The sequence below is a fragment of the Zingiber officinale genome, chromosome 11A (assembly GCF_018446385.1).
Source record: "Zingiber officinale cultivar Zhangliang chromosome 11A, Zo_v1.1, whole genome shotgun sequence".
NCBI classification, from domain to species: domain Eukaryota; kingdom Viridiplantae; phylum Streptophyta; class Magnoliopsida; order Zingiberales; family Zingiberaceae; genus Zingiber; species Zingiber officinale.
The window spans coordinates 3,917,417-3,984,515 of record NC_056006.1 but is presented as its reverse complement, the minus strand read 5'-3'; the positions used below and the strand labels follow the sequence as shown (position 1 = coordinate 3,984,515).

The 67,099-nt window shown below is 41.7% G+C and overlaps 1 long non-coding RNA gene and 1 other non-coding gene across 2 annotated transcripts; one reads left to right on the top strand and one right to left on the bottom strand.

Annotated features, from left to right (window-relative positions):
* Positions 1 to 9,008: 9,008 nt before the first annotated feature.
* On the bottom strand, positions 9,009 to 9,391 carry LOC122032918. Its single transcript, XR_006126248.1, has 2 exons — positions 9,327 to 9,391; positions 9,009 to 9,237 (listed from the first exon to the last, which is right to left on the bottom strand). It is a non-coding gene; the product is annotated as an uncharacterized LOC122032918 (long non-coding RNA).
* A 30,058-nt stretch (positions 9,392 to 39,449) lies between these two features.
* Positions 39,450 to 39,555, top strand: LOC122033061. The gene has a single exon (XR_006126325.1). It is a non-coding gene; the product is annotated as a small nucleolar RNA R71 (small nucleolar RNA).
* Positions 39,556 to 67,099: the final 27,544 nt, after the last annotated feature.

Sequence of the window (67,099 nt, the reverse complement as noted above, 5' to 3'; positions counted from 1 at the left end):
CTTTGGTAGTTACCGAAAAGGAGTGTTTATTAGTGGAGGTGTGTGTGTGTGCGTGGATCCTTGGACTAGTCACCTCTTGTGAGGTGGATACCAAGTAAAATCCTATTGTTAGCATTGTTGTAATTTGTTTCTTTGTATTCCGCTGCGCATCACTTTGAAGAAACGAAGCATGACGAGCACACGCGAAGCTATTCACCCTCCCCCCCCCCCTCTAGCTACTTTTCGGTCCTAACAAGTGGTATCAGAGCAAGGTTGCTTTTCACCGGAATCACCGCCGGAAGGGGCAAACATAACAAGCAAAGCTAGAGGGTGAAGAAGTTGGAGCAAATTCATCAAAGTCAAAGAATTCAAGAAGCTCAACTTCAAGATGCAATTCCAAGATGGACTTGGATTTGATACAAGGGTGGCTCCACCATACACATCCACAAGCTTCGATTCTTGGAGATCAAGAATTTAAAATTTCTTGATGATGGAGATAGAGCAATGGTTTGCTCTAATGGATGGTTTTAAGGCTCCAAGGAATTCAAAGGGCAAAGTTCTCAAAAGGAGCAAATGGAGCCAAGAACAAATCCAAAGATGTGAGGCCAATGACAAAGTGACCAAGCTTTTGGTCAATCTATTGCCGAGCAACATCTTGGAGAAAATTGGAGAAGTTGAAGATGCCAAAGAGCTATGGAGCAAATTGGAAAAGGCTCATGAGATCCCCTCCACTGTACCTAACCAAGAAGAATCCAAAGAGGGTGACTCATTGGAGCAAGATCAAGAGGAGGACTCCGAAGTTGAGAGATGCTCAACTTTCGAAGAAGAGGAAATCCAAGAAGCTTCATTCTCAAGGGAGTGTAATCAAAAGAGCAAGGAAGGAGCATATTCCTTGTTTCATGTACAAGAGGATGAAGAAGAAGGTGAAGCCTCCACCTCTAGGATTGAGGGGGAGCAACTCTTGGTGACACCGGATCAAGAAGAAGGAGAATCCTCCACATCCGGGTCAAGAGAAGAAGAGGATGAAGAAGCTTCCACCTCCACAAGTCAAGATAAATCAATTGGAGGGAAATCGATTTCGGATCAAGAGGAAGCCTCTACATTCATATCAAATGGAGGAGCAAGTGCCACCCCTACACAAGAAGGTATACATAGTTCAATTAATAATAAGAATCATATTATATGTTTTGAATGTAGGGAACATGGGCACTACAAAAGCAAGTGCCCTAAATTGGCCAAGAAGAAGGGCCAAGTGGCACCTAAGGGCAAGGAGAAGCCAAAGGAGACCATCCCCAGAACAAAGAAGAGCAAGGAGCACATTGTGTGCTTCTCTTGCAATCAAAAGGGGCATTACCGGAGTCAATGCCCTAAGGGGAAGAAGATGGTCAAGGCTCAAGGAAGAAGCTCAAGTCAAGGGGGAGCCTCTAAGGTAAAAAGGAAGGTAACTTTTATTGAGCCTATCCCTTTACATTATGGTAAAAAGCATGCTAGTTCTAACTTATATCATTTTAATGTTATTTACCATAAGAATAGAGAGCATGGTAAAATTAAAGAAAATAATGTAGCTTACCATGCTAAAACTACCACACCTAGGATTAGGAAGGTAGATAAAAATCTAGGCAATCACACTAAGGACCTTAGCTACAAGCCTAGAAATAAAAATGCTCATAAATTTAATGGAAAACCAAAAAATAAGGACTTAGTGATAGAAAATCAAGTCTTGAGGTCAAGGCTTGATAAAATGGAAAAGACCCTAAAAAAGATGGAAAATATCCTAAAAGGGCAAAATGAGCATAGCCTAGGTCTAGGAGCACAAAGGTCATCTAATGTCCATAGGGGTTTGGGATACAAACCAAAGGCTAAGAAGGATGTAATCTCTTACCATAGGGTTCCATATAGTTATGGAACCAACCCTAGGTCTAGTGGTCAAGCCAAAAATACAAGGGAAGTTATCCCTAAGAGTATTTTTGCAACAAATGTGACTAAGACTTCTAAGAAGTCTAAGAAAGTCACAAAGAAGGTTACAAGGGAAGCAATCCCTAGAGTTGACCTAGAAAAAGTGACCAAGACTTCTAAGAAAGCAAACAAGGTCACTAGGAAGGTATCTAGGGAAGTTATCCCTAGTGAATACCTAGAGCATCCAAGGAGCACCAATAGGTTTTGGGTTCCTAGGAGCATTTTCTCTATCCCATAGATGGGTTAGAGAGTGTCAACTCTGAGAAGAAGGGTAGTTAACCCAACTTTGAAGAAATTTACACTCAAGGAGCATTTTCAAGGTTTTTGTTAACCTTTGAAAATGAAATGGATTTATTGTTACTCTTGGAAAGAGTAAAATGTGCTATAAAGGAAGAAATTTGAGATGACTTTAAATGGCACAAGAAATCAAGTGTTAAGAAATACCAAATTGGGACTTTGATATTGTCTTAGGAATTTAAGGCAAATCTAAGCCTTAATTTAAAGTGATTACTCTTATGGGAAAATGAAATATGCCAACATTTGAGGAATGTTTTAAATTTTTAATTGGCATAATTAATTCAAGAGATTAAAGAAATGTCAAGTTGGGTTTTGGCATTTTCCTAAGGAAATTGGGCAATCTAGGGTTTATGCTTTAGGATTAGCTAAGGGTTAAGGATATTTAGATAGATAATCTAGGTATATTTTAATTATGCAAAATCTTGCCATGTTTGGTTGCCCATTATATGCCATGACATCATGTTTTATTTGTGCATTCATGACTTATTATGAAAAACTCAAAAATACCATGTCATGACATACATACATCATGTAGTTATAGGAAATTTTCTTCTGAAAATTATTTCTTTTTGATGTATGCCATAACATTATCATGCATTATGTTATTTCCTTAAAATTAAGGACAAATGGCAGTTATCATCAAGTGGCATACCAAATGACATCCTAGGTGGATGGTCAATATCCACAAGATGCCTAGATAAATATGCATGAACCCTAGGTTAGAGCAAAACCAAAATTAACATCTCACAAAGACCTATAAGATGACTTGTATGTGTTTTATGCACAATAGATACAATTGAGATGTTAGGAAGACGAACAAAACTCAACATGCTGAGTTAGTGCATTTCCTTGAGTTTTAAGTTCATCAAAACACATAGTTATGTGTTTTCCCATCATTGGGAAAGCTAATGTACAAGTCATGTGCATTAAGCCCAAGGAACATGGTGGGATATTGGTTTTGAAAATGTTTTTAAAATGATTTTGGAAAACCTTGGTGAAGTCTATCTTCTGATAGTAATCACCATTGAATAGTTAGACACAAACTTGAACAAAACACTAAAGTTTTTGCAAGTTCTCAAGTTTGTGTCAATCTTTGAAAATACGATATATTTTCATAGAAAACTATTTTTCCATGATAAAATATACCCTAAATAATGTCTACACAAATTTTTACGATTTTTGGAATTTTGTAGAATTTTCTAGGGGTTTCTGAAATTGGCTGAAATTGAATCTCAGCAATTTCAGGCCTCCAATCGATCAGTGGATCGATTGGAGTGCCTCAATCGATCAGCCGATCGATTGAGAAGGCATTTCTCACGAGCAGAAGCTCGCTGGATCGATCAGCCGATCGATCCAAGAAGACTGAATCGATCAGTGGATCGATTCAGCAGGGTTCAATCGATTGGAACCCAACTCCAATCGATTGAAGATGCTGATTTTGGCTGGGAAAGCTTATTTTCATCATTTTGAACCTATTTTAGTCTAGGAAACCATTCCAAACCCCTGAAAATACATTTGTATGCATAAAAAGGGTGTTTTCGTGTGAAAAACAAGGATGGAATGGTTAAGGAAGGCTAAGTTGAAGTTTGGGTTGAGGTTTGTTTCAAATTTGAATATTTGAACCTCAAAACTTCTAAAATTGGGTTTCCTAAAGTTTTGGGGATTCCAAGTCATTGTTGGTGCAATGACAGAAGTTACCACCATGTCTTTAAGGGGAGGGACTCTTTAAAGATATAAAAATTATTTTTCATGAACCTTGGAAGGTGGTTAACCTTCCGTTAAGAACATGCTCAAGGTTGAGCGTTTGAACTTTAATGGGGAGTGGATATCCTCATTGTTCAAGTGGTTTCACGTGGATAATGCTCAAGGATGGGCATTTGCCTACATTGGGGGAGAATGTAGGGTTAAGGATAATGAAGGGTATGAGATCTTCATTATCGTGTTGATCATAACGAGTGAAGTTGTGAACAACGATGAGCAACTCTTCAGGGGGAGAGTTTTCAACAAGTGAATTTGTTGATGTGTGCCCAAAAATGGGGCATGGTAGGGGGAGAATGAAAGGGAGTAAGTTAGGATTTCATTACCTAGAGGGAGTTTGCCCTCTTAGGGGGAGAATGAAGAACTTAACTTATGGATTCATATATTGGCATGAAGGGAGTTGAGGCTATGGGAGTAGCCTAATTTCCTAACTTAACAAGAGGTATTGTCAAAAATCAAAAAGGGGGAGATTGTTGGTGCAATATCCCTCAGGTCAAGGCTGACCTGGTTGACCAAGCTTAAGTCTTAGTTTGAGTTTCGATGTTTGACAATGCAGTTGTGCATTTGGGGAGATTGTCTGGTGCAATTCCCCTCTGATCAGGGTCTGATCAGGTTGGATGAAAAAGAGGCAAGTAGGTCAAGGTTGACCGGATACTTGACTGGGAAGTCCTAACTGGGATGTTAGGCAGTAAGGAAGTCCTAATGAGTGAAGCTAGGCAGAAGGGAAAATCCTGGTGAGTGAAGCCAGGTGAAAGTCCTAGTAAGTGAAGCTAGGCAGAAGGGAAAATCCTGGTGAGTGAAGCTAGGTGAAAGACCTAGTGAGTGAAGCTAGGCAATTGGGAAGTCCTAGTGAGTGAAGCTAGGCAGGAGGAAAATCCTAGTGAGTGAAGCCAGGTGAAAGACCTAGTGAGTGAAGCTAGGCAATTGGGAAAGTCCTGGTGAGTGAAGCCAGGCAGGAGAAATCCAGAGGGGTCAAGGTTGACCAGACATCTAGTGAGAATCCAAGTAGGTCAAAGGGATTGACCGGATACTTGGCACGAGGAAGAAAAGTCCAAGTAGGTCTTAGGGAGTGACCGGATACTTGGCAAGAAGAGAAAAGTCCAAGTGGGTCAAAGGGATTGACCAGACACTTGGTGAGAGAGTCCTAGCTGGTTAAGGGTGACCGGATGCTAGGTCTTATGTACCAACAAGTCATGGTTGACTAGATGTTGGTTTAGGAGGCTTTGGACTTGGTTTTGGGCAAAAACCAAGATCTGGATTGATCCGTGGATTGATTCAGCAGATTTGGATTGATCCGTGGATTGATCCAGCAGATTTGGATCGATCCGTGGATCGATTCAGCAGATCTGGATCGATCAGTGGATCGATCCAGAAGATCTGGATCGATCAGCCGATCGATCCGGTGAGTCCCCGCGAACAGAACCGCTCTGGATCGATCGGTGGATCGATCCAGAGGTCCCAATCGATCAGTGGATCGATTGGGACGCTGCTGCTTCGCGCGATAAGCGCTGGATCGATCCGTGGATCTATCCAGGTGTTTTTCCATAGCACAAAGGCGCTCTGGATCGATCCGTGGATCGATCCAAAGCCTCCCCAATCGATTGGGAGCAATCCAATCTATTGGGATTCGACCGTTGGCGTCGTTTATAGCTGTTAGCGTGCGGTTCCTTCAGCAGAACTTCACCGATTCATTCCAGATTCATCACAGCTCCTCCCCAGCACTCTCTAAGCTTCTCACCGCCAGTTCTTGAAGGTTCTTGGAGGTTCATCCAAGTCAAGAGGCGAGTTGCAACGAGAAGAAGAAGAAGCTAGGGTTTTTACTGCATCTCTTGTAAGCTTTTACTTATTCTTTACTACCCTTTCTTCTACTTGTATTGAGAGTCTTGTAGGGCTTCTCCGCCTTCGGTAGTTACCGAAAAGGAGTGTTTATTAGTGGAGGTGTGTGTGTGTGCGTGGATCCTTGGACTAGTCACCTCTTGTGAGGTGGATACCAAGTAAAATCCTATTGTTAGCATTGTTGTAGTTTGTTTCTTTATATTCCGCTGCGCATCACTTTGAAGAAACGAGAAACGAAGCACGACGAGCACACGTGAAGCGATTCACCCCCCCCCCCTCTAGCTACTTTTCGGTCCTAACATAAATTTCACTTCCTAATTTACCTGCAATGACCGCCAGCACACTTGGTCTGTTGGGTTTTGACCGAGTTAAAGGTCGCTGGTTCAAACCTCGGCTTGGATATTTTTTTGTCAAAACTTCTTTCGTTTAGTAAAAATATCAAACGACCTCCAAAAATTACATAAAAATACTCTAAAAATTTTTAAAAATCTCTAGAATATTTTAAAAGCATTTCCAAATATTTTTAAGGACATTTAGAACTCAAAATAGGGAAAATTGAGTTGTTTAAAATTACACCAGTTTTGGTAGCGGTATACAACCGATGTAATATTAGTTAATGACACTGGTTTTGCAGCGGTGGAAAACCGATGTAATATCGATATTGTTTAATGATACAAATTCGATTTCTGAAATAGTGAAAAACCATTATTATCACCAAGAAAATCATAAAATTAAGTTAATATTATTAATTCACTAAGAAAATCACAAATAAAAATGCATCGATGTATCTAAACACACAAGTCAATATCCATATAACCAACACATAAATATTCTTCTTACAACATAAAAAGATAATAGATATTGTGTACATCAAGTCAGTATCCACAAATTACACATAACTATTCTTCTTACAACATCAAAAGGTAATAGATAGTACACAAATATTCTTCTTACTGGTACCAACGTTATCCTTCTTGCTCCGTGCAGTGATTTAACTAAATCTTCCCCAGTAGTTTTATTTGTTAATAGACAATTCTCTTTATCTATTACTGGATGGGCACCTCTGCTTGTTTGATGTCCTGAGGGTGACAACTGATTGGTGATTCTTTGTAAAGGAGGCCTCCATCTTAAAGGAGTCACTGGAGGCTTTAGGAACTTTACAACATTCTTCTTGTTTGTCCTCTCACCATTTAATTGATTCTCCAGTTCTCTTACCTGAATAGAATAAAATAGTCAATATGGATATAAAGCAGTTTGTTGCTTACATAAGGGAAATTAAAGATATTGTAAATTCTACTCAAATAGAGATTGAAAATGAGATAAATAACCTTTTGCTGGTAATTTTTACTTGTTTGCTCAGCTTCATTGATCTGCACATTTGAAATAATCTGTTATAAGGCGACTAATTTGAAAGAAGCTAAATATAGTGATGCATGGTGTATAGTAGATTATTATGATTTTTCTTGGAATACTTCCAGTAACACATTTAAAATTATGATTTTTCTTGTATAGTAGATTATTATGATTATTATGATTATTATGGTGTACAGTAACACTCTTTCCAGTTCTATCACCCATTTATTTCCAACTTCACAGAATATTTCCATTTACTGTGTTATGTGGGTTATTAGCCATTTCTTTCTAGTGTTCTCTTCCCCTTCAGCCACTCACATTTCCAGCTTTTGAAATAGCACTCGGTAAACGTCTGATTAGATGATATTTTTCTTTCAGTTTAAGTTAGTAACAAAGTTTGAGCCATTCTATTGTGTATGCAAATTTCCTTAGGACTTGCATTGACAGTAGCATTCCTTTGAGCCATTGTTTTCCAGCTGATTTTTCAAGCACTTATCTTTTGTAATCCATAAGACCGTCACACAATTTACATGCTACAAAAACTAACTAGAGTTACAATGATTGAGCAACTCTTGACAAAAGTAGATCATAGGAGTTTTTGTTTTTCTATCATGTGTTAAGTTATTCTGAAGTTATGCGAACCACATATTACATGAACAAATTTATGTACATCACTCATGCTAATCGAATGGTAAAACTCAAAATGTCCTACATGTTCTTGTCATGGCACAAAAGCAGTAATTCAAGCACCTAAGATTCCCCAATTATACAAAAGCACATTAAAGCAATAGCAAGCTTGTTTGTTCAGTTGTCGGTAATAAAATGTTCCAGGGCAATAAAACATCAGCTACTGTAGTACATTCAAATTAAGATCCAAATGCCAACAGGATTCCAAAAAAATGGTTCATATACTGGCTCCTACATTCAACCCAAATTACACTGCAACAAACAAAAGAAAGTCATTGATCTACCTACCGACATCTCAATGAATCCAATCAAAAAGACAATTTTTATTTACACTAATAAATAAAAATTTATTTTAAAAATGTAATTACAAATGAAAACTAATCAGAAGCAAGATATCTTAGTTGAAATGGAGAAATTACCCAAATTGAGTCTACAACTCCATTGATTGAACCAAATAGAAAGAGATGGTCAAATCGACTCTTTCTCTAAAAGCTTTCTTTTTAGATCTTTCAGAGCATGAACTATTTCTGGTTCTAAATTGTGCCGAAGCAATTTTCCTTGCATGGAAGTTGACCTGGCAGAATCAAATAAATGAATAACAGCAACTAATGGTCAATTATTTTTAGAACAGTTTGGCACCCGTGAATCTAATAATCAGTATCTATTCATAGAACACAGCAATTAAGGCTCTTTATTTACCATAACAGACTAGCAAATAATGTCTAAGCTTCTTAATGCAGTCACCTTATTTTTGAATTTCCAAATATGGTCCAGTGCAAACTTGTAATTTATGCTCTAAATCAAAATTATGATTCATCTATGCTAGCAGCATAGAGACGACAGAACAGAAACGCCAGCACCAAATAGAAGGTAGGCTCCAACAGCAATTGATGAACTTGTTAGGGAGCCTTGGAGATAAGTTTCGGCAGTCGACAACGGCTGACAAACTGAAGGAATCCAAGGCCTTAGGTAATATAACCCCCCCCCCCCCCCCCCCGTCTTCTCTTCTTCTTCCTCTTTTGTTCTCCTGCTCTTCTTGCTCTTCCTTTCCAAATAAAAATAGTTAGGGTTCCAATCATTCAGGCAATTTTAATCATCAGGCGCAAAATAATGATGAAACTGAGTTAACAAGTACTAAAACAAAGGCATAACTGAGACAATAACTTGGAGGAGGAATCATAAAGCACTTGTAATATGTTTATGTTCACAGCTGAAAAAGATAAAATGATGACCAACGACTCCCACATACTTCAAGTTCTATCTCATTTGAACGACTCTAGACGCCATAAGCTTTTGTATCTTCTGCATCACTTGGGGGTTCTTGAGATGATCCTGTGCAGCCTTAGGGTTCTCTTGGAGGTCAATCAACACCTTGATAAGAAAGTAGCCCCAAAAAAATGATTAAACGAGGAATTACATTAAGTACAAAGTGGATGAAGAAGAGAATAACTACACAATACCTGTCGCATGACAGGATCTGTTAGGATATTTTGTATTTCGGGGTCCTGCATGGCCTTTGCCTGCAAAACAAAATCAAGCTCAGGTAAACATAGGAATCTGAAGATAAAAATAGCAAATCCAGAATCGTAGATCCTTGGATCTCGACGGAAAACGCAAGAGAGGTACATTGCGGCGAAGAAATCGCTTAGATCCCAGGTCGAGGAAGGAAGTTTACCTCATCGACAGGAAGATCCGACAACGACTAGATCTCGGGAACTCTCAGATCTGTCTCCACAGAGAGCTTGGAGAGGAGAAGAGGAGGTGAGGTTGCGTGAAGAGTGAAATGTTGGAGGGAAGAGTGAAGTGTATACAGTGGATAACGCTCTAGGTTTAGGTTTGGAGGGAAGAGTGAAGTGTTGCAAATTTTGGCTAAGTATTGGTGGAAAAATTAAATTATTTTGGTTCATTAACACCGGATTTTAAAAATCACTGTTAAAATCGGTGTCTATTAACGAAAAAAAGGCGCTCATAGACGTCGCCTAAAAAACCGATGTCTATGAGCGAAAATCTGTGCTCATAGACACCGGTTTTTGGAAAAATCGATGTAAAATATTCAAAGACATCGGCTTTTACTTAAAACTGTTGTTGTTCCACCGATGTCTATGAAGATTTTTCTTGTAGTGGTACTATTTTTTCCATCATTGAGGTTTTTCCCACTAAGTTTTATTGACAATGTTTTGATGAGATAACATTGGATTTTTCATCAATCATGTAAGAGGGAGTGTTATAATAGATGATTGTTTTAATTTTATTATTGATTGATAAATAATCATTGCATTCTTTCATTTTTATCTCGCTATACCTATCTTATAAATAGGGGTGTTTGGTAGGAATGATTGAGAAGATAACTCTCTCCTCAATTTTCTCTTCCTCTACTATTAAAGTATAACACTTATTAATATTAAAAAAATAAATTGTTATTATAATATTATTTTAAATTGTAAATTATAATTTAATTAAAATTATTTACTTTTCTGTCACTCAATAATTGGAGACCCATTTGACTATGTTAAATAGCCAACATTTGACCGTCCATTGTTAAAAAATCACACTCTTCAACATTGAGTATTAAAATAAATAAATCAAATTGATATACTACTTTTTATTGCATGGTATAGTTCCTTAGTAGTCTTTCTAAAAGGAACGAAGCTATCAAGGCATGAATAATGTGATTCTCAACCCAAGTCTCCAATTATTAATTAATAGAAATAACAAGAAATAAGTTTTATAAAAGTATAATTTATAATTTAAAAAATATTAATAACAATTTTAAAAAAATATTAATAAGAATTTTAATGGTTTTATGTGAATATATTTCACTTAATTTCTGATTTCCACTTGATCCTGTCTGAAATCTCCGAAGATGAGCACTGGTTCCGATGAGAGAAGATGAGCTCCAATGAAGATGAGCTCCGATGATCTAAAGAAACTCCTCCACACTCCATCGCACAGTAAGACAAGCCAACACAGCGTTAGCGACCTAAAACTAGGGTGGGGATCCTTGGCTAGGTCCTCCGACGCTCAAGTCAATCTCTCTCACATATGGAAGAAGAAGAACAGTAACTGAAGTGAAATAGAGTTTAGATGCTAGAACTTGTATACCTTATCAACGGAGAGTATCCCCCTTTTTATACTACCTCATGTGACCGCTGTAATCATGAAGTAGTCCCCAGTTTGTTAGAGTTTGTTAGGAGATGAAGTCATCTTCTATACTTCATGTAATAATTCCTTAAGGAATCTTTTTTATACCCCAGATGTACCTCTTTTGTCATTTATGACTTATATTTATGTTGGAGACATGTCATTGTAACTGAAAAAGCTTCTAGAAGATATTTCCTGCCAAATCTTCTGTTGGACATGTTTCAACTGGTCATTTAAGCCGGCTTCATATATTAAGGATGTTTTCTATTAAACATGTCTTGGCCAGTCATTCAAGCAGGCTACATATATTAAGAATACCACTTGTTGAGTATGTCTTTGCGCTCGGGCGGGCTCTGCTCAGCCGAGCGTATATGAGCACATGGGTGCTCACTCGGCCTTCGATCGGCTGGTCATATGTTAAGAACTATATACAAGACTAAGTGTCTTTATACTCGGGCGAGCTTTACCCGGCCGAGCATATATGAGCACGTGGGTGCTCGCTCGGCCTTCGATCGGCTGGTAATATGTTGAAACTATAGATAAGGCTAAGTGCCTTTACACTCGGGCGAGCTTTGCCTGGTCAAACATATATTAGAACGTTGGTGCTTGCTCGGCCGGTAATCGCTCGGCCTATGGTCGGTTGGTTATATGTTGAGAATATTATATAAGGCTAAATGCCTTTATGCTCAGGTTGGTTTTGCCTGACCGAACAAATACGAATGCGGGGGCGCTCACTTGTCCTACGATCGGTCGACTATATGCTGAGTCTATTATATAAGGCTAATGTCTTTATACTCAGGCAAGCTTTGCCCGATCGAACATACACAAGCGCAGGAGCGCTCACTCGGCCTGCGGTCGGCCAGTTATATATCTCTTCTGACTTAATTCCCTCCTTCACTCGCTCAGCCCATCTATCATAACCCGTATCACTAGCCTCCCATTCAATTCTAGTCGAAGGAGGTATAGCCGACTGACTAGACCTAAGTCTATTTTTACCCTTTTAACTTTTACTATCGTGATCTTGTGACCCCCATTACAGTGATCCCGTGACACCCTTTACAGTGATCTTGTGACACCCCTGATCCCTATCTTGTAACCAGGTTAAATAGGGGTGCGATCCTAACTTCTATTCAACCCTCACTCTTTCTTGCTTCATCTTCTAAAGATATTATTAAGAGTTATGGCTTCAGATCTTCCCCTCTGGGATCAACCATTGTCCAAGAAGGAGAAATCCTTAGCTGAAGCTATGCAAGCTTTAGATCTATGTCATTCACAACACAGAGAGCTAGAGGTGAGTTTATTAGCAGCTCAGTCTCTAGTTCGGTCGGAAGTAGCTTTAAGGGGCAAAGCTTATTTAGATTTAAAGCAAAAAACTGAGGAGTTGGAGGATCTAAAAGACTAGCACGCTTCAGAGATAACCGTTCTAACCATGAAGGTTTATGTAGACAGTTTGCTGATATCACAACAACAACAACACTTAGACTAGCAGAAGGCTAAGGTGGATATTCTACAAGCCTAGTTGGATCAGATCAGATCAGAGATAGCTTCTTCATCACAAGTCCTGGAGGGTGAACCACACAAACGTAAGAAGATAGGATGAACTTCTCCTCCTTGTCCAGGCTGTCATTCTACTACAAACCCACACTTGGGGTGGGAAGAACAATATGGTAGTTTCAAGGAGTGAGACAAGAAGTTGATGTGTGTAGATATTATGATCGTTTATGCATGTCTTAACGCACATTCACTTGCTTTATTTGTATATATTCTTTGCACGATCATCTCTCTTATCATTTATTCAGTATTTATTACTCTTTTGTCGGAGATCTGCTCTTTGTTTGATTTTGTGTTGACAGGGACAACTTTTAGAGCAAAAACGACGATTGTCGATGCACCCGAGCGAAGCAGAGCACGATCGTGCAACCCAGCATGGTCGTGTGATGATTCCAGACAGGGAGAAGAGCACGGTCGTGCAACCATGCACGACCGTGTGGCCATTCACCGAGAGAGAGCATAGCACGGTCGTGCATCCTTGCACGGCAGTGCCTCACAACCCGTAGCCAAGATCCACACGGCCATGTGAACCTCACACGGCCGTGCAGTGCAACCCGAGCCAAAGCAAGGCATGGTCGTGCGGATTTCGCACGGCCGTGCCACTTTACCCGAAGACGGGAAGAGTTTGTTCGTGCGGATTTCGCACGGCCGTGCACGCCGTGCGGCGCCCATGCCCTAGCCTATATAAAGGCTTTTAACTCTTCTTCTCAGGGGGAGGAGGAGACGTCAGAGAGGATCTATCTTGGTGTCGTCCCACACTATCCCGAACTTCCAAGATCACCATCATAGTTGCATCAACTTCAGAAGCAAAGGATTGGACCCGAAGATCACTCGTCGTTAACGGATAAGCAACTTTTCTCTTTCTCTCTTCTCGTTTGAGGATTGTATGCTTACTTATATTATGTCTTTGGGTTTTTCTCTAGCATCTATGGAGTAGATTCCTTGTTCTAGGATCAAGGAGTAGTTGTGGATAGGGGTTGATGTAAGACTCATGTTTATGCCTTTACTTATTGGATGATTTCGCTTGCTTTGTTTCTACTTGATATGTATGAGACTCGCTGAGATTATCTCATCATATTAGTCTATTGTGTAGGAATTACTAATTTCCTAAAGAGAGAATCTTAGATCGTATAACCGAGGGGCTCTAGTGACAGGGGTAACCCGTTCACGGACATCTAGGACATGTAGGTGCAGCGGAGGCCGGCAAGAGGGGGGGAGGTGAATTGCTGAAAACAAAAATAAAACTACCCTCCTCGGATTTCAACTCAATTAATGCAATAGTAAATAAAATAAAGGTTGAAATAAAAGCAGAAATAGAATTTAACCTGGTTACAACCAAGAGGGTTGTTAATCCAGGGCAGTAAGAAAGTACACTAAGAAAATTCTCCTTTGCTGAAGGCGGAGAAGCCTTTTACGCTCTAATGGCTTAGAACTACTGCTAGGAAATGCTTATAGAGTTGAATGTAGAAGTTGTTGTAAATTCCTAGCTCCAGGGGCCTTTAAATAGCCTCTGGAAATCTGATCTCGAAGGTCCAAGGCGCCTCCAATAGGGGTCCAAGGCGCCTCCAAGGGTTCAGCGGATAAAACTTTATCCGCTACGCAAACGGTCTGTTTGACCAGGCTTAAGGCGCCTTCATCAGCCTTGAAGGTGCCTTCAAGCTGAAGCCGCCTTCAAGGCATCTTGAAGGCGCCTTGAGCTGTTTTGTCCAGCTCAGCTTCTGACGCTCCATTCTTTTGGGTGATTTCGACCAACCGAAATAGGGCTCACCCGAACCCAATTTCCGGCCTTCTCCTCGAGCAGCCTTCTGTCCCATCTTAACGTCCCTCGAACGTCGTGCACGCTCTTCACGCCCACCGGAGTACTCTTCCGCAGCTCTCTCGTCCTTCGGACGCACCGAGCCCGTCGGCTCCCTTCCCGTGCCGTCCTTCTCGCTAGCTGCGTCTTCCGCTCGACTTCCTGCGTTCCTAAGCTCCTGCACACTCAGACACAGGGATCAAACACAAAGCAGGACCTAACCAACTTGGTTGATCACATCAAAACTACCATGGGGTCTAACAATCTCCCCCTTTTTGATGTGCATCAACCCAAGATCAAGTTAGGGTTAAAATAGACATAAATAGTAATTTTAAAGGAAATTACTAAACTAACATATTTAAGCATAAATTTGCAATAAATAAAATTACAACACAGTTTTGAAAAAATATTAAAATTTTAATTTTTTTAATTTTCCGTACTCCCCCTAAACTTGTACCTTTCTCTCCCCCTTTAATCACAGCAAAAATGGGGTTCCAACAAGAGAATATTAAGGTAGAAAAATTCTGAGCAAAAATAAATTTTTAGAAAAAATTTCTAAGTTAAATTGAATTTAAAAAAAAAATCTTAGCAAAAATGAATTTTTAGAATTTTACAAAAAAATTTCTAAGTTAAATTGAATTTTTTAAAAAAAATTCTAAGTCAATAAAAAAAAATCCTAAGTAAACTTTTTGAATGTGCCCAAAAAAAATTTCTAAGTCAGAATTTTCAAAAAAAGTTTCTAAGTAAAAAAAATGGTTGATAAACTTTCAAAGCATTATTTAATTCTTGTTTTTAATGCTTTTTCAGAAAGTTAATTAAACATTTTCTTTCAATATTTTAGCTTCCAGGTCGTGGCGAGGCACTAGGCCTTCTTGATTATTGGAGCAACAACCACTTCCTTAGACAAAGCTTTCATAAAGAATTTCAATGTTTAATTTTCTCACTGTAAGCTTTTAATTAAAAGAGAAATTTAAACTAGCAGTGATTTTGGAACCCAATAAAGGTTCCTTCCTACAGGGTTAGTCAAAAACTTAGGGGGTACATAATTTTTGGCCACATTTCTAAGTTGACCCTAGTGTTTTCTAATGTACCAATTTAATTTTTCATAAGTTCTTAATTTTGATTTAGGAAATTTATTTAAGCATGCATTAGATTTCAATTTTTCAATTTCTAATTTTAATTTATCATTTTCTAATTTTATACTATCGTACATCTCAAGTGGACATGCTTTTGCTAATTTCATTTTCAATTCTTTATTTTCTTTTTCTAATTCGAATAAGTCTTTAGAAAGCGATTTAATAAATCGAAAAGACTGAGACGGGGTTAGATTGCGTACCTTACTTACCTGATCTGGTGATGCTCCCCCTTCACTGCTACTTTCTTCTTCTAATGTTCCTCCCCCTTCATTGATGCTCATCTCTGAGCTAGAAGTTTCTTCTAGCTGATGGTTAGCTAGTAGAGCTAATCCTCGGAATTCTTTGACTTCTGACTCGGAGGATGAAGAGTCGTCCCATGTCGCCTTCAGGTTTTTGTGCTTGGGTCGAGCTGGCTTCTTGCTTCTTTCCTTATCTTTCTGTTTGCTCTTCAATTTTGGGCAATCATCCTTGATGTGCCCTTCTTCGTTGCAATTGTAGCACCGGACTGTCCTTCCTTTTTGATGACGTTTACTTGACTGCGATCTAAACTTGTTAGATTTAAAAAACTTATTAAAACGTCTTACCATTAACGCAGCTTCATTTTCGTCGATTGATGCTTTGGAGTCAGGATCGTCCTTTTCAGCTCGTAGGGCAACATTGAGGTTCGACTTCTCTACTGGTTTTTCTGCAAGTCGAGACTCGTGAAGTTCGAAAGTTGAAAACAAGTTTTCTAAACTACTTACCTCAAAGTCTTTAGAGATGTAGTAAGCATCTACTAAGGACGCCCATTCTGAAGTCCTCGGGAAGGCATTGAGCGCGTATCGGATGGAATCCCGGTTGGTTACTTCTTCCCCAAGGTTCGTTAGTTGTGTTATCAGCTCCTTGATTCTCGCTTGGAGTTGCGCTACCTTCTCGCCGTTGTTCATCCGGAGGTTTGTTAGTTGTGTCCGGAGGATGTCACATCGCGCCAGCTTCGCTTCAGAGGTACCTTCGTGAAGCTCTAGGAATTTCTCCCAGAGATCTTTCGCTGAGTCATAGCTTCCGATCCGACTTACCTCCTGAGGTGGCAGAACGCTGAGGAGGTGGAATTCAGCTTTTCCGTTGGCGACGAAATCGGCTTGCTCCTTCTTGCTCCACGTGTTTTCTTCTTTGTCTTTAGGAGCTGCAAAACCATATTTCATAGTAATTAAAATATCAAAGTCTGTTTTAAAGAATACCTCCATTTTTTGCTTCCATGTAGCGAAATCTCCGTCGAACTTCAGGGGATGGATGTTCGCTCCGGCCATCGTCTTGATCGTAGTGCTTCAGTTGGTGGTTAGTCCTTCTGAGGCGATCAGGCTTTGATACCAATTGTAGGTGCAGCAGAGGCCGACAAGAGGGGGGTGAATTGCTGAAAACAAAAATAAAATTACCCTCCTCGGATTTCAACTCAATTAATGCAATAGTAAATAAAATAAAGGCTGAAATAAAAGCAGAAACAGTATTTAACCTGGTTACAACCATGAGGGTTGTTAATCCAAGGTAATAAGAAAGCACACTAAGAAAATTCTCTTTTGCTGAAGGCGGAGAAGCCTTTTACACTCTAATGGCTCAGAATTACTGCTAGGAAATGCTTATAGAGTTGAATGTAGAAGTTGTTGTAAATTCCTAGCTCCAGGGGCCTTTAAATAGCCTCTGGAAATCTGATCTCGAATGTCCAAGGCACCTCCAATAGGGGTCCAAGGCGCCTCCAAGGGTTCAGCGGATAAAACTTTATCCGCTGCGCAAACGGTCTGTTTGACTAGGCTTAAGGCGCCTTCATCAGCCTTGAAGGCGCCTTCAAGCTGAAGGCGCCTTCAAGGCAGCTTGAATGCACCTTCAAGCTGAAGGTGCCTTCAAGGCAGCTTGAAGGCGCCTTGAGCTGTTTTGTCCAGCTCAGCTTCTTTTGCGTTGGCTTTCTTCAGCTTCTGACTCTCCATTCTTTTGGGTGATTTCGGCCAATCGAAATACGGCTCACCCGAACCCAATTTCCGGCCTTCTCCTCGAGCAGCCTTTCGTCCTGGCTTAACATCCCTCGAACGTCACGCACGCTCTTCACACCCACCGGAGTACTCTTTCGCAGCTCTCTCGTCCTTCAGACGCACTGAGCCCGTCGACTCCATTCCCGTGTCGTCCTTCTCACTAGCTGCGTCTTCCGCTCGACTTCCTGCATTCCTAAGCTCCTGCACACTCAGACACAGGGATCAAACACAAAGCATGACCTAACCAACTTGGTTGATCACATCAAAACTACCACGGGGTCTAACAGGATACTCCCTTGAAAGGAGAGGCAACTTCTCAACAAGGAAGTAAGAGACCAAATCAAACCCTTATCTCTATCCTTAATGATACCGATTAGATTTGTATTCTTGTGATCTACCGAGGCACCCTAGTGATAGGGATTAACCGTAACAAAATTTCACAGGGATCTTCTCTATTTAGTGCATAAAGATAGCAGCTTTAACTTCCGGCAATGTATGTTGATTGACAATGAGGAAAAGATAGAATATGATACATCAGATTCCACCACAATGAAACCGAACTCCTAGAACTCTTCCCAAGCCAAGTTAACCTTTCTCTCTTTTTCTAGTTCTCACATCTACTTTCCCATTCCCTTTCCTCTTAGGAAATAGTTAACTTATAATCATCGGTAGTTTAGCTAATTCTACGTGAGCAATCGCTAGTGCTTATAACCAGTCCTTGTGGGATCGATAATATTTTATTACTGACGATGTATCCTTGCACTTGCAGAAGCGTAATAGAAAGCAATAAAAACACCTTCCTTATTCCAACACAACTACCCAAATAAAAGCTAGATCCTATTGGATGACAGATTTTTCGATCAACAACAATATCGGGTAGAATTTATTTTCATCCCACAGAACGTACTAATGAGTTGGCTTGCCCGTCCCCTACATTTGTTCAAGTTGTCACTGTACCACATGTCTACACTTAGTTTGGCAACCCTATGAAGCGAAATCAGTGGAAGTTTTTCTATTTACTGTATTTATTTATGGAAAATGTTCAAGAGTCTAATAGTTATGACTGTATTCCTTATGTAAAGTTCTGTACTTATGTTTAATGGTGTTATTTACCTTGCTAAATGTTTCTTGTGTTTGGCCATGTGAGGAATAGTCAAATTAGGGATCTTGTATGTACGTCCGATTGAATATGAATTCGACCAAACTTCAGGGTTCTCTTCTACACACTCGTTCGGTCGGGATTACAATAAATCAGGACCTTTCTCTTATTTACAAGTTTTGTTTATTCATCTATATTTTAAGATTCGCGTGATTTTTTAAAGTGGTTGCATTGGTAATTGGTCCTTCAACGGAAAGAGAATGTTCGAAGATATGGAGGTTCAGTATATGATTTGATTTGTTCTATCTATCATAAATGCACCTTCCTAGGCGAGCACCACGTTTCCTTCTTTCTCCCTTTTTCCAAGCAACTCCCGGTACATTTTTTGTTCGTGTCTTATCACACATTCTCCTTGGCAAATCAACGACTCTCCTCTATCATCCCACTTTATTTGTACGATGATCCTAAGATCATTTAAAAATCTTAAATCTTTTTTAACCCTTCGTTGTTCATCTTCTTCCCATTGCTCTTTGGCGATTCCCTTTTTTTGACTTCTTTCAGTGACCCGCGCTTCTTCGTCTTCCCTGTTTTCCTTTCGTGACCTTTTCTCTCTTAGAATTCAGTAAGTTTTTTACTCTTTAAGTGGTTTAGTTACTCGACATGGCTGAAGAATCTCTACTCCCTTGATATGCTCAAATTCGTTCTTCCTTCACTACCGCTGACCAAACTTCTATCTACTCTCGGTATGAAATTCCTACAGAATACCATATTAGGGTTCCACCACCTGACGCTCATCCTTGTCTCCCTCCTGACGATTATGTTACTTTTTTTAAAGATCAACTAATCACAGGCTTACACTTTCATATCCCTACCTTCTTGATAAACGTAAGTCAATATTTTGGTATTCCTCTTTAACAATTTGCCCCAAACACCTTTAGATATCTATGTGGATTGTATATGGTGTTCCATCTTTTCAGTATACCTCCTACTTCTCAAAATCTTTTTATGTGTTCTTACCCAAGAAATTATGTGTTCTTACCCAAGAAATCGGAACCAGGGGTTTTCCTCTTCTAATTTCGCCCGAAAATGGTATTCTTTGAAGAAATGTCTTCTTCTATCAAGGGTTGAAAATCCCATTTTTTTCTTTGTCAAATTCCCCGACCCTGTTGGGTGGTCCACTAAATGGTAATCTTCTCTTCCTCCCCTTCCTGATGTAAGGGGATTTCATCAACAACCTCTCTTTTATGAATACTCTAAGAAATTACTAGGTCATCGCTTTTATATTCATTAGCGGATATGAGATGACCTCTTATATCTTTTTGGTTTAAGCCATGTTCAAAAGAGCCTACAATACTCTTTTGGTAAGTTTTGAAATTCTTAGCTATCCCTCGTTTACTAACTAAAATACTTTTTTGTTTGTTGCAGTGGACACTCTGTATAGAGCTTTGGTTGACAAGCCTATCTATCTAGAAGATGAGGAGGTGTTAGCTAAGGAGCAAGAGCTTAGAGTGGAACTTAATACCGCAGCTCCTGCGTCTGATGCTCCTCTACCTGAGTCATCCAATCAACCAGCTCTCATTCCTAGCTCTTCATCTACTCTTGAGGAAGCATCCACCAGCATACCTCCAGAAGATACCCCTCAAGAGACACAAGAACAGGAACCTGAGGTGGCTCCTACAAGAAAATGCCCCGGGCGTCGTTTGACCCTAACACCCCGACCCAAAAAATGAGTTGTTTCTACTTGTGGGGAGATACCCACTGGGAATGTTCCTTCCTCTTCCTCGGAGCCTACCCTCTCATCTCTATATCCTGCTCTTGCTTCTTCCTCTTCTCAATTACCGAAAGGTTCTCCACCTCTGAGCGTTAACCTCAATCCTGCATTTATGATGAATCTTTCTGAGCCCCTCTTCCTACCACCTTCTGTAACTGAGGGTTCTCCTATCCTTATTCCCCCCCCCCCCCTTTCTCTCCATAGTTCCTTGTCATCCTCCTCCACATCTACCCCTACCTTACCAATATTATTGGGGGGGTTCTCTAACAACATCCTGGGTAGAGGCTTGTAAAGAAATTGAGAAATTTATTCCTGTTGAATGGGCTGACCACTCTTCTCTTGAGGAAAATAAGGTAATATGATCCATCATCTCTCTATTTTTATTGATACATTCTAATAATAACTTTTGGATAGTGGTGGATCTCTAATAAGAATATGCACCGACATATGTATGAGCTAACCCAGGAAGTGGCTAAGATGAAACTACAAGTTTTTGGAACCTCCTCCTCTTTAGCCTCTGAGGAATTATCTCGCCAACTACAAGAAACTCACTAGCTTCTTGAGGTAGAACTTATAAATTCACTCAAATGGAAAACCTCTTCAGAAGATTTTGAATCCAAGGTTAAGTCAGAAGCCTTTCTTCATGCTAAATTAATATCCAAAGTGGATACATATGCTACCAATAATTCTCAGTTATTATACCAACTACGAGCATTGAAGTTAGAATTAGCTACTAGGGATGCTACTCTAGAATCTAAGAATTCTGAGTTAACTTCCCTAGGTTCCTCCTTAGCTTCGATTAAAGTAGAGCTGGCCTCCAACGAGCTTGAATCAAAAGCTTCCCAAGATGCTTTAGTAGCCTATCAGGCAGGGGAAGTTGAACGATTTGAAAAGAAGACAAGAGCCCTCTTGGAATCTTCTGAGTTTCATGCTCCTATTGCTACCTGCATTGCCAAAGCTTTCACTCATGGGGCTGAGGGAGGTATAAGGCAACTAAAAAGGAAAGGGCTTCTAGTTTCTGATCCTCCCGCTAACTTTCTTGACCTTTGGGAACTACTAGCTACCATACCTCCCAACCTGTTTTCTAATTTGCTCTCAATTTGTGTTTTCCATATAGAACAATCCTGAATGTTAATTTTTTCCATATGATGTTATAACCATGGATTTTTCTTTGTCGTTGTCTATGTTTAGTGAATACTCAACAATTTATATGGTTTTTAATGTTGACTTTGATTGGTGGGGTTTTATTGTTGAAGAGTTAAGTTATTTGTTCAGAAATGTTTCGTCCTCTTTACAATTATCGTTTATTCATTTAACCACTTTTGCCTGACCTTTTGTAACCAAACAAAATTATTCCTATGTTGAATTTCATCTAAACTTAATATTCAACTAACTATTAACGATCAATCAAATTTATGTCCAATATTCTCAAACCTTAATTCTAGGTCACCCATTAATAATCAATCAAATTCACCTATCACTTAATATTATCCTACCTTTGTATTTGGTCGGTCATGGATGGTCGATCAAGTTCACTTATATGCTTAAATTAGATTTTAATACTCAGACAATCTTTAGCAATCGGTCAAGTTTATGTCCTAATTTCTTCTACACTCAACACTCGGTCGGGCCCTTGATGCCCAATCAAGTTTACATATATATATTTTTAGACTAACCTAGTATTTTGACTAATGTTGTCCACCCGAACAAGGATTCCCTTTGGACTTCCTTGAATACTTAACTTTAGTAATGATTTAATATCTCGGGAATACAACCTCCTGTATCGACTCCCCATACTCTCTTCTTATTAGTGGCACGCCTGTCTATGACGTGTGGTGTGTACCTGTTTTACTGTATACACTGCCTCACTATTCCATCCAACGATTTCTCTTCAATCCCGCTTTTCTTATCATCTCAATCCAACGTTCCTACTAGAAACACCTTTTTCGATGCCCTACCCCAGCTTCTAAATGGAAAATAGACAAAAAAATCCCTGATCACTTCCTCTTCTTCCTCTCGTCTATGTATCTTTTGTTCTTTGCTCTCTGTTAACTATTCTCATTCCTCTTATCTCGTTTGGTTAACAATGTCTACCTTATATGAATGGTACACCCAATGTTGTTACAAGTTCTCTGCATCAAAAGCTTGTGAGCTTCAATGGAATTACAACTTCCCTTCATATATGGTCACTCCCAAGCCTAGGGATCGTCCTCATCTTCCCCCTCCAGAAAGTGTAGCAATTTTCTGGGAACGGGTTCTGTGTGATTTTAGGTTTTCTCTTCATTCTTTCTTCATTAAAGTTAGTATATATTTTGACCTTCCCCTAAATCAACTCATTCTCCAATTTTTTTCTATTATAGTTGGTTTTGTTATTGTTTCCTGTTTACTGGAATTTCCCTTATCTACTCGACTTTTCCACCATTTTTTCCTTCCTCACCAAGTGGAAGATGGTATTTTTAAATTTCAATCTTTCCATAAAACTCCCCTATGTTGGGACCGAAAAGTAGCTAGAGGGGGGGGGGGGGGGGGGAATAGCTCGTCGCGATCTTCGTGCTTGACGTTGCTTGTTTCTTCAAAGATGTGCAGCGGAAAATACAAAGAAACAAAACTACAACGCTAACAAATGGATTTTACTTGGTATCCACCTCACAAGAGGTGACTAATCCAAGGATCCACACACTCACGCACCCTCCACTATGAAAACCCTCCTTTATGGTAACTACCAAAGGCGGAGAAGCCCTACAAGTTCACACTACAAGAAGAAAGGGAAAGGATACACAAATACAAGCAAAAGCTTACAGTGAGTATAAAAACCCTAACCCTAGCTTTCTTCTTCAGCTGTAGATCCGCCTCTTGACTTGGAAAACCTCCAAGAACCTTCAAGAACTGGCGATCTGATCTTTGTGGAGAAGCTGTGGAAGCGCTGAAGTGATCTGAGATGAATCGGTGAAGTTCTACCGAAGAAGACGCACGCCAACGGCCTTTATCTGCGCCAACGGTCGGATCCCGATCGATTGGATTGCTCCCGATCGATTGGATTGCTCCCAATCGATCGGGGAGGCTTTGGATCGATCCACGGATCGATCCAGAGCGCCTCTGTGCTCTGAAAATTTGCCTGGATTGATCGACTGATCGATCCAGGGCTTATCGCGACATACAGCACCTTCCCAATCGATCCACTGATCGATTGGGACCTCTGGATCGATCGGATGATCGATCCAGAGGCATTCTGTGCGCTCGCGACTTCCTCCCAATCGATCCACTGATCAATTGGGACGAAAGCTTCTCGCAGGGACACCCCAATCGATCGACCAATCGATTGGGCTCCAGCCAATCGATCAGCTGATCGATTCAGCTTCTGGTTTTTGCCCAAAACCAAGTCCCAAGCCTCCCAAACAAACATCCGGTCAACCTTGACATGTTGGTCCATCATGCCTAGCATCCGGTCACCCTTGACCTGCTAGGACTCCCTCACCAAGTGTCCGGTCACTCCCTTTGAGCCACTTGGACTTTTCTTCATCTTGCCAAGTATCCGGTCACTACCTTGACCTACTTGGACTTTCACCAGATGTTTGGTCAACCTTGACGCATCTAGATTTCCCCGTGCCTGGCTTCACTCACCAGGACATCCAATCTGCCTAGCTTCACTCACTAGGACTTCTCTTCTGCCTGGCTTCACTCACCAGGTCTTTCACCTAACTTCACTCACTAGGATTTTCACCTGGCTTCACTCACCAGGATTTTCTTCTGCCTGGCTTCACTCACCAGGACTTTCCTTCTGCCTAACATCCCAGTTAGGACTTCCTAGTCAAGTATCTGGTCATCCTTGACCTACTTGACTTCTTCTTCAATCAACCTTGTATTGTCAAACATCGAAACCCAAACCAAGACTCAAGCTTGGTCAACCAGGTCAACCTTGACCTGAGGGATGTTGCACCAACAATCTCCCCCTTTTGATGTTTGACAATACCAACACTATCACTTACAATACCACATGTAAGTTAGGCTAATCCCATAGCCTAAACCTTCTTCATGCCACTAGGTAATGAATACATAAGTTAAGCCCTTCATTCTCCCCCTAAGAGGGCAAACTCCCTCTAGGTAATGAAAGCCTAACTTACTCCCTTTCATTCTCCCCCTATTGGCACACATCAAACCATGCCCCATTTTTGGGCACACATCAACAAATTTACTTGTTGAAAACTCTCCCCCTGAAGAGTTGCTCATCGTTGTTCACAACTTCACTCGTTGTGATCAATATGATAATGAAGGTCTCATACCCTTCATTATCCTTAACCCTACATTCTCCTTCAATGTAGGCAAATGCCCATCCTTGAGCATTCTCCACTTGAAACCACTTGAACAATGAGGATATCCACTCCCCATTAAAGTTCAAACGCTCAACCTTGAACATGTTCTTAACGGAAGGTTAACCACCTTCCAAAGTTCATGAAAAATAATTTTCATGTCTTTAAAGAGTCCCTCCCCCTAAAGACATGGTGGTAACTTCTGTCATTGCACCAACAATGACTTGGAATCCCTAAAACTTTAGGAAGCCCACTTTTAGAAGTTTTGAGGTTCAAATATTCAAAATTTGAAACAAACCTCAACCTAAACTTCAACTTAGCCTTCCTTAACCAATTCATCCTTGTTTTCCACATGAAAACACCCTTTTTATGTATACAAATATATTTTCATGGGTTTGGAATGGTTACCTAGACTAAAATAGGTTCAAAGATGCTGAAATCAGGCATTCCCAGCCAAAATCAGCAACTTGGATCGATTGGAATTGGGTTCCAATCGATTGAACCTTTCTGAATCGATCCACTGATCGATTTAGGAGGGCTGGATCGATCGGTGGATCGATCCAGGAAGCTTCTGTTTGCGAGAAGCTTGCTCTCAATCGATCGCCCGATCGATTGAGACCCTTCAATCGATCGGGTGATCGATTGAGGTCTGATAGTTGCTGAAATTCACTTTCTGTGAATTTCAGAAGCCCCTAGAAAAATCTACAAAATTCCAAAAATTGTAAAAATTTGTGTAAACATTATTTAGGATATAATTTATCATGGAAAAATAGTTTTCTATGAAAATACATCATATTTTCAAATATTTATACAAACTTAAAAACTTACAAAAACTTTAGCGTTTTCTTCAAGTTTGTGTTTAACTATTCAATGGTGATTACTATCAAAAGATAGCCTTCACCAAGGTTTTCCAAAATATATTCAAAATCATTTTTAAAACCAATATCCCACCATGTTCCTTGGGCATAATGCACATGACTTGTACATTAGCTTTCCCAATGATGGGAAAACACATACTGTGTGTTTTGATGAACTTAAAACTCAAAAGAATGCACTAAAACAACATCTTGAGTTTTGTTCATCATCCTAACATCTCACATGTATCTAATGTGCACTAAACCACATACAAGTCATGTTATAGGTCTTTGTGAGATGCAAAATTTTGTTTTGCCCTAATCTAGGGATCATGCATATCTATCTAGGCATTTTGTGGATATTGAACATCCATCTAGGATGTCACTTGTTGACACCACTTGTTGACTTGTTGATTAATGTCATTTGTCCTTAATTTTAAGGAAATGAACATAATGCATGATAATGTTATGGCATACATCAAAATGAAATAGCTTTCAAAAGGAAGAGTCCTATAACTACATGATGTATGTATGACATGACTGTTGATACAGTCTGACCTGGCTGTTGTTTTGATGTTGACATTGATTTAAGTTTGTATCAGATGTTAATTGAACTCGGATTGATTACTGATCAAGGTTGATCATGTGGAAGGGAAAAGTCCAAGTTGGAAACTTGGCACGCGAAGTCGGAGAGGGCTCGGTAGCTCGTTCTCCGGACTAGGTCAGAGAGGGCTCGGTAGCTCGTTCTCTGGACCTGACGAAGTCGGAGAGGGCTCGGTAACCCGTTCTCCGGACTAGGTCAGAGAGGGCTCGATAGCTCGTTCTCCGGACTAGATCGGAGAGGGCTCGGTAGCTCGTTCTCTGGACCTGACGAAGTAGGAGAGGGCTCAGTAGCTCGTTCTCCGGACTAGGTCAGAGAGGGCCCGGTAGCTCGTTCTCTGGACCGGACGAAGTCGGAGAGGGCTCGGTAGCTTGTTCTCCGGATTAGGTCAGAGAGGGACCTAAGTGGACACTCCATGGTACATTGGATCAGTCGGCAGACCGATCCAGTGATACATAAGACAGTGGATCGGTCGGCAGACCGATCCAGTGAAACTAAGTTTCCATGGATCGGTCTGGTGACCGATCAGGAAACACTTAGTAGCACACTGAGTGTAATCTGATCGGTCTGTAGACCGATCAGGAAACACTCAGCAGAACACTGAGTGCAATCTGATCGGTCTTGGAGATCGATCAGGAGATGGTATTGCGAAGAGAAGAAGGCAGGGGATCGGTCGTGGAGACCGATCCACCTGCAGTCTGATCGGTCTCCACGACCGATCAGACAAGCTTCGGACCGATCAGGATATGTCCTGATCGGTCCATGGATCGGTCTGGTGACCGATCCACACACAATCAGAGTTGTTCGTTGTTTCTGCGATTCCTCCACTGCATTTGATCTGCCTGATTCATGTGATATAACCCTCTGTGCTGTTAGCTTTTGAGTTTGCAGGATCACAGGTATCATTCCAAGCCTAATTTCAAATTAAGTCCATAAGAGGAATACGACAAATGGCCTTTCTGCTGTGATTCGCGGCGCATGGTGCATTTGAAGCATCAACGGCTACTGGTGTGATCTGGCTGCGATCCGCTTGACTCCTGGTGATTGGTTCGAGCTCAGAAGACACCAGTGAAGACTGTGATTTCATTGGTGTGAGTTCAGAGAACCAGGTAAGGAGGAAGAGGGATTGGCTGCAGCGATGATTCTGCGCAGTTTGACCACGATCCATGACAGCAGAGAACAGGGGCTTAAGAAGCAGTAAAAAGCGAGAGGAAAGAACAACAAGAAAGCAAGAAAGTGAAAAAAAAAAAAAGAAAACGTTCTGTTGATCGTTGTGGTGTGCTAAGTTCTTGAGCTCTCGGGTGAGAAACTGCTATCTGTGAGTTCTCTGTTTCCACTGATCCTCGCGTGGTTGTAAGCGTTAGTTCATTCTTCTTTGCCACCGAGCTCTGTAAGTCTTGTGCTTTAACATATATATTTCTTGAGACTTTGTGGAGAGGTTACTCCACCGAGAAGGAGGATCTTTAGCCGAAATTTATCCGGGGTGCGATCTACCGAAGATCAAGGGGTCGTCCACCTTACGGACACGCCGAGGAGTAGGGGCAAGTTATCCCCGAACCTCGTAAATCCATGTGTTAGTATGCTTGTTTCCTCTTTGTTTTAGTTTCCTAATTCCGCTGTGCTAACAAGTTTCTTTGTAGAAATTTGTGTTTAAGTTTTTAAGAGGCTATTCACCCCCCCTCTAGCCATCTAAGATCCTAACAAGTGGTATCAGAGCCTGGTGCTCTTCATCTGGACTAACATCCTAAGGAGCAAGAAGATGGCCATGAAGGAAGGATTCAGCACCAACAGACCACCCTTCTTCGATGGAGCAGATTTCCAGTATTGGAAGAGTCGCATGGAGTATTACCTCAAGACTGATATCTCCATGTGGTTCTCGGTCAAGGAAGGATTCACACCACCGAAGGACGAAGAAGGTAAGGAACTCGATTCATCAAGGTGGTCTACTGAACAAACTCGTAAAGGGCAAGCCGATGCCAAGGCGGTAGTCACCTTACAATGTGGGATTGCCAAGGACCAACTCGTCAAGGTAGGTCCATTCTCGAGTGCAAAAGATTTATGGAACAAGCTTATCGAGCTCCAAGAAGGAACTCGTAATTCTCGGATAGCCAAGAGGGACCTATTCTTGAATCAACTACAAAATCTCACTATGAAGGAAAACAAAACGGTAAGTGAACTACATGGGAGGTTCAAGGAAATCATCAATGGTCTACATTCCGTAGATGAACGCGTGGAGAATCGCGATCTAGTAAGGTACGCTCTTAAAGCCTTTCCAAGGAATGCCTTGTGGTCATCTATGGTAGATGCCTACAAAGTTTCCAAGGATCTTTCCATTGTTAAATTAGACGAATTCTTTTGTGAAATGGAACTTCATGAACTTGCTAACAAAGGTCAAAGAGAGAAAGGTATTACCTTAGTTGCAGGACCAAAGAACAAGGATGGAAGAAGAAAGAGGGAAAAGAAGAAGGAGAAAGAGATTTCTTCATCTACATCCTCCTCCGAGTCTGATGATGAAGGCGGATCATCATCAAGCGAGATGACCAACTTCGTGAGGAGAATTATGAGAAGAAGCCGAAGATACAAAGGAAAAGGTAAACCTAATGATCAAAATATCGATAAGACTAATGTTACATGTTATGAGTGTAGCAAGAAAGGCCACTACCGGAGTGAGTGTCCAAAACTCAAGAAGGAGGAAAGAGCCAAGAAGAAGAAAGCTCTCAAGGCCACTTGGGATGAATCTTCCTCAAGCTCATCAGAGGAGGAAGAGAAGAAGGAGAAGAGTACTCGGCAATTGGCACTCATGGCAAGGGAGGAATCCGATTCCGGGAGTGATGGGGACGCAAGCACTTCAGCCGCGGCTTCATCATCTTCGGATGATGAAGAGGTAACCTCTTCTCACTTAGAAAAATGTTATAAGACTATTACACATTTGTCTACCTTTCTTAAAAAATCAAAAACAGAAAATAAATCATTAAAAGAAGAAGTAGAAAACTTGAGGGCCCTTAGGGAAGATGAGGTTGATGACCTACATCTAGAGGTCCTTGAGGATGAGAACAAGGCCTTGAAAGGTGAGGTTGAGAAACTCAAGAAAATGCTTGAAAAATTCTCAACTAGCTCTAAGATCCTAGACATGATTCTAAATGCCCAAAGGGCGGTCTACAACAAGGCTGGATTAGGATATCAACCTAAGGAGTCTAGCTTTATTTCTTTAGTGTCAAGAACCCAATTTCATCGATCGCATGTTTCTAGGGTTCATGATGTTAGGATCGACGGTCGCGGCTAGAGAGGGGGGGTGTGAATAGCCGACCCCAAATCTTCGTTTCTTCCTACGAATTAGGTTAGCGCAGCGGAAATAAAATAATAGAAATGAGAACAAGAAGATCAAACCTTAGACGCAGCGATGTAACGAGGTTCGGAGATGATACTCCTACTCCTTGGCGTGTCCGTAAGGTGGACGAAGCCTATCAATCCGTCGGTGGATGAAACCCCGGATAACCGGCTAATATGAACTCCTTCTGGGTGGAGAAACCTCACCACAAAGTCTTTGCAACAGCAAAACAGAGGAGTACAACAATAGAGGAAACAAACAAGAACAATAGAAATTGTAAACACACTTGCTTGCCTTCTCGTCGGAGTCCGTTGATGAAGCAGCAGCTTCACGGCTCCAGCAGCTAGAAAACCAGCACGAAGCTCACGCGAAGCTTCAGCAAACCGAGAGCTCAGCAAAGCTCAAGTCGCAGTTAGGAGGAAGAAGAGTAAGTAGAAGCAGAAGCTTCGGACCAGAAAAAGAAAGGTATTCTGTAGCAGCCCTCGATCTCCTTTATATAGCCTGAACCTGCAACTGCACCTGCAAAGCAGACAGCGAAGAAGACGGAGATACCCGTTGAATCTCAATGGATATACCTGGACCGATCAGGACATATCCTGATCGGTCCAGGAAGACCCTGATCGGTCCTGGGGACCGATCAGAGCTTCCTCTGATCGGTCCAGGGACCGATCAGCATGCATGTCCCTTCCTTTTCTCCCGAACTTCTGTTCGCTTTCTGATCGGTCTGCAGACCGATCAGATAACATACAGTAGCATACTGTTTGGTTACTGATCGGTCACCAAACCGATCAGATAACCCAGTGTATCACTGGATCGATCCACTGATCGATCCAGCTCTTGGTTTTTGCCCAAACCAAGTCCCACGCCTTCCAAACCAATATCCGGTCAACCTTGACCTATTGGTATCTCATGCTTAGCATCTGGTCACTCCCTTGACCTGCTAAGACACCCTACCAAGTGTCCGGTCAATCCCTTTGACCCACTTAGACTTTTCTCTTCGTGCCAAGTATCTGGTCACTCCCTTGACCTACTTGACCTTCACAATACCAGATGTCCGATCAGCCTTGATCCATCTGGATTTTTCCTTGCCCGGCTTCACTCACCAGGACTTTCCCTTGCCTGGCTTCACTCACCAGGATTTTCACCAACTGTCTGGCTTCACTCACCAGGACTTTCACTTTCACCTAGCTTCACTCACTAGGGTTTTCACCTGGCTTCACTCACCAGGATTTCCAATCTGCCTGGCTTCACTCACCAGGACTTTTCCGTCTGCCTGGCTTCACTAACCAGGACTTTCCATCTGCCTTCCTGATCTAGAGAACGAGCTACCGAGCCCTCTCTGACCTAGTCCGGAGAACGAGCTACCGAGCCCTCTCTGACCTAGTCCGGAGAACGAGCTACCGAGCCCTCTCCGACCTATTCCGGAGAACGAGCTACCGAGCCCTCTCCGACTTCATCCGGTCCAAAGAACGAGCTACCAAGCCCTCTCTAACCTAGTCCGGAGAACGAGCTACCGAGCCCTCTCCGACTTCCACATCCGGTCCAGAGAACGAGCTACCGAGCCCTCTCTGACCATAGTCCGGAGAACGAGCTACCGAGCCCTCTCTGACTTCCACTTGCCAAGTTCCCATACTTGAACTTCTCCGTGCCAAGTCTACTCACCTCGGGTCAACCAGGTCAACCTTGACCAAGGGTTGCACCCACAACCTCCCAAGTTTCTGTTCTTGTCAAACATCAAGATACAACTTGAGTCAGGTCAACTCGAGTCAGGTCAACCAGGTCAACCTTGACCTAAGGTTGTACCAACAATCTCCCATCAAAATACAACTCTTCTGTTCTCGTCAAACATCAAAATACAACTCGAGTCAGGTCAACTCGAGTCGGGTCAACCAGGTCAACCTTGACCAAGGTTACACCAACAATCTCCCCCTTTTTGATGTTTGACAAAACCATAACCTAACTTAGGTTTTCTAATGTTCTTCCTTGAACATTCTCCCCAAACCTACACTCTCCCCCTTTTTGACACACATCAAAAAGAGTGAATCAAGGTCAAGAGTTTATTTCTAATGAAGGTCCCATACCTTTCATTAAAACCCTTAATTTCCCCCTTGATACTAAGGTCAACAATTAACTTAGTGATAATCCCATATCACTCAAGTCTTTAGGAGTAAAAACTCCCCCTAAAAGTCAACTCCCCCTTGACTAATAGGTAAAACTCCCCCTAAAGGTCAACTTCCTCTTGACCATTGCACCAACAATGTCTTGGAGAGTTTCAAGCCTTTAGAAATCCAAAACACCAACTCCCAGCTGAAATTTCAGACAAAACAATCGAAAATCAGCAAGTTGGCACGCGCTGATCGGTCACCTGACCGATCAGACCTTCCCTGGATCGGTCACCAGACCGATCCACACTTCCCTAGATCCGTCCAGTGACCGATCCAGAGTGTCCTGAACCGATCAGAATCCCCTCTGATCGGTCCCCAACTCTGATATCAGAAGTTTCTGATTTTTCTACTTCCGAAATTCAGAAACCTCTTAAAAATCACATAAAATTTCAAAAATTGTAAAATTTTGAGGATACATTCCTCATAACATATATTATCACGGAAAAATAATTTTCGATGAAAATAACTTCCATTTTCAAAACTTGATACAAAGTTCGAAAAACTTTGAAATAGTTCAAGTTTAACTCAACTTTGTTTCAACTTGCTCAATGATGAATGCTATCACTAGAAAAGCTTCATCAAGGTTTTTCAAATCAATTTTGAAATGATTTAAAACCCTTCAATTTAGGACCATAATCTTAGGGCTAAATGTACATGACTTGTACACAAGCTTTCCCTATGATCCTCAATTTCGAATTAGGCTCATCTAGGTACAAGAACTATGCACCTTGATCCTAACTCATGATCCTAATATCTCACACACATCTAAGGTGTATCAAACACATCTAAGTCAATTTTGATGTGAGATATGGGTTTAGGTTAGCTTAATCTAAGTTCTCATGCATTTTCTAAACAACAATTTGATTTCCATATCAAATTATGTTTTTGTCCTTAAATCAAATTAATTGATTATAAATGCACAAGATGATGACATGGCATAAAGTGTGAAACTTAACTAGAGCATGACATATAAATAACTTAAGCATTATCATGACATTTCAAATGATGATAAAATAAATATGATGTCATGACATGGCATATGGCAAACAATACATGGCAAATAATATATAAAGGTATAGAAAATACCTAATTCTAGCCTTAGTTGCCATTTTTGATAATTTTGATCATTTTGCCATAGGTTCTATATTCCTAAGTGTAATAGACCTAGCATCTTATACCAAAGATTTTTAGATCACTATGTGCCAATTAGATTGACTCTAGAAAACTCCTCAAATTTGATTGGCACATTCTAATCACCTTAGGAATAATTCTTAATTTCATTTTCAAGGCTTGATTATACCTTGAAAAATCCTAAAGTGTCACCTTTTGCCATGATTAGGTTAACTACCTATTTAAGTAAGGTTGGCACACCCCAACTAATCTAGCGTGATGAAATCACGCTCCTAGGAACCCAATACCTATTGGAGCTCATTGGGTTCACTAAGTATTCACTAGGGATGACTTCCCTAGCAACCCTCCTAATGACCCTCCTAGGCTTTAAAGCCTTGGTCATTTGGGACTCAACAAGATCAACTCTAGGGGTGACTCCCCTTGTGACCTTGGTGATGGTCTTTCTAGCCCTAGGTCTTGTTCCATAATCGAATGGAACATTATGATAAGTGGGCTTTGATTTTTGACCCTTAGACTCTTGAGTTGACTTCTCTAAATTCTTAAGGGTCTTTTCTAAATTGTCAAGTCTTGACCTCAAGACTTGATTTTCCTTTTCTAATACCTCAAGTTTTAATTTGTCATTTTTCTTTGAGGTATACCTAGGCATATGTCTAGTTGTTTTGGGATTCCTACCTAGGTTTTCCTTAACCTTAGATGAGTTAATTCTAGGGTTGGTTTTTCTAGTATTGTCCTTATCTGGGCTAACATGTTTGGCACCTAAGCACGTGTATCGGTTACTATAGTTATCATGCTTATTATTATTGACAATAGCAATAAGGCTACTAGCATGCATCCTACTAGAATTGCAAGAATATTCCTTAGAGATTACCTTAGGGTTTGCCTTAGCTCCCCCTATAGACATGCTCGGTCTCTTGTCCTTGTGAGGTTGCCTCCCCCTCGGACATTGGCTCCTATAATGTCCCCTTTGCTTGCATTGGAAGCACACCACGTGCTCCTTACCCTTGCGTTTCGGGACTCCAACTTTCTTGACCTTTGGCGCCGGTGGAGTCTTCCTAATCCCCCTTGGACACTTACTCTTGTAATGTCCATATTCCCTACACTCAAAGCATATTATATGTAATTTACTTGAAAGTAAATTGCTTGAGTTACCTAGGGTTGAAGATGGTTGTATGCTTTCTTCTTCATCCCTTCCGGAAGTAGAGGCTTCTTCTTCTTGCTCCAATCTTGAAGAAGAACTCTCCTCCTCTTCTTCCTTAGATGTTGAGTAGCCCTCAACTTCTAATTCCTTACCTCCATGAAGTGAGCTACTTGGCTCACTTGACTCCTCTTCATGACTTGAAGTGGAGTTCTCCTCATGGAACTTTGCCAAGTTGTTCCACAACTCCTTGGCATCGTTATATCCACCTATCCTACACAAAACATCATTAGGTAAAGAAAATTCAAAAATTTTCAATACCTCATCGTTGACTAGGGATTGGTGGACTTGTTCCATGGTCCACTCCTTCTTCTCTAGGGTTTCTCCTTTCTTGTCCATCGGAGGCTTGAAACCTAATTGAACACAACTCCAATTTTCAATGTTAGTCATAAGAAAGTACTTCATTCTTACCTTCCAAAACGCGAAGTCGTCGCGATCGTAGAAAGGTGGAATTGTGACGTCTTCTCCAAATAACTCCATTCTCTAGCTCGTGCTCCCCCGGGTGTTGATCCAACGAAGAGCGACCTCGCTCTGATACCACTTGTTAGGATCGACGGTCGCGGCTAGAGAGGGGGGGGGGTGTGAATAGCCGACCCCAAATCTTCGTTTCTTCCTACGAATTAGGTTAGCGCAGCGGAAATAAAATAATAGAAACGAGAACGAGAAGATCAAACCTTAGACGCAGCGATGTAACGAGGTTCGGAGATGATACACCTACTTCTCGGCGTGTCCGCAAGGTGGACGAAGCCTATCAATCCGTCGGTGGATGAAACCCCGGATAACCGGCTAATATGAACTCCTTCTGGGAGGAGAAACCTCACCACAAAGTCTTTGCAACAGCAAAACAGAGGAGTACAACAATAGAGAAAACAAACAAGAACAATAGAAATTGTAAACACACTTGCTTGCCTTCTCGTCGGAGTCCGTTGATGAAACAGCAGCTTCACGGCTCCAGCAGCTAGAAAACCAGCACGAAGCTCACGCGAAGCTTCAGCAAACTGTTACGCTCCGCAAGTGTACGGAAATGTCGTAAGTAATATAAAAGATTATCGTATCCACAGGGACTGGAATAAGCACTAGAAATGTCTCAATGCGAATTAGCTAAACAACTATCCAATCGTTTCAAAAGCAAAGTAAAGGTAAACAAATCTAGTCTTAAAGATCAACAAACAAGAGTTTAGTGTTTTAGGGTATGATAAAGGGAGATTCTAGGAGTTTCGGTTTCTTTGTAAGATTTCTTGAATGTAAATGGTTCACCAATTCTTATCCCTCAATTGCCAAACATGTAGAAAGTTGCCGGTTCTCTCTTGCAATAGACAACTGGCTAAGGACTGAGAAATGTATCTAAGTAGGATTAATTAGACATGAACCTACATTGTCCTTACACAGAAGCGCACCTATTACTATGCCTTCCTCGGATATCAACATAGAAGCTCACAACTCATTAATCTATCAAGATACAAGAAACTAATCACAAGATCCATCCTACTCTCTTGAATATTCCCATTTCCTCTTCAAGATTATCTCTCAAACGTCCTTACACGGGCTTGCACCTGTCACGTGGATCCCTCGGATGATCGAGTGAGAGTTTATCTTTACAAAGTCCACAAGAAATTCAAACAATCAATCAAGAATGAGAATTAAGCACAAATCACCATTAATCATTCAAGATCTAATTGATACAAGCAAGACAATGTCATTGAAACAAGAAAATGGCAAATCCATAAGAGATTACATCAATCCACCATACAAATACTCCCTTAATCCTAGAATACAAGATCTACTCCATGAATCGAGGAAGAAAACCCGAAGAAATAGAAATTACAAGCATTTCTTAAGTCCCCAATCCAAGAAATTAAGAAGAGGGGGAAAGAGAAAACTTATCTACGAAGAAGCCTCGTCTTCGGATCCAATCCTCGCTCCGGAGTCGAAATCATCGAGATCTCCCCTTGAATCGCCCAGAAATCCTCCCAAGATTGGGAGGAAACCACCAAATCTTGCTTTCTCCCAAAGGGGGAGATCCCTTTCAATTCATGAAGAAGGGTTTAAATAGAGGAGGAATCGGGCGCCACACGGCCCGTGACACGGTGTGAGATTCACACGCCATGTCCAGCCTTCCCTCTGCCAAGCTGCAGTGTGACTCCACACGGCCGAACCCTCGCTCTCGAATGCTACACGGCAGTGGTGCACACGCCACACCTCACTTGGTCTCTGGAAGTCTCACACGGCCGTGTAGATCCAGACGGCCCCCGAATCATTCAGATCTGGTTGGCTTCAAATCTTGACACGGCCGTGCGAGGTTCACACGGCCATGTCATCTTCCTCTTCTGTTGGCGCCAAACTCCACACGGCCCAAGCTCCATACCAGTGCAGGGCCGTGTGAGGTACACGGCCCGGTGCTTTCTCCCTTCGTTTCCTCCAATGCATGTCCAAAGATGTAGATTCTTCACCAAATCGACTCCTGTGTACAGAAAATGCATAAAAAGCAGATCTCCGAACCAAAAGAGTAAATATGCTAAAAGGAAAGCTGGAAGTATAAAAATGCATAGATCAAGCATGCTCAAAGTATGTAAATGTGCGTAAAAACATGCATAAAAGAGTATATAATCTACGCACATCACACCCCCAGATTTAAACCTTTGCTTGTCCTCAAGCAAAATGCTGCAGTCTAAATTCATATGTTCTACAACACATTCATAAAACCCAGTGCACTTTCCTAACTCTATCAAAAAGTTTCATTAACAAGCTTGATCATGGAAACAAGTAAAGTATGGTTCAAGCATAAGAATCTTGTGCGCAGTGTAAAAGTAACTCAACACCCTTCAAGTTTCAATCCATGTCCTAGTCAAGTCGTCATCAAATTTGAATTCCTAATGTTTCCAGTGAAAGACAAGTAACCAGTGATAGGCACTTACTTACCGTTCACTTGGTTCATATTTCTCAACTAACCCAAGGTCTCAAAGGTGTGCTCAATCTCAAGGGAAGCTAAGCAGTCATTTCCCCAGTAACCTAACTCGGTCTCAAAGGGGTGACTTGCTAGATTCCACTCATGACAACTATTTTTTATATCCCTCTTTTTTTTTTTTTTTTTTATAAGTGTTTGCATTGTGCAAAACTTATTCATAAATGTACTTTTAGCACACATGTTGGGATATTTTGATTTTTCCAAATGAGCTTTAATGATTTGAGCCTCATCCAGTAACCAAAATGAAAGTTGAGAGATCACCATGGAAACCAAGTACTAAGCAAACAAGATGAATCATGACTATTTCAATGACATCAACTATTCAAGCATCAAGCACAATTGTAGTGAAGATAAAATCCTTAAGGTTGAACCAAAACTAAAACTCATCACCATAAGATCCTTAGCTTATTAATGCTTCCCAAGATAGAAAAAAGAACTACACAAAGTTTACTAGTAGCATCATGCGAACATCATGAATCGAGACAATAATCGTGCTAACATTTCACTTGAATCCAAGAAAGCATATAAGTGAAGATTTGATGTTCTCAAAATTTTTTTTTGCCACAAAAAAATCAAAACAAAATGCAAGACATAAGAAAAAACGAAAACAAACAAAGCAAATCAAATGCATCTAATGCATCCCCCCAGACTTAAATTTTTCATTGTCCCAATGAAAACTAAAAACAATGTGGAGGAGATTTTAAGAGAAGTTACCAAGTGATGAGCTCCAAATGGTTGACATTCATGTTTTTAAAGATACTCCTCCATCAAATACTCACATTCCTCCACAACTTTGAATTCTACAACAATAAGATAGACAAGAAAAATTAAGTAGAGGATACATGTTTATTATAAAGAGAGAACTAAAGACATAAAAAAAAAATAAGGAAAATGAACTTGGGTTGCCTCCCAAGAAGCGCTTGTTTAAGGTCATTAGCTCGACAACCTCATTAGATTCATCTAAATCTTGCTCTTGGAGGGGTAAGATATTTTAGAACCCTCCTACCAAGGGCTCTTATTATGGAGGGAGCTTTCATCAAAGGAGCTACAAAGTAAAGTATAACTCTCTCCATCTTCGTCTTCTTGGAAATTTTTTCAGGTGGTCGAAGACGGTTCAGATTGAGCTTCCAATTATTGGCCCATGTGAAATCTGCACATCCAAAAGAAAAACAAATCTCCCACAAGCATATTATATAGTATAGAGCTAGAACCATATCAAGATAAGATGAATAAGTAATAAAAACTGAATCACATCCAACAAAGTCAATTATAGGTACCTCCATAAAGTTTTCCAAAAGATCACAAGAAATACTAACCTTACTTTGCTGAGAAATACCTGAAATTTCTAAACATGTAAATGTGACTTCCTCTGAATCAAATGATGGTTCTGGCTCTAGCTTAGGTGTTGATGATATCAATGATGGTGATTCTTGAGACTCTACTAGTTCTGTATAAGTCCCTACACATTGTTCCACAACATGATCAATTCTTAGATACTCTAAGGGTTGTCTTGACAAAGGTGGTGATCCTTGATATGCTGCTTCCACAACACAGCTCCCTACACATTCTTCCATTTCATCATCATCAACACATACATCAAAAAATAAACCAACATCTATGTCCTCAATAGGAGAATCAATAACAAGAGGATCAATAACTTCACTTGCAGTTTTAAGTTGATCTACCACATCACATTCATCATCTGAAAATTTGATGTCACTATAACACCTTATAAAATTTTGAGATAGATCTGAAAACTTATTTACCACTACATTATCAATAAAATCCTCATCTGAAAAATCTTCATCTTCATATATATTCAAAAATCTACACTCAACCATATTAGTGTCACAGGATTTGCCGAAGTCTTTATTTTCATTGACCCCCACTAACCTTTGTGGAAAAGGAACCCTTAGTGAAGGTCCTAGGAAAGACTGAACTCCCTTTTTCCCAAATTCCCTTTGAGCTTTTAGAGGAGGTCCAACTTGCTTATCTAATGTTGGTGTGATTAATCGTTGAGGGAAAGGTACTTCTGGCCTTTGGGAACTTCCCAGAGAAATGGAACTGAGTTCTTGTGATCTTCTATTATTCTTCTCCTCAATTCTAAACATGTCGTTCTTCAAAAGTTCTTCATGATTTTTTCCACTTCTCAACCCAACATCATCACACTTTTCATTGGATCTTGACTGTGTAGGAGGGGGATCTTCTATAAACCATTTTGAAACAATACTATCAAGCTTTGCCCCCAAATGTTTGAACTCCTCACTCTGTGACTTGTGAATTTCAACATTTTTAGGTGGTTGAATTTCATTTTGTTTGACAGGCTCTCTTACATTTATGGCTTTCACTTCTTGAATATCTGAGGGAAATTCCATCCAACTTTTGTTCGACCATTCACGGAGGATCAATGTCACTTGATCAATTAACGAATAAGCTTCATCTACACTTTTGTCCATAAAAGAACCTCTAGCTGATGAATCCAATAAAGTCTTGTCTGAGAAAGAAATTCCCCCATAGAATATGTGCAAAATCAACCATTTTTCAAAATCATGATGAGGGCACTGTCTTTGAAGACTCTTGAATCTATCCCATGCTTCAAATAATGATTCTCCATATGCCTGAGCAAAATTTGTTATGCAATTCCTCATATACACCGTTCTACTTGGAGGGGAAAAATGATTCAGAAATTGCTTCTCCAATTGTTCCCAACTTGTGATGCTTTGAGGACAGAGAGAATATAGCCAAGTCCTTGCTTTATCCTTGATACTGAAAGGAAATGTCATCAATCGAACTGCATTTGCTGATACTCCTTCGCATTTCACCAAATCACAAATCTCTAAAAATGTTTCAAGATGCAGATAAGGACTTTCTGATACTTCTCCTCCAAATTTGTCACCTTGTATCATGAAAATTATCTCTGGGTCTAGTTGGAAACTTTCTGCTTCAATTTGAGGTTGCACAATGGGAGATAAAAATCTTGCAGAAAAGGGTGTAGAAAAATTTCTCATGGGCCTGCTTGACATGTTAGTGCTCATGGATATTCAAGAAGAAAAAGAAAATTATCAAGAATCAAAAACAAGAAATAAAATGCAATATGAAAAGCAAGAAAGCAAATGCAGAATTTAAATTGCAAGAAAGAAAGTGCATAATGAAAACAAGAAAGAAAAGATAAAAGGAAAAAGAAAAATATCTAGAATAATTCATATGCTAAAAATTGCAAGATATGTTTACAAAAGAAAATAAGAAAGAAACTAGATCAAAAGAGAAAACAGAGAAAAGTTAGATTAGAGTGCTAGAAATCAAGAATGCAAAGTTAGAATTAGAATTAGAATTGTAACAAAAAGAATTGTCAAGAATGTTATTCAAGAAAAGAAAAGCTTATAGAAACAGGATTCTAAAGTTACAACTATGAAAATGTAAAGAAAGAAAGAAAAGTTATGTTTAGTCTAACTCAATTGATAATTCCTAATGTTATAGCGCAGTCCCCGGCAACGGCGCCAAAAACTTGTTACGCTCCGCAAGTGTACGGAAATGTCGCAAGTAATATAAAAGATTATCGTATCCACAGGGACTGGAATAAGCACTAGAAATGTCTCAATGCGAATTAGCTAAACAACTATCCAATCGTTTCAAAAGCAAAGTAAAGGTAAACAAATCTAGTCTTAAAGATCAACAAACAAGAGTTTAGTGTTTTAGGGTATGATAAAGGGAGATTCTAGGAGTTTCGGTTTCTTTGTAAGATTTCTTGAATGTCAATGGTTCACCAATTCTTATCCCTCAATTGCCAAACATGTAGAAAGTTGTCGGTTCTCTCTTGCAATAGACAATTGGCTAAGGACTGAGAAATGTATCTAAGTAGGATTAATTAGACATGAACCTACATTGTCCTTACACAGAAGCGCACCTATTACTATGCCTTCCTCGGATATCAACATAGAAGCCCACAACTCATTAATCTATCAAGATACAAGAAACTAATCACAAGATCCATCCTACTCTCTTGAATATTCCCATTTCCTCTTCAAGATTATCTCTCAAACATCCTTACACGGGCTTGCACCTGTCACGTGGATCCCTCGGATGATCGAGTGAGAGTTTATCTTTACAAAGTCCACAAGAAATTCAAACAATCAATCAAGAATGAGAATTAAGCACAAATCACCATTAATCATTCAAGATCTAATTGATACAAGCAAGACAATGTCATTGAAACAAGAAAATGGCAAATCCATAAGAGATTACATCAATCCACCACACAAATACTCCCTTAATCCTAGAATACAAGATCTACTCCATGAATCGAGGAAGAAAACCCGAAGAAATAGAAATTACAAGCATTTCTTAAGTCCCCAATCCAAGAAATTAAGAAGAGGGGGAAAGAGAAAACTTATCTACGAAGAAGCCTCGTCTTCGGATCCAATCCTCGCTCCGGAGTCGAAATCGTCGAGATCTCCCCTTGAATCGCCCAGAAATCCTCCCAAGATTGGGAGGAAACCACCAAATCTTGCTTTCTCCCAAAGGGGGAGAGATCCCCTTTCAATTCATGAAGAAGGGTTTAAATAGAGGAGGGAATCGGGCGCCACACGGCCCCGTGACACGGCCGTGTGAGATTCACATGGCCATGTCCAGTTCCCTCTCTGCCAAAGCTGCACGGCCGTGTGACTCCACATGGCCAGAACCCTTCTGCTCTCTGGAAATGCTACATGGCCGTGTGGTGCACACGGCCACAGCCTGCTTGGTCTCTGGAAGTCTCACACGGCCGTGTAGATCCACACGGCCCTGTAAGGCTTCTGCTCTGGTTGGCTTCAAATCTTGACACGGCCGTGCGAGGTTCACACGGCCATGTCATCTTCCTCTTCTGTTGGCGCCAAACTCCACACGGCCCGAGCTCCATACCAGTGCAGGGCCGTGTGAGATACACGGCCCGGTGCTTTCTCCCTTCGTTTCCTCCAATGCATGCCCAAAGATGTAGATTCTTTACCAAATCGACTCCTGTGTACAGAAAATGCACAAAAAGCAGATCTCCGAACCAAAAGAGTAAATATGCTAAAAGGAAAGCTGGAAGTATAAAAATGCATAGATCAAGCATGCTCAAAGTATGTAAATGTGCGTAAAAACATGCATAAAAGAGTATATAATCTACGCATATCACAAACCGAGAGCTCAGCAAAGCTCAAGTCGCAGTTAGGAGGAAGAAAAGTAAGTAGAAGCAGAAGCTTCGGACCAGAAAAAGAAAAGTATTCTGTAGCAGCCCTCGATCTCCTTTATATAGCCTGAACCTGCAACTGCACCTGCAAAGCAGACAGCGAAGAAGACGGAGATACCCGTTGAATCTCAACGGATATACCTGGACCGATCAGGACATATCCTGATCGGTCCAGGAAGACCCTGATCGGTCCTGGGGACCGATCAGAGCTTCCTCTGATTGATCCAGGGACCGATCAGCATGCATGTCCCTTCCTTTTCTCCCGAACTTCTGTCTATAGACCGATCAGATAACATACAGTAGCATACTGTTTGGTTACTGATCGGTCACCAGACCGATCAGATAACCCAGTGTATCACTGGATCGATCCACTGATCGATCCAGCTCTTGGTTTTTGCCCAAACCAAGTCCCACGCCTTCCAAACCAATATCCGGTCAACCTTGACCTATTGGTATCTCATGCTTAGCATCTGGTCACTCCCTTGACCTGCTAAGACACCCTACCAAGTGTCCGGTCAATCCCTTTGACCCACTTAGACTTTTCTCTTCGTGCCAAGTATCTAGTCACTCCCTTGACCTACTTGACCTTCACAATACCAGATGTCCGATCAGCCTTGATCCATCTGGATTTTTCCTTGCCCGGCTTCACTCACCAGGACTTTCCCTTGCCTGGCTTCACTCACCAGGACTTTCACCAACTGCCTGGCTTCACTCACCAGGACTTTCACTTTCACCTAGCTTCACTCACTAGGGTTTTCACCTGGCTTCACTCACCAGGATTTCCAATCTGCCTGGCTTCACTCACCAGGACTTTTCCGTCTGCCTGACTTCACTCACCAGGACTTTCCATCTGCCTTCCTGATCTAGAGAACGAGCTACCGAGCCCTCTCTGACCTAGTCCGGAGAACGAGCTACCGAGCCCTCTCCGACTTCGTCCGGTCCAGAGAACGAGCTACCAAGCCCTCTCTGACCTAGTCCGGAGAACGAGCTACCGAGCCCTCTCCGACCTAGTCCGGAGAACGAGCTACCGAGCCCTCTCCGACTTCGTCCGGTCCAGAGAACGAGCTACCAAGCCCGCTCTAACCTAGTCCGGAGAACGAGCTATCGAGCCCTCTCCGACTTCCACATCCGGTCCAGAGAACGAGCTACCGAGCCCTCTCTGACCATAGTCCGGAGAACGAGCTACCGAGCCCTCTCTGACTTCCACTTGCCAAGTTCCCATACTTGAACTTCTCCGTGCCAAGTCTACTCACCTCGGGTCAACCAGGTCAACCTTGACCAAGGGTTGCACCCACAACCTCCCAAGTTTCTGTTCTTGTCAAACATCAAGATACAACTTGAGTCAGGTCAACTCGAGTCAGGTCAACCAGGTCAACCTTGACCTAAGGTTGTACCAACAATCTCCCATCAAAATACAACTCTTCTGTTCTCGTCAAACATCAAAATACAACTCGAGTCAGGTCAACTCGAGTCGGGTCAACCAGGTCAACCTTGACCAAGGTTGCACCAACACATGAGACTAGGAAGAAGGTAACAAAGGCATGGGTGCCTAAGTCTTTCATTGTAGATGCATTAGGTCCCAAGATTTGGGTACCTAAAACATCTATCTTTCGTGTCTTGTAGGCATTGGTAAAGGGGGAGCGTCTATCAACTTGGTTTGTTGATAGTGGATGCTCCAAGCACATGATCGGGGACAAGTCACTAATTTCTACCATTCAAAATAAAAATAGAGGTAATGTGTCATTTGGTAACAATGGTAGTCTTAAGGTTATAGGAGTTGGAGACATTCATATATCCGAATATCTCCAAATCAAGAATGTCCTTCTAGTCAAGGGGATGACTTTTAATCTCCTAAGTGTTAGTCAATTGTGTGATACGGGTTACACAATTGAGTTTCATTCGAGTCAATGTCTAGTCAAAAACATTGACACACTTGACACGGTACTAGTAGGCACAAGAGTAGATAACATTTATCAAATTTCTTTTAAAAGTGCTACTAATGCCTCTGCTAAGTGTTTCATGTCAAAAGAAGAAGAATCATGGCTTTGGCATAGGAGGTTGGCTCATGTGAACATGAAGAATATTAGAAAGCTGGCCAACAAAGGATTAGTGCGAGGCTTACCAAGCATCAAGTACCAAAAGACAAAGCTATGTGCATGTCAAAAGGGTAAGCAAACAAAAGCAACTCATAAAGGTAAAAGCGCTGTAAGTACCTCTACTGTTTTAGATTTACTGCATATGGACTTGTTTGATTGTAGTAGTGTCATTTCTTTGAATGGTAGTAGATCTTGCTTAGTGATTATTGATGATTTTACTAGATATACATGGACTTTCTTTTTGAAAAATAAGGATCAAACCATAGATATTTTTATTTCCTTTTGTAGAAGAACTGAAAATGAAAAATCAACAACAATTAAAACCATTAGAAGTGATCATGGTGGGGAATTTCAAAATCATAGGTTTTTAGAATTCTGTCAAGAAAAGGGATATAGGCATGAGTTCTCTACTCCAAGGACCCCACAGCAAAATGGGGTTGTGGAGAGAAAGAACCGAGTCTTACAAGAGGCTGCACGAAGTATGCTCAATGAGTACTCACTACCGAGTTACTTATGGGCTGAAGCTGTAAATACAGCTTGCTATGTGCAAAACCGAATCCTGATACATAGGTTTTTAGGAAAGACTCCCCATGAACTTTGGTTTGGAAAACCCCCTACAATTAAACATCTTAGGGTGTTTGGTTGTAAGGTGTTTATTTTGAACACCAAGGACCATCTTGAAAAATTTTCGGCCAAGGCTGATGAAGGGATACTGGTCGGGTACTCGCTCACCAGCAAAGCCTATCGAGTCTACAACAATAGGACTAAATTGATTGAAGAGTCCTCTGATGTAGCTTTTGAAGAAATCCCTAACTTAAATGATCAATCAAGGGATGTAGGAGAAATTCAATTTGAACTTAGAAGGCTAAGTTTGAATGATCGAAACATAGAAAGAGTCGAAGTTGACTCTGATGATGATGAGCAAAGGCAACAAAGAACTCAATCTGATCCTTTTCCTGATATTGAGTCCTTGCCTGTGCCTAGTGAGACCATTCATGAGGCACCGCCAACACCAAGGCAATCTAGGATAGCCTCTAGTCATCCCCAAGACCAGATTGTGGGAGACATCCAACAAGGGGTTAGGACTAGATCATTCTTTAGAAATGAGTCTAATGAGGTCGCCTTGATCTCAGAAATTGAACCAAAAATAGTTGATGAGGCATTGCACGATCCTGACTGGATCATAGCTATGCAAGATGAGTTTGGTCAATTTGAAAGGAGCCAAGTGTGGGACTTAGTTCCTAGACCTAAGAAGACCACCATTATTGGAACTAAATGGGTCTTCAAAAATAAGTTAAACCAAAAGGGAGAAGTCGTAAGAAACAAGGCGAGACTTGTAGCCAAGGGCTATAGTCAAGTCGAAGGCCTCGATTATGAGGAGACTTATGCTCCCGTGGCACGATTACAGTCCATTCGTTTAATGCTAGCTTTTGCTGCACATAGAGGTTTCAAGCTCTATCAAATGGACGTTAAATCGGCCTTCTTAAACGGATTCATCAAAGAAGAGGTCTATGTTGAACAACCACCAGGGTTTGTGAATACCGAAGCTCCAAACCACGTGTACAAGCTCAAGAAAGCTCTTTATGGGCTTAAACAAGCACCTCGAGCTTGGTACGAAAGGTTGTCAACTTACCTACTAGAAAAGGGTTTTGTGAGAGGTCAAATAGATCCAACCCTATTTCTGCGTAGAGATGGTGAAAATATTTTTGTAGCCCAAGTGTATGTCGATGACATAATTTGTGGCTCAAATAACAAGGACTATTTGAATGAATTTATCACTCACATGGAAAGTGAGTTTGAGATGAGTCTAGTAGGAGAATTGACATTCTTCCTTGGACTTGAAATCAAACAAACTCGAGATGGAATTTATGTCCATCAGACGAAATACACTCAAGAGATGCTCAAAAAATTCAAAATGAGTGACTCTAAGGAAGTATCCACTCCAATGGCGACAAACACTCGTCTTGACAATGATGAGAGTGGGAAACCAGTTGATCTAACGCAATATAGAAGCATGATCGGTAGTCTTCTATATCTCATAGCTAGTCGACCGGACATACTTTTTGCTGTGGGCATGTGCGCTAGATATCAAGTTTGTGCCAAGAAATCTCATTTAACTACAGTTAAGAGAATTCTAAGATATCTCAAGGGCACAATTAGAGTAGGACTGTGGTACCCTCGTACGAAGTCTTTTGATTTGATAGGCTATACCGATTCCGATTATGCTGGATGTAAATTGGATCGGAAAATCACTAGTGGGGGTTGCCAATTTTTAGGTTCATCGTTGATTAGTTGGTCAAGTCGGAAGCAACATTGTGTTGCTCTCTCCACGATCGAGGCTGAATACATTGCCATGGGAGAGAGTGTATCACAATTGTTGTGGATGATTCACACTCTAGAAGATTATGGACTTTCATATAAAGGAGTGCAAGTGTTGTGTGACAACATTAGCACAATAAACCTAACGAAAAATCCAGTCCATCATTCAAGGACCAAACACATTGAAGTGCGTCATCACTTCATTAGAGATCACGTAGCTAGGGGAGACATTGCACTCACATATGTTGAGTCAAAGTCAAACTTAGTCGACATTTTCACCAAACCCCTTCCGGAAAATGAATTTAGTCATTTAAGGAGAGAATTGGGGATGTGTTTGGCTCAATAGGCCATTAGGATTTCATCATGATCAATAAGGACAACTAAAACTACAAGAGAAATTGAGAAATTAATTTGGACAACTTGGGGACATCTCACACAAACTATAAGGTTTAACAAATTGTTTTTGTTTGCTAAATATGGGGTGAGATGCTAGGATCAACCAAATTATTCAAAATGTATCATGCATCCCTTGAATAATTAGGTTGAAGAGACATAAATTGAGTATGGGGAAGGCCATTACATAATTCATGTGTATTTGGCTCCTAGATCTTACTCATATATTCCAACCAAGGAATCTTGGTTGGACCTGTGTCTAGAAATCATCTAACCTTGTTGATGTGTTGATTGATACCCTTGATTGATACCTTCCTGATTTTGATTGAAAATAGGACAAGTTGGTGAAGAAATTTTGACATATTTTGACAAACTTGTAACTACTCATAGCAAGGATATATTTTTAACCGATAGCCTGAGTCAGATTTATTACCTTGGTTCACTATAGATCATAGTTTCAGCAAACAAACAAAACAAACCTCTCTTATTTTGAAACTTTGAGATTCAACACATTTGATATGAAGTGTCTGAAACTTTCGAGCCCTAAATAATTCCAAATCATTAGAGCTCATCATTAGGAAATATTCATTGGTATCACTGAATATAATCTGTGGGCTCTTCAGATCCTAGGTTCTGAACTTGGAAGTTGTTGAACCAAGTTTCAGAGCTTTCGATACGAATTTCAGATATTGAAATCACTGATTATCAGACACTGATAGGTCCAGGGACCGATCAGGATGATATCTGATCGGTCTCTACGACTGATCAAGAGAGTTCCACCTCACTGATCGACCTCTGATCGGTCCGGGGACCGATCAGGAGGTTCCCTGATCGGTCTCCACGACCGATCAGGAGGCTCTGGCACGCGACCTCTGATCCATCTCTGATCGGTCCAGGGCCCGATCAGGAGGCTCCTTGATCGGTCTCCACGACCGATCAGGACACTCCCTGACCGATCAGGACGTTCCCTGATCGATCAGGATTTCTCCTGTTCGGACAGCCGTCCGATCTTATGATCTGATCACCCTCTTTAACTTTCCCCAATCCTTCGTCCTCTCATTTCACGCCGAAAACCATAGCCGAACCACTCCTCAGTCCCGACTCTTCTCTCCATCTTCTCCGAAAGCCTCAAATGGCGCCCAGGTAACTTCCTTTCTCCCCGAAATCTGTTCATTTTTGGCATTTTAGTTTCTTTTCAAAGTGTATCTCTGTGTGTTGTCTCGGTTCACGACTCTGTGGCTCCCGTGGACTCCCATTTGCCCCGACCATGTCCTATTTTTGACCTATTTAGGAAGAAATCAGCCGGTGAGGGTACGTCTAAGTCATCTGCTGAGAAATCCAAGTCCCAGGCACCCTCCCGACCTCAACCTTCCTCTTCTTCGAGATTCCCAAACCGACAGTTTGAACAAGTGTTTCAACAGAGGACATTCAAGCTACTCCCATGTCGATCTGTGGATCGAAAGTACATGGATGAGTTTTGTCCCTCTGTATCCGAAACCCTGGCATATTATAAACTTGACTCGTTAGTCTACCTAGAAAGGGACATCAACTATGACCTAGTATCTGAATTCTACAACAATCTTCATCAGACCAGTGATGGTGCTTATAGAACCAGAGTCGCTAAGAGAAATATCGATTTCTCCGTCGTAGAATTCTTTGGGTATCTAGGTTGCCGAATGTGTTCAGGAGATCCTTTTCCCATTTATCCTGATTTACCAGACCCATTACCTCCTCCACTTGATGTATCACCTGACACTATCTATGAGTATTTCTTTGGACACCCTAGACCGGATGGACTGGATGAGTTAGATGTCGAGTTTCCTACTTTTGCAGCTCTGAGACTATCTCCCCCTGACTATATTCTTTTTAAGATAGTCACAAACTGTCTTCTTCCAATCACATCCAAACCTCTAGCAGAGATCCGACCCTATCATTGTTTGATGCTTTATGGGTTGCGTCGGCGTCTCGACTTTGACATTATGTCCAGCACCTATTCTTCGATCATCTCATATACTCAGCCTAGCAGCTCCACTATTTATATGCCTTATGGGCATATAATTACATATTGGCTCGAGACCCTTCTGATAGATGTGTCTAAGGGTAGGATAGTGAAGATGGTCAGACAGGATTACAGACTTGGGAAACGGGCATTTTCCAAGTCCGATATCTTGGGACAGAATGGGGATGTTCGGTGGAAGGATGGGAGAGGTCTGGGAGAGTTACCACGGGCACTTCCTCGACAGGTTGCTGCTCCTCCTCCTGCTGCTGATGAGGCCGATCCTGATTTGCGCTGGCAGATCACTGAGCTAGAGAGCCGCTTCGATCAGCACGATGAGCTGCTGTCTGCTGAGCTCCATGGACTGCGTGACGCAGCAGCTGCTTCTGGGCTGGATGGCCAACTACCCACCTCCGCAGCGTTTCTCGGGCCATCCACCTTCGAGCTCCAGCATGCCGTCTCAGGGTTACATGCCTCCCGCAGATGATGATGAGGTTCCTCGTGTTGAGGACATTGATTGATACATTCTGTTTGTCACTTTGACTGTCTGTGTTTTGGTTGCTATTTTGTTGGATATTTTTGTATGACCTGGATATTTGCTTATTTCATCTATTTATGCTGCTCATTTTCCTGTTTTTCTTTATGTGTCATTTCCTATTGGCTATTGATATGCTGTTCATATGCTTTGTCTTGACTGCCTCTTATTTCTTTATTACTGTCTCATAATACACTTAGAGGGAATTCTAGGTGCATTAAGAAAAAGACAATATGGGTTAAGGGGGAGTCTTTTGAGTATTATCACCCCATTCGCACCTTTTCGGTGTTTGACAAAGGGGGAGAGGATATCTAAGTTTAGAGATGTATGAAGGTTTGATTTTAGGGGAGAAGATAACGGGGAGGATCTTGATTCCCGTTATTAACTTCCTTACATCATGGTGTATTCATCTTAGGGAGAGGATCTTGATTCCCCTAAAATTATGAAAATAAGAACATTTCTGATCTAAACTTAAATCGTGTTGTCAAACAACAAAAAGGGCGAGATTGTTGATACAGTCTGACCTGGCTGTTGTTTTGATGTTGACACTGATTTAAGTTTGTATCAGATGTTAATTGAACTCGTATTGATTACTGATCAAGGTTGATCATGTGGAAGGGAAAAGTCCAAGTTGGAAACTTGGCACGCGAAGTCGGAGAGGGCTCGGTAGCTCGTTCTCTGGACTAGGTCAGAGAGGGCTCGGTAGCTCGTTCTCTGGACCTGACGAAGTCGGAGAGGGCTCGGTAGCTCGTTCTCCGGAATAGGTCAGAGAGGGCTCGGTAGCTCGTTCTCCGGACTAGGTCGGAGAGGGCTCGGTAGCTCGTTCTCTGGACCTGACGAAGTCGAAGAGGGCTCGGTAGCTCGTTCTCCGGACTAGGTCAGAGAGGGCTCGGTAGCTCGTTCTCTGGACTGGACGAAGTCGGAGAGGGCTCGGTAGCTTGTTCTCCGGATTAGGTCAGAGAGGGACCTAAGTGGACATTCCATGGTACATTGGATCGGTCGGCAGACCGATCCAGTGATACATAAGACAGTGGATCGGTCGGCAGACCGATCCAGTGAAACTAAGTTTCCATGGATCGGTCTGGTGACCGATCAGGAAACACTCAGTAGCACACTGAGTGTAATCTGATCGGTCTGTAGACCGATCAGGAAACACTCAGCAGCACACTGAGTGCAATCTGATCGGTCTTGGAGATCGATCAGGAGATGGTATTGCGAAGAGAAGAAGGCAGGGGATCGGTCATGGAGACCGATCCACCTGCAGTCTGATCGGTCTCCACGACCGATCAGACAAGCTGCGGATCGATCAGGATATGTCCTGATCGGTCCATGGATCGGTCTGGTGACCGATCCACACACAATCAGATTTGTTCGCTGTTTCTGCGATTCCTCCACTACATTTGATCTTCCTGATTCATGTGATATAACCCTCTGTGCTGTTAGCTTTTGAGTTTGCAGGATCACAGGTATCATTCCAAGCCTAATTTCAAATTAAGTCCATAAGAGGAATACGACAAATGGCCTTTCTGTTGTGATTCGCGGCGCATGGTTCATTTGAAGCATCAACGGCTACTGGTGTGATCTGGCTGCGATCCGCTTGACTCCTGGTGATTGGTTCGAGCTCAGAAGACACCAGTGAAGACTGTGATTTCATTGGTGTGAGTTCAGAGAACCAGGTAAGGAGAAAGAGGGATTGGCTGCAGCGATGATCCTGTGCAGTTTGACCACGATCCGTGACAACAGAGAACAGGGGCTTAAGAAGCAGTAAAAAGCGAGAGGAAAGAATAACAAGAAAGCAAGAAAGTGAAAAAGAAAAAAAAACGTTCTGTTGATCGTTGAGGTGTGCTAAGTTCTTGAGCTCTCGGGTGAGAAACTGCTATCTGTGAGTTCTCTGTTTCCACTGATCCTCGCGTGGTTGTAAGCGTTAGTTCATTCTTCTTTGCCACCGAGCTCTGTAAGTCTTGTGCTTTAACATATATATTTCTTGAGACTTTGTGGAGAGGTTACTCCACCGAGAAGGAGGATCTTTAGCCGGAATTTATCCGGGGTGCGATCTATCGAAGATCAAGGGGTCGTCCACCTTACGGACACGCCGAGGAGTAGGGGCAAGTTATCCCCGAACCTCGTAAATCCGTGTGTTAGTGTGCTTGTTTCCTCTTTGTTTTAGTTTCCTAATTCCGCTGTGCTAACAAGTTTCTTTGTAGAAATTTGTGTTTAAGTTTTTAAGAGGCTATTCACCCCCCCCTCTAGCCATCTAAGATCCTAACAATGACATGGTATTTTTGTATTTTTCATAATAAGACATGAATGCAAAATACAAAACTAAATATGATGCCATGGTATATAGTGAGCAAATAATCATGGCAAGGTTTAGAATAAATAAAATACCTAGATTACCTATCTAAGTATCCTTAAACTTAAACCCCAGATTGCCCAAAGTACTTCAAGAAAGTGTCAAAACCTAAATGGACATTTCTAATTCTCTTGATTAATTTATGCCAATTGAAATTAAGCTTATTCCTCAAATGTTGGCATATTTCATTTTTTCACAAGAGTAGCACTTTAAATTAAGGCTCAAATCGCCTTTAATTTCCTAAGAACATACCAAAATCCCAACTTGGTAGTTCTTATGATTTTCCAATATGTGCCATTTTAAAATAGAACCAAAACTTCTCAAATTTGGCACATTTTACTCTTTCAAAGAGTAAATCATAAATGTATTTCATTTTCAAAGGTTAATAATAATTTTAAAAATGCTCCTTGAGTGTCAATTTCTTCAAAGTTGGGTTAACTACCCTTCTTCTTAGAGTTGACACTCTCTAACCCATCTATGGGGTAGAGAAGATGCTCCTAGGAACCCAAAACCTATTGGTGCTCCTTGGATGCTCTAGGTATTCACTAGGGATAACTTCCCTAGATACATTCCTAGTGACCTTGTTTGGCTTCTTAGAAGCCTTGGTCACCTTTTCTTGGTCAACTCTAGGGATTGCTTCCCTTGTAACCTTGTTTGTGACTTTCTTAGACTTCTTAGAAGTCTTAGTCACATTTGTCGTTGCAAAGATACTTCTAGGGATAACTTCCCTTGTATCCTTGACTTGACCTCTAGACTTAGGGTTGGTTCCATAGCTATATGGAACTCTATGGTAAGTAGGTGCATCCTTTTTGATTTTAGGTTTGTATCCCAAACCTCTATGGCCCTTGGATGACCCTTGTTGTCCTAAACCTAGATTTTGCTCATTTTATCCTTTAAGGATATTTTCCATCCTTTTTAGGGTCTTTTCTAGTTTGTCAAGTCTTGACCTCAAGACTTGATTTTCCATCACTAAGTCCTTAGTTTTTGGTTTGCCATTAAATCCATGAGCATTTTTGTTTCTAGGCTTGTAGCTAAAATCCTTGGAGTTCTTGCCTAGACTTTTATCTACATTCCTAGCCCTAGGTTGAGAGGTTTTAGCATGATAAGCTACATGATTTTCCTTAACCTTATCATGCCTCCTATTTTCATGGTAAATAGCATTAAAATGATATAGATTAGAACTATCATACTTTTTACCATTATTAAAGGGGGTAGGTTCAATGAACGATACCTTCCTTTTTACCTTGGAGGCTCCCCCTTGAATTGTGCTTCCTCCTTGAGCCTTGACCACCTTCTTCCCCTTAGGGCATTGACTTCGGTAATGCCCCTTTTGATTGGAAGAGAAGCACACAATATGCTCCTTGCTCTTCTTTGTTCTGGGAGTGGTCTCCTTGGGCTTCTCCTTGCCCTTTTGTGCCACTTGGCCCTTCTTCTTGGCCAATTTAGGGCATTTACTTTTGTAATGCCCTTTTTCCCTACATTCAAAGCATATAATATGATTTTTATTAGTAATTGAAATTGTTATACCTTTGCTTGTAGGGGTGGCATCTTCTCCTTTTGATCCGAAGGTAAAGGCTTCCTCTTGATCCGAAGATGATACTCCTCCAATAGATTTGACTTGATTCGTAGAGGTGGAAGCTTCTTCATCCTCTTCTTCTCTTGACCCGGATGTGGAGGATTCTTCTTGCTCTTGATCCGGTGTCAATGAAGATTGCTCCCCCTCAATCCTAGAGGTGGAGGCTTCACCTTCATCTTCATCCTCTTGTACATGTTGGATCGAGACGCGCTAGAGGAGGGGTGAATAGCGCTCGTGGCTATTTTGATCGTATCGGAATCATAAAACTATCAAAGTAAATATACGCAGCGGAAATAACGGATGCAATCACAAAGGGACACAAGAAGTTTTACTTCGTTCGGAGCCTAAGGCGACTCCTACTCGAAGGCCCGCGATCCTTGATCGCTTTCCGTGGGCAACAACTATAAGCTCGTAAAATGTACAATAAGATATTACAATTGAAAGAACTAAAACAAATTATACCGACAACAATAAAGTAGCAGAATCTGAAGCTCCGGGTTGTCGGGAACTTGTAACAGCACTTCTGGGTGTTTCTAGAGCAGCTTGTAGCGTAAGGATTGCTTGGAGTTTGTTGTTCTGGTGCTGCTGCTCGAGACCCCTTATAAAGGGTGTTCAAGGCGCCTTGAAGCCCTTCAAGGCGCCTTAAACAGGCCGAGTCACCCGCGGAGATCAGCACAGACTTGGTCGAACTTCATCCAGTTCAAGGCGCCTTTAGCCTACCCAAGGCGCCTTCAACCTTCGACCCAAGGCGCCTTGAACTTCATCTAAGGCGCCTCCAACCTTCTGCGCTGGCTTTTCCTGGTTCGCACCCGAGGCGCCTCCAAGCTCCATGGAGGCGCCTCGGACCCGAGTTGTAACTTGCTCCTTTGTTCTGCAAAATGTGTTAGTCCCAAACACATACCTGCAAAACAAAGTTAGCATGAAACATAATAGAAGTGATAATGATAGTCTCCGGACTATCCGAGACTCAGGTTTCCCGGAAACCCTAGGTCGACACTGTTCCCTCTACGGGAACACGTCCTCACCTACTCCACTCGGAAGATACTTGTGCCAGTCCGATCCTCCGGATCGACTGGACTTTTGACTCGATGCTTCGGACTTCTGCTGGACATCCGCTTCCCGGCTAGTCCAGTCTTTCACCTGGTTCGCGACACCAGGACTTTCCACCTAGGGTTACCACCCCCTAGGACTTTTGCCTGAAGCCATCGACCTGCCAAGACTTTCCGCATAGGGTTACCACCCCCTATGACCTAGGGTTACCGCCCCCTAGGGTTTTCCCTTTGCCTAACCGCAGCTAGGACTTTTCTCCACCTAGGGTTACCACCCCCTAGGACCTAGGGTTACCACCCCCTAGGACCTAGGGTTACCACCCCCTAGGGTTTTCACCTGCCTAACCGCAGTTAGGACTTTCCTAAAACACTCAACAAAGCTGTCAGATCACAAAACCCCTTAACTTTGAATCCTTTTCCATTATCAAAACTCGCGTTTGATCGTCGGATGCTTCCCGCACCAACAGTACATGAAACAAGGAATATACTCCTTCCTTGCTCTTTTGATTGCTCTCCTTTGAGGATGAAGCTTCTTCTTGGACTTCTTCCTCGGAAGTTGAGCATCTCTCAACTTCGGAGTCCTCTTCCTCTTCCTCCAATGAGTCGCCCTCTTTGGATTCCTCTTGATTTGGTATAGTGGAGGAGATCTCATGAATTGATGCCAACTTGCTCCAAAGCTCCTTGGCATCCTTGAATTCTCCAACTTGAGCCAAAATGTGGCTAGGCAATAAGTTGACCAAAAGCTTGGTCACTTTATTATTTGCCTCGCTCCTTTGAATATGCTCTTTACTCCATTTGCTTTTCTTGAGAGGCTTGCCCTTGGAGTTTGTTAGAGCTTCGAAGCCTTCCATAAGAGCAAACCATTGCTCTATCTCCATCATCAAGAAATTTTCTATTCTTGATCTCCAAGAATCGAAGCTTGTAGATGTGTACGGTGGAGCCACCCTCGTGTCAAATCCAAGTCCATCTTGGAATTGCATCTTGAAGTTGAGCTTCTTGAATTCTTTGACTTTGATGAATTTGCTTCAACTTCTTCACCCACTAACTTTGATTGTTTCGTTTGCCCCTTCTGGCGATGATTCCGGTGAAGAGCGGCCTCGCTCTGATACCACTTGTTGGGACCGAAAAGTAGCTAGAGGGGGGTGAATAGCTCGTCGCAATCTTCGTGCTTGACGTTGCTTGTTTCTTCAAAGATGTGTAGCGGAAAATACAAAGAAACAAACTATAACGCTAACAAATGGATTTTACTTGGTATCCACCTCACAAGAGGTGACTAATCCAAGGATCCACACACTCACGCACCCTCCACTATGAAAACCCTCCTTTATGGTAACTACCAAAGGCGGAGAAGCCCTACAAGTTCACACTACAAGAAGAAAGGGAAAGGATACACAAATACAAGCAAAAGCTTACAATGAGTATAAAAACCCTAACCCTAGCTTTCTTCTTCAGCTGTAGATCCGCCTCTTGACTTGGAAAACCTCCAAGAACCTTCAAGAACTAGCGATATGATCTTTGTGGAGAATCTGTGGAAGCGCTGAAGTGATCTGAGATGAATCGGTGAAGTTCTACCGAAGAAGACGGACGCCAACGGCCTTTATCTGCGCCAACGGTCGGATCCCGATCTATTGGATTGCTCCCAATCGATCGGGGAGGCTTTGGATTGATCCATGGATCGATCCAGAGCGCCTCTGTGCTCTGGAAATTCGCCTGGATCGATCGGCTGATCGATCCAGGGCTTATCGCGACATACAGCACCTTTCCAATCGATCCACTGATAGATTGGGACCTTTGGATCGATCGGATGATCGATCCAGAGGCATTCTGTGCGCTCGCGACTTCCTCCCAATCGATCCACTGATCGATTGGGACGAAAGCTTCTCGCAGGGACACCCCAATCGATCGACCGATCGATTGGGCTCCAGCCAATCGATCAGCTGATCGATTCGACTTCTGGTTTTTGCCCAAAACTAAGTCCCAAGCCTCCCAAACAAACATTCGGTCAACCTTGACATGTTGGTCCATCATGCCTAGCATCCGGTCACCCTTGACCTGCTAGGACTCCCTCACCAAGTGTCCGGTCACTCCCTTTGACCCACTTGGACTATTTTTCATCTTGCCAAGTATCCGGTCACTACCTTGACCTACTTGGACTTTCACCAGATGTTTGATCAACCTTGACCCATCTGGATTTCCCCGTGCCTGGCTTCACTCACCAGGACTTCCAATCTGCCTAGCTTCACTCACTAGGACTTCTCTTCTGCCTGGCTTCACTCACCAGGTCTTTCACCTAGCTTCACTCACTAGGATTTTCACTTGGCTTCACTCACCAGGATTTTCTTCTGCCTGGCTTCACTCACCAGGACTTTCCTTCTGCCTAACATCCCAGTTAGGACTTCCCAGTCAAGTATCTGGTCATCCTTGACCTACTTGACTTCTTCTTCAATCATCCTTGTATTGTCAAACATCGAAACCCAAACCAAGACTCAAGCTTGGTCAACCAGGTCAACCTTGACCTGAGGGATGTTGCACCAACACCCTATTCTATAGAATTTCTCCTCAAGGGGAATGGCGGGATAAATTTTTCTTTATGCGTCTTCCTTCTCCACCTCCATACCCCATAGCTTGGCGTCGAGAGCTTCCCACTATTCCCTATTCCTGCATTGGGCAATGTTTTGGAAGACCCTATTCTCTGCTCTTCACTGAGGAAATTAAAGGGTGCAATGTTTAATTTACCTATCCTAATTGCCAAAGGTTTATTATTTTCTTTTGGTCTTAGCACGGCAAAAGCGACCTTGGGCGTTCCCTTTGATAAGATTATTTTCCTTACTCATGTTTTGATCTATTTTTTATGTTGTTCTTAACACAAATTTCTCCTTTTTTTCTTTCTTCAACTGATGTTATTCTTCCTTCCCTCATGTACAAAACTGCTCGCTTGACGAAAGCAGCCTTAACTAGACTGGGTGAGGAACTATTGAGAGATTGTTCTCTTGATCAACCCCCTTATTCTCTTGGCATACTACCCTTCTCCGAACAACCTCAGGAGTCTTTCAACTCCTCAGAGTCAAAGGGTCCCTTCACAGTGAAACACCGGCCACCTCGCACCTCATCTCCTTGTCCCTCTCACATACCATAGCTGACTTTGAACAAATTTCCATTATTCCTGCCGAAATCTCCTATTCTAAAGGTAAAGAACTTGCTCCTCCTACACATGCTCGTTCTAATTATGCATTACTTATAATGAGACCAAGACTCCTCATTCCTGCCTCTCCTATTATTCCCCCAGATGTTTCTTTATCAAAGGAGACATCTATTGCTCCTAAGCCTACATTTCCCCTTCTTCCAGCTCTACCTTCCTCTTCTACTAAGCCCCGTGCTAAGAGAACTCCTTGCCAGAGATCAGTTACTTCGAGGTCTGTTACAGCATCCATTAAGAAGGATCCTCCATTGTCTAGTCTCCTGTCTCGTAACCCCTCTTTATCAACCTCTGAACATCTTCCTTCCTCTTCTTCATCATTTACAGGTTCTCCTCATCCTTCTATTTTATTTCAACAAGGCCACATTTTACCATCTCTACTTGGTCAAACTCCTACCTCTGCCCCATGTGGAATGTTACAACTAAAGGGGGCATTGGCTGAGTCTTGGTTGCAATCTCAAGTGCATATGAGAAGAAGCACCTACATTGAGCATGTCGACAACCATAGTCATCAAGCCACTACAGTAAAATGATCTAACTTCCGTATTTTGTATTTTCAAAATGTAATCTTACTATTATTTTCTCCAGCTATATGCTTCGAGTCTAAATTTGGGCAAAATGGTTATGGATCTGGAGAGGACCAACCAAATCTTAAAGAACAAGGTAGAAAAATTACAAGCTGCCTCCAACCTCCCCAACAATGAACTCCTCCAGCTACGAGATAGGGTGAAATCACAAGCTGAGTTTACTGCTAATTTAGAAAAGACTCTACAAGACACCCTCTAGATGTTACAATCTAAAGAGGAGGAAAAAAAGGAACTTGGAATTTTAGCTAGAGGGGCATAATTCTACACTTAGTGTTGAAAAGGCTTTAAAAGATAAAGTCCTCTCAGATGTTACTCACAAGACCTCTTTGCTGAATCAGCTGGAAGAATCATGTGGTTCATGATCTTATGATTTAGCTCCAGAATTGGCTTCTAAGGACTTTGTCTTGCTCCAACAACAAGAAAAACTACGAGCTCAAGATTTACAAATAAGCTCGCTCCTACAAGAACTATCAAAAGCTAAATCAGAGAAGGCTACTATATAAGCAGAAAAGGATAACCTACATTCTGAATTTCAAACCTACAAAACAAGTGAGGAAGAACGTTGGAAAAGCAGGCTTAAAGCCTATTTAACTTCCCCTAAATTTGGTGAGGAGTATGCTAGACGCATTGTTGGAACTCCCACTCACTCAGTTGAAGGAGTAATCCAACAACTAAAAGAGGCAGATTGCTTATCTGAGGTCCCTCCCCCTTTATTCATACATCGTCGGTGATTCAACTGAGAACTCCCAACAGACCTTTTGAAAGAATTTGAATAGACTTGGCATCTTGTATTTACATTTTATCGCAACTTTATAACTAATGTATACCGTTGGCTGTTTATAAAATGTTATTGAAATTTCATACTTACTTGATTTTCCTTGTGTGATTTGCTTTTCTTCAGAACCACCCAAGCATTTGTATGAATAACCTTATTCAATGTGTATATCATATGTAGAGAAATCCTGTGGAAAAATTATAATCAGAGGAAGTAGATCCTCCAGTTATCTTCTGAGTAATATGTAATGATGAATGAACTTCTTTCCTGGTGCTCTTCAGGTTCATATAATAAATTAAGTGCCCTGTCCAGATATAAGGTACTCCTGACTTGCCACATAGACCGATCGAATTTATATACCCAGGCAAGATTAATTATCTACTATATCTGTGCTTCTTTGGGCTTCCTAACTGTACAGAAGACCGGTCAAGTTTGTTCATCCGAGCAAAGTTAAATATATGCTGTATAAATGTTCCTTCAGGCTTTCCCGCCTACATAGAAGACCGGTCGGGTTTGCACACCTGAGCGAAATGAAATATATGTTATATAAATGTTCCTTCGGGCATTCCTGCTTGCATAGAAGATCGATCAGGTTTGCACACCTGAGCGAAATGGAATATATGTTATATAAATGTTCCTTCGGACTTTCCTGCCTTCATAGAAGACCGGTCAGGTTTGCACGTCCGAGCGAAATGGAATATGTGTTATATAATGTTCTTTTGAGCTTTCTCATCTGTATAGAAGACCGGTCGGGTTTGCACGCCCGAGCGAAATGGAATATATGTTATATAAATGTTCTTTCGGGCTTTCCCGCCTAAATAGAAGACTGATCAGGTTCGCACGCCCAAGAAAAATGGAATATATTCTCAAGTATTGCTAATGTTCAAGCTCATGATTGATCTTAGAGAAGATTTAAAGTCTCCAGTTCCACTTAAGGAAATCAGTCTGGTCATCCCTTAAGGTCCCCGATCGACTAGATGGAGGTTTAAAGTCTCTGGTTCCCCCTAAGGAAGCCAGGTCAGTCACTCCTTAGGGTCCCTGATTGACTGGATGGAGGTTTAAAGTCTCTGGTTCCCCCTAAGGAAGCTAGGATGGTCACTCCTTAGGGTCCCCGATCGACTGGATGGAGGTTTAAAGTCTCCGGTTCCTCTTAAGGAAGCTTGGCTGGTCACTCCTTAGGGTCCCCGATCGACTGGATGGAGGTTTAAAGTCTCTGGTTCCCCCTAAGGAATCTAGGCCGGTCACTCCTTAGGGTCCCTGATCAACTGAATGGAGGTTTAAAGTCTTCAGTTCCCCCTAAGGAAGTCAGGCCGAACACTCCTTAGGGTCCCCGATCGACTGGATGGAGGTTTAAAATCTCTGGTTCCCCCTACGGAAGCTAGGCCAGTCACTCCTTAGGGTCCCCGATCGATTGGATGGAGGTTTAAATTCTCCGGTTCCCCTAAGGAAGCTAGGTCGGTCACTCCTTAGGGTCCTCGATCGACTGTTATGAAGTTTTAAAGTCTCCAGTTCCCCCTAAGGAAGCCAAGTCGGTCACTCCTTAGGGTCCTCGATCGACTGCTAGGGAGATTTAAAGAAAAGTATGCATCTCTCCCAAATAATATTACCTACATTTTATCTATCATTTGTATTAAAAGATGTTAGAACAAGCATAAATGACTTATAGGCGTATTTGTTAAGTTCTATATGGTTGCAAATAATTAGCACTCCAAGGCCACTCGAGTTTTCTCCCTTCTGCATCCTTAAGGTAATAGGCGCCCGATACAAGTTTCTTTATAATTTTGTAAGGTCCTCCCCATTGAGGTTCTAACTTGTTAACATCTCCTATAGGCTTGATACGCTTCCATACCAGATCACCCACCTGAAAGAACCTTGGAATAACTCGTTTGTTGTAATTATGTCTCATTCGTTGTCGATAAGAAATAAGTCGGGTTGCTGCTTTGTCCCGCGTTTCCTCTATTAAATCAAGCTCCATGAGGCGTCAATATATATTGTTATCATCATAAAGTCTCCTTCGATCAGACTCCACTCCAATCTCATTTGGAATCACTGCTTTGTAGGAGATCGGTGACCGACTAGAAGGGGGTTGGATAGACGACACCCCCAAATCCTTTTTCCTACGATGTTAGTATGCGCAGCGAAAATCTAATACTAACTACAAAAATGAAAACAAACAAGAAGGAACACAAACGCTAACACAAATCCTTTATGTGGTTCGGAGATTGCTTGATCCTACTCCACGGTGTGTCCTTGAGGTGGACGAACCCTTGATCCTTCAGTGGATCAGTCCCCAGCAATCTTCGGCTAGATATTACTCCTTCTCGGTGGAATACAACCTCTCACAAGGCTCTCTTCCTCTTACAAGATGGAGATTAGATTAGGAGGAAGAGAATGAACTTAGAAGTTTTGGGCAAAGTCTTAGGAGTTATTCATCAAGCATGAGTAACCTCCTTCATGCCCCAAAGCTTCTTGTAAATAAGAGGAAAGAGTTGACCATCATATTAACTCAACCACGATATCAGTCGACTGGTCCATGCACCAGTCGACTGATGTAGCTGTTAAACACAGCCAACGACTCTCTCCAAAACCCATCTTCTGCCAACGACCATATACCAGTTGACTGGTCATGGGACCAGTCGACTAGTCCCCTTAGCCGACGAGCACAGAAGCATTCTATGCTTTCTGTGAAATTGGATCAATCGACTGGTCCCATGACCAGTCAACTGGTCCATTACATTCTCACACACTCATCCTTTCTGGAGTCGCCTTTGAAGTCCTCTTCCTCAGCTTTCATCCCTCAGATGCACCCGAGCCCGCGGCTCCTCTCCGTGTCATCCTTCACGTTGCCTTGAAGTCCGCTTCCCTTGGCTCCACTCCATTGCTCCTCATTCGACGGTCCCTCGGATGTCTTCCACACCATCCTTCACCGACTCAAGGATCTGAGCCCTTGGATGAGCTTTCTCATCTTAGTCGCACCAAGTTCCTCATGTGTTTCACCAAGTCCTGAAAGACTCAAACATATATCAAACATATATGAAAGCCTAACTTAAACTCTTTGGCACACACAACAAAACCATGATCACACCGATCAAACTTGGGTCGATTGCACCAACATGCTTCACCACCATAGACCAGATGAAAAGGAGTGATTCATGTAGCTTCTCGGGGAGTAGTACGATATGCCCATAATATATTGGGTAGTTCATCTACCCAACTGCCCCCAACATGATCTAATTTGATTTTAAGTTCTCTGATGATTTCTCTGTTGGTTACTTCAGCTTGTCCATTACTCTGTGGATATGCCATAGAGGTAAAAGCTTGTGTGATATCATAATCAAAACACCATTTCTTAATCTTCCTCCCTTAAAATTGCCTTCCGTTATCGATATGCGTAGATTATATATACTTTTATGCATACTTTGACGCACATCTACTTGTATTTCATGAGCATAATCTAAGTTTATTGCACCATATTTTATTATAATGTCATACTTCCATTATATTCTATTCGAAGATCTGCTCTTTACTTGTTTTGATTTATAGGACACTATTTGGAGTGAAAATGGAGCTAAATTACACACAGGAGCAACTTTGAAAGAAAACCAGCTCAGGTCGTGTGACCCACACGGTCGTGTGGTCATTTTAGAGGTGAATCAATCCACGGTCGTGTGACTCACACGACCGTGCCAACTATCAAGAGCCAGTGCATGCCTAGGCCGTGTGACCCACACGGCCGTGCCAATATTCTAGAGGAGAAGAAGGTCACGACCGTGTGAATCTACATGGCTGTGTAACCTTGACAGAGCAGAAGAAACATACGACTGCGTGAGCCACATGGTCGCGTAGGCCATCTAGTGCTGAAGCAGCACATGGCCATGTGAATCTACACGGCCGTGTCACCTTGGCCGAGAGGGAAGTGCACGAGGCCATGTGAAGGCCACACGACCGTGTCACGGGTCGTGTGGTGCCCATGCCTAGCCTATAAAAAGGGATTTCTTCCCCTTTTCTCATCATCTTGGGTTTGGGACTTCATCCCTCTCCTTGTGGAAGGGTTCTCCCCTTAGGGGGAAACCCTAGAGCTTCATTCACCTCCATCCCTTGGCGATATTTCCATCTCCGAAGCAAGGAGGCATCCCCAAGATATCGGAAACATCAGCAAGCATCTCTTCTTCCCCTTCTTCTCACATCTAGGGTTGTAAGTATGCTTTACTTTATGTTTTGGGGTTGTTCTTCCTTTGTAATGGAGTAGATCTCCAAATCTAGGATTAGGGAGTATTTGTGATGTGATGGAGATGTAAAACTATGTGGATTTGTCATGTTTCTATTCAATGACTTGTTAATGCTTTGTTCATATTTGATTATGTGTGTGTGTGAATGCTTACATATATCTTTTGCATGTTTTATCAAATAGTTGTGTAGAATTATTAATCCCGTAGGGGGGATACTCTAGATCGTATGACCGAGGGGCATTGTGATAGGGTTGCCCCGCTAATGGGCATCTAGGGTATCACCTTGAAAGGAGAAGCAAATCTCCACAAGGAAGTAGGGGATCGGGCATAATCACTATTTCTATTTCTATGTTATTGTGTGTTAGTGTGTTTCTATGTTGTATGATCGAGGGGCGTCGTGACAGGGTTGCCCCGCTAACGGACTTCATAGGAATCACTTTCATTTAGTAGCATAGGACATGGAGTAGGAGATCATGCCAGCTTATCCACTCCAGGGGAGAGTTGGTAATGAATCTAACTTCCTACAAGAGCATGAACATAGAGGATAGGAACCAAGCAATCTATATAACATCGCCTAACATTACAAGGAAACTGAAATCCTAGAATCTATCATCCTCCATCCTCTTAGCTCAACCCCTCTAAAGATCCATTCTCTCTCTTCCCTCCTTTCATTCTCTTACTTTCTTTCCCAACAAATCTTACGTTTGTCTAGATAATTCACCGTGTGAAGTTAACTAGTACTTAATCAACAGTCCTTATGGATACGATAATCTTTTATATTACTGACGACGTAACTGTACACTTGCGGTGATGTAACAGTTATAAGAGACTATTTTATGTGGAACACCAAATCTACAAACAATATGCTGTCATAAAAATTTGATAACTGCATGTTCAGTAATTCTGGCCAATGGTTCTGCTTCTACCCATTTAGAGAAATGATCCACTGCTACTAATAAGTACTTCCTCTGAGCAAGTGCGAGAGGAAAAGGTCCTACTATGTCGATGCCCCATTAATCAAAAGGACAAGATACTATAGAAGTCTTCAACAATTCAGTAGGATGATGAGGAATATTTTTATAAAATATCAAAACTGGGTGAATAGCCGTAAGGGAATTTTCTGAAATTTTATAAATTTTCTGATAATTTTTCGGAGACCGTATGGATGAGTTTATGGGGATAAAATTGGGCCCCGGGAAAATCTATTTGGGCTACCCCATTTAAACGAGGAAAAGTTAGACGCCTCCTTGCACCGAGTCTTCTTTCCCTGCCGAACCCATACCCTAAACGCTCGAGACGGTTCTTCTCCTCCTCTCCTTTTATTTCTCTTCTCCTCTTCATCTTCTTCATCGCGCCGCCTCCACCACAGCCGACACCACACAGAGTAGTGCCAACCTAGTGGCACCGAACTCGCTTGCCCTAGCCGAATCCCTCCCACTACCGGCACCGATTCCTCCAGCGCTGATGGTCGAAGCACCTCTTGAAGTTCAGCCGATGGCCGTCCCGAGCATCACGGAGTTTCTTCTCCTCTGATTGCCACCCGATCCTATCCCTTCGGCCAAGCTTCTGTTCCCCATCTTTTTCTCTCTTCCGACATAGCATCCCTGACTTTTTCTTCCCCTCGCGTTGCCCCGGTTGCAACGGTCAACACTGGTCGGAAGTCGTCGGTCACCTTACAGTTGACCTCAAAAGATCGCACCCCCTCTGCTGCGATTTGGTAGCACAACCGCCACTTCCCGTGCCCTAGTTTCCACTACCACCAGTGACACCAAGCCCTAATTGTCGATTCTCCTCCGACACACTCTGCCTAGCCTCCAGCCACGTGCCCTAGTCGATCTTGGAGGTAAGTTGGTTGGAATTAGGTTATATTTTGGCAGTAATCTCCACTCTTGATCTTGATCCTCTCCTTGCTGCTAATCTAGGTTACGGATTGGTGAGGAAGTGGTGCTCTGTGGCATTATTTGTTCAGCGGCAGAAGACCTTAATCCACAGAAGTGAGGGCTGTGATTTTTAGGTAAAGAGTGGTGATCTTGATACATTTTGTAATTGATGTGGTCTATGAATTTAGCATTTGCTTAGTTGTAGATCATGTGTATTGGATTTTGTTAGATGATTAGGTTTACATGTTGAATTAGATAGGGTTAATGGTATATGATTAGGGGTTTATCCTAAATTAGTCTAAGGGAATTTATTTAGCTATTCGTTTGAATTGTAGCTAAATAAAAATGTATATATATTGGTGACACAGGACTTTGACGCGAGACGAGTATCTCGGTGTCGAATTTGGACCGGATATGATCCTTTGATTGGAGGTTGGTACCTTGACTTATCTTTTAGATTTGTTATTTGATGTGCATAGTAGTTTTAACAAATAGTAATGATTATGTTTTATATCTACATCGGTATGTCATTGTCCATTTCTTGTGCATGCTTTGATTGTTTCCTGTTTGCATTCATGTTTATACCTTCAGATTTCTTATGATCATAAAGGCAATGACATACCATGCCATAGGATGTACCGAACTTATTTGATACCATATCTGACCTGTGTACCTAGATCTTCTGATTTGATCCATGTATATTTTTGGTACATATTTTATGGAGGTAGATATGGTCAGGATCTTCATGCTTAGTGTCATGCATCATCGTATGATTGCATGCTGTGTGATTGTTGGCTCCATTATTGTTGAGCACATCATCAGTTACATGGATCTGCACACACAACCACTCATGGGTTAATAGTTTTTATTCAGGCAGGGTGTGTTGCAGCAGGTGCTCTGTCAGTACTCCGCTGGTCCACTCATGGGTAGTGTGACGCAGCGTGGTAGCATGTCAGGGATCCCTCCTCTGGATTGTCTCAAGGAGATGAGAGCATTGCGCTCTCCCACTTATGATTTGGGGTAGGAGGATAGGTGTACTCCAACAGCATCCCGTCCACTCGGTCACTCATCAGGAGCAGTGATGGCAGAGTGCACGGTTGTCACAACCCTACCCACTCAGTCTCACCATCATGTGTGAGACGGCTGACTAGAGTAGGGGTGACCAGGACATGTCATGGGCATCATACGCATTGATGCATATATTACTTGTGTTTGCTGCATTTATTTGCTGCATATTGGTTGGATGCATATGTTTGACATGTATACAAGATTTTGATACCTCTCAATCTGACGACCTAGTTATACTTATACCCAGGTCCTGGTTAGTACATCTTTCTCCTGTTTATTTCAGTTGCATTTATCATTCTTATATCAGGAGACTGTACGCATGATTAGTGCTAGTTGTTATTTTCTTACTATGCATGTCAATATTACCCATTGAGGACTTGACTCATCCCATGGATATTTACTATTTTCAGGTTGAGGCTGTCCGGAGAGTTCCAATCGCTAGTCCCCTACAGATCGCAAGGATTTTCATTTGGTCTTTTTGGTTTTCTTATTGTACTAATTTGGTTCTATGGATGTTGCATGATTTAATTTATTGTCGATGGATTTTTATTTGGATTTGTTCTGCTTCATGCCTGCCTGGACGACAGAAGAGGTGAGTGGATTTTATTTCGTCATGATTTGAGCTTTATGAGTGTAGTTGAGTAGGATTTTGGTGTTTTCCCTATTCATTGCTTTAGTTTGTTTACTATTAAACTGTGTGGATGCTAGTTGTTGTATTTTTATTATTGTTATTGTTCTAGCCATGTTGGCTGAGTAATATGTGGCCCTGAGGGCAATGTATAAAGTTTCAAATTATCACCCGTACAGAGGAGATTCTGTCGAAATTTCTTCTGGCAAGGATTTCCTCGGGGCATGACAATTTATTTTATATCAGAGCCAGGTTAGCGATACTTGTTTATTTTTAGTGTTATGGATTTTCGAAATTAATCTGATACC